Source organism: Cynocephalus volans, chromosome 1 (assembly GCF_027409185.1).
Source record: "Cynocephalus volans isolate mCynVol1 chromosome 1, mCynVol1.pri, whole genome shotgun sequence".
Taxonomy (NCBI): Eukaryota; Metazoa; Chordata; class Mammalia; order Dermoptera; family Cynocephalidae; genus Cynocephalus; species Cynocephalus volans.
The window spans coordinates 261,351,506-261,423,594 of NC_084460.1; the positions used below are offsets into that span (position 1 = coordinate 261,351,506).

At 36.6% G+C, this 72,089-nt stretch overlaps 1 pseudogene; it reads left to right on the forward strand.

Moving 5' to 3' along the window:
* Nucleotides 1-21,426: 21,426 nt before the first annotated feature.
* On the forward strand, nucleotides 21,427-22,291 carry LOC134390975 (nucleophosmin-like; annotated as a pseudogene).
* The last annotated feature ends 49,798 nt before the right edge of the window (nucleotides 22,292-72,089 follow it).

The following is a 72,089-nucleotide window of genomic DNA, read 5'->3' on the forward strand; positions in this document are numbered from 1 at the left end:
CCTGTCACAAAGGGAACAATCTTTGAAATATCTAATACCTTCTCTTAGAGGAAAAAATAAAACATGTACAAATTTAAATAGTGTTAATGCTGAAAACTAGACTGGCAATCAATAAAACTGCCCAATACAGAACTAACTCAAAAGGGCTGGAATCAAGGCACATGGGACTTCTGAGAAAAGAATTGACAAGAAAGGTTTCCAAGGTCAAAACAAAGAAGTCATGTTACTTCTTCTGCCTAACCATTAGTCAAGAGATATGTAGCAGTAATTAGAACTACTGAGACTCCAAAGCCAAAGGTGGAGATAAGGCAGGAAAGAATGGGAAGCAAGCAAAATGCACCATGTCAGGCATGAAATTGGTAGAAGCCACTCAGGTGCTGAGTATGGTTGGTTCAGTTAAATCTCAAGATGTAGGTCTTTTGCTATCATGTTTTTTATATGTAGACCATAAAATTAATTATCCAAGCTGGAACCCCTTTAGGACATTAAAAAAAAATTAAAATTACATAATTTTTTGAAAGATTATCAACCAAACTATTTGCATTAAATTTTTGGACTATTTAAATAGTCCTTTAAATAACACTATACAAATACTATTTTTGAAAATAAAATTTCCAAAAAACTAAAAATATACATACCCATACACATTAAACAAAATTTTTAAAATTCATATTGAATATCTAAACATCAACAAATATCAAAAGCAGAAAAATTGTTCTTATTTTACTTTGCTTTTAAAACTATTTGTCTCTAATACTATCCTGGTATTTTCCTGAAGAATTTATTTTTCTGTATAATCTTATTCTTTTTCATTGTTTTCATAAAACTGCCTGCATTTTTCTTTGGTATTTTGAAGTTATCGACATCTACAATAGATACATCTCTATGGACCATAATATTTTGAATTAAGAACTCTCTGTATAGTTGCTGAGATGCTTGGTAAATTCAGTGCAATTTCTGCTAAATAGGGAATATTATCAACGATAATTTGGGGGCTAAAACATGAATATTTCAACCCAAATATTTTCACAGGTACTGCCTTTTTGCCTCGAAAAGTGCTTTTCAAAGTACTTCTCTTTAACAAATATTTTTACAAGAAAAATCTCATCGAATAAGTCATCTCTCTTCATGATTCTTTTTAATGCTTTGCCAAACTTGGATGCTGCAAAATTACAGTCCTTCTCAGTTTCATTACATTCTGGCATAGAATATAAATTTATCTAATTAAAAATAGAAGCTCTACCAAAATATTCTTCTCAAAGTCAACCTATTTCAACATGCAGTTACAGAATTTCAAATTTAAATCTTATACACCACTTGAGATCATAAATTAATTTGTTCAGTTCTGTCACTGCAAAAAGTTCAGTGTCATAAGGTTGTACAATAATTGTAACTTGTTAAAAGTTTCAAATGCTGACCAATTGGGAACTATGCTCATTAATTACATTGATTAAAATTTTCAATTTATTTTGACAAAACTACAATAAAAATTTAGAACTTATTTAGATAAAATTTTACATTATTACAGTTAAATTGATTTACAAAGAAATTCTTCAAAGATGTAAACATTCCTAAAATCCATGTGATAATGGACAATATATATATATATTATCATGTTACAGTATTTTTATTCAATTTAAATATGGCTACATCACAAAAAATTGTAGTTCACTGTTTATGTATTAAAATATTTGTAAATTTTTATAACTACAGCTTCTGCTTTGATTGGTGAAATTTCAGCTTCTATTGTGTAGACTATGGCACCACAGTCAATCCCAAAGCACAAGTTTCAATTTAATGAGCACATGACCCCATACTCCACAAAAAAATATATATGTGTTAGCATAAAAAACAATGCTTTTATCAAAATATTGAATATCTTCACTAAATTTATCATGGCATTCAAAGTCAGTTGTTTCAGCTTTGACAAAATAATTAAGGAAATTATTATTATAAGTTTTTCTCTAACTTCTATGAAATGGATGAAAATATCAAATCGTTACAGGAATATACAAATACTTTTTTATTTGAAGTATTTGAAGTATAGACAGGGTATTTTTTAAATTGCCATCATTTAACTAATTGAAAAATTATGCTAGTGGAGCTGATATAAACAATCAGCATTGTTTCACAAGTGTACAAGAAAACAGAATCAATAAAGAACAAAACCAGTTTAGAAGAGTACTTATTTGATACAAAAATATCGTGCTTTCCAGAGTGGTATATTAAAGGCACATTCTGCAGATTCATTTGCTAAATTGTGGTCTTCAGGCATAATCTTAAACACACTTTTAATTTTTTGAGGTAGATGCTAATATTCCTTCAGTTTTACGCCTTCAGATTTTCACACTTTCAGTTATATCACTCTGCATGTCCCCCACCACCTCACCATTGGTTGGTAAATGTTCACAGATATTTTGTATGAGCTATCCCTGAGAATCAAATTCACTACTTAATTTGTCATTTTAATGCCACTTTAATTTTTTGAGTTATTAAAAGTTAAAAAGTGTTACCAAATACCAAAAGGATAAATAGAGTTTGATTTATAACTTACCATATGTGACAATAGCATTGTAGGGAGAGCAATCAGATCTCTCTAGATACCCTCTAGAACGGAGCAGCTCAATCTCTGTTCTCCATACATTTTTTCATATATACATAAGCTAAAATTTCCATTTTCCTCTAAACCCAGTGATTGATGATGACTCCATGAATTTCACAGGACAGGGCATGGGCCACAACACAATTGGCTGATACCTCGAGAGGCTACCTCCCACTACCACCTGAGACCAGAAGGAGAGAGCTGTTCTCATTTCATGTTCTGGTGCGATCTGTTCTATCAACAGGGGCCCTCCCTGCTCTCCTCGAATGGGAGATGTCAGATACATTGCTTCTAAGAGAATCAGATTACTGGTTCCTCTCTCTCAGTTTTAACTATAATACATGTTAGTGAGAACTCTGATCACTGCACCAGAATCTGCATAAGATCAGGGCAGAAGCTGAAAGTACAAAATAGGATGTACAAATCCATCCAGCTTATTTTAATGCAAATATTAATATTTTATCAAAAAATGTAAAATACAGGACAAAAAAGCAATCAAGACACAAGTACTACAGATGTGAACTGGGACTGACACTCCTCTTATAGGGCCTGGTCATACATGCTTGGTAGTCTGCAAGTGATCATTCCATCATAACATCCAGTTTTCAACCCATGGAAAAGGTTTCCTCAAGCTTTATATAAATGTTGTTAAAACTCCACTTTATGAGAGAAAGATTTGTGCACACAGAGGTACACATTTGGACAAGGCCAAGTCTAAGCTTTACTCTGCCCAGAAATTAAGAAATACCCCCAAACTCTATATTACGGAGGTGGAGGCAAGGGAAGACAGAAGCAGAAACTCAAGAACTACTAACTAGGTGTGCTGACTAACTGGTACATCAAACTTTCTTTTGCAATACCTGTAAGTTTATAACTTAGAAGAGATTTCCTGAAAGGTTTTAAGTGAACAAGTATAATCTTTCTTGAAAGTTTGCCATCTATTAAGTTTTAAAAAGTGTTTATTTTATCAACACAAAGACATTTGTCAGAAAACCCCCCATGCTAAGACATAACGTAATTTCATAAAACTTATAGTTCTTATCAATGATAAAACCCTTAACTCCTAACTTGATAAGAGATTATGATGAATTTTTAACTCATATAACTTATATAGATCAAGATCACATCAAAGTAACTGACTACTAATCGGAATCAGTTGTTTTAAATTAAAAAAATAATGTTCCAAAATTCATGTGTTTATTCAATAACAGTATGATAAATTCCCATCATGTGCAAGATCTATGCTAAGGCCTTCAGGTATATTCTGATGAATAAGATATGGTTTTATCCATGAGAGGTTTATTATCACCTTAAGAATTTATAACAGCACTTTAAATCAGCCAGGACCCTGCTATCACATAAATTTCTTTGGTAGGCATCAAAATAAATGAGATCTATTGAGCTCTATATATGAGCAGTAAACAATCTGAACATGAAATTAAGAATACAATTCCATTCAAAATAGCATCAAAAAGAATAAAAGAATAAACTTGACCAAAAAAGTATAATACTTGTACATAGAAAGTTATAAAACATTGTTGAGTAAAAAACAAAGATCTAAACAAATAAAGAGACAATTCACGTGTTTGGATTGGAAGACTCACTATTGTTAAGATTGCAATTCTCCCCAAATTGACATCTAAATTCAATGCAACTCTATCAAAATTCCAGTAGCCTTTTTTGCAGCAACTGACAATCAGATTCTAAAATTTATGTGGTAATGCAAAACTAGAATAGCCAAAACAATTATGAACAAGGACAGAGTTAGAGATCTTTTACTTCCCAATTTCAAAACTTACTGTAAAGTTGCAGTCATCAAGACAATGTGATACTGGCATAAGGATCAACACACATAGGTCAGTGAGAAAAAATTGAGAGCAGAAATAAATTTTTATGTATACAGTCTATTTTTGACAAAGGTGTCAATGTAACTCATTGGGGAGAAGATAGCCTGTTAAACAACATAGTTGAACAACTAGAGTTTGTACAAAAGCTTGCACATGAATGTTCACAGTAGTATTGTTCATCATAGACAAAAACTGAAAACAATCTAAATGTCCATCAACCTATTAAGCAACTATTAAGCAAAATGTGGTATGTCCATATAATAGGATACTCTTCAGCAATATATAAGAACAAACTTCTGATATATGCCACATCCTAGATGTACTTTAAATCATTATGCAACATAAAAAAAATCAAAAAATCACATATAAAAATCATATGTAAGATTCCATTTATATAATATATCTAGCAAAGAAAAATTTACAAAGACATAAAGCATATCTATCAGTGATTGCCTGAGGCTGAGGGTGGGACAGGATATTAACTATAAATGGACATGAGGGATTTTATTGGGGGAAAGAAAATGCTCCAAAATTGATTTATGGTGATAGTTGCACCACTCAGTAGAATTACTAAAGATCATTGAATTGTACACTTGAAATTGTTAAGTTTTATGATATGAAAAATATATCTCAATAAAGTTGTTTTTAAAAGTAAGGGATGGAAATGTATCTTTAATACACAAGCAGGTGGTGGGACAGTTGATAGCATCTGACAATGTATTTTACATTGTTCTCCATAATATATTTTAAAGCAATTGGAGATGTAGTCAAGTTCCTTCCAACTGAAGAAAGCCTCCGACTATGAAATGATCACTATTGTAACTACACAAGAGATTCAGTGTGTGATTTCTACTCCAATGAATTGAGAGTAACAATGGAAACACTGAATAACAAGTAGTAGACTGAGTTTTCTCCAGGACAGGGCTCACCCAGAAATATTCAAAGCTGTGCAATAAGAGAATGGAAGAAAATACTCCCAACAGTAAAGGTTGAAAACAAAAGCATTTCCTGGCATTTTAAAGTGCTCATGACCTTTCTAGGCTCAGTCTCTTGTTAAAAATTGAATGCAGAACCCGCTATGCAATTGCTTTCCTACTTTAAACATACAGAATCCAAAATATTATGACCCCTTGAAAAGCTATTAGAATATGCTGGACTGATCTCAAACTTAAGAATGGTTCAATAAAGTCAAAAATTATTTGCGATTAGAAAAAAAGCCACAGTAAAACATTTTTGTTCTAAGTGTGAAAAAAAAGATGCTTCCTTGATGCACATCCATTTAACCACATAAAAAGAAAAAAAAATTTAAAACCCTCTCCAGTTCCTCTCTAAAGTACACAGATCTGTCCATGGCACACTGAATACTCAAAATTCACAGGACTCTAAGAGCATAAGCATGTTCACATCTGCTCACATCAAATGTATCGCATGTTTAGAAGATTACTGTTTACTCCTGTAGCATTATTGCAATTGTGTTATTAAGTGTTATCAGTGAGTCAGTGAAAACGGTGGAGTAAGAACCATCAAAATCTTTTACATCAAAGCTATGAGAACACAAAAGAAATTTGTCAGAATCCACTTTTTCAGAACTTTGAAAATTAACTAAATGTTTGCAGCCATCCAGGGAATGCTTACTGAAAATAAAATTAGATTTCAGTAAGATAAGAGAGCTTTGAGGCATTTTTAACTTATCCTATTTCCATTTCCTCCTTCCCAGATTTATAGCATCCTTAAAAACCAACAGTACACAATTATGGTAAAAACCGGAAGCCTGGAAGCCAGTGAAGGGAGCAGAATTGGTTGGAGTTTTTCAAAGTCTCATTCTCAGAAAATGGTCATTATTTGATCTATCTATTGATTTCCTGGAAGATCTTACTCACAGACTTTATTTGACCTAACTCAGAGCTCATCTGGTGCAAACAGCCTTTTCCTTAGGAGAATTTGTCAAAAAGAATCAGAGGCAATTGTTTAACATCACAGCTGCCTGAGGTGGTAGATAAAAGTTGGTGCTTAATGATATCCCGTAATTCCCATAGGCTTTATTCACCCTTTTAATTCTTTTTTTTTATTTTGTTCCTCTGACTGGGTGACTTCAAATGACCTCTCTTTGAGCTCCCTGATGCTTCTACTTGATAGAGTCTGCTGTTGAAGCTCTCTATGAATTTTTTTCAGTTTAATTATTGTTCTTTAACTCCAGAATTTGTTTGGTTCTTTATTATGGCTTCTATCTCTTTGGTGAAATTTTCATTTTGTTCAAGTATTGTTTCCCTGATTTTATTTAGAGGTCTAACTGTATTTTCTTGTACCTCACTAAGCTTCATGATGATTATTTTAAATTTTTTGTCAAGCAGTCATAAGGCTCCATTTCTTTAGGGTCAGCTGCTCATGCTTTATTTTGTGTCTTTGGTGATGTCATGTTTCCCTCATTGATTGTAATCCTTATGGACATGCTTTGGTATCTGCACATTTCAAGAAGTAGGTACTCATTCCAATATTTACAGAATAGTTTTAGCAGGGAAATCCCTTCACCAGTCAGCCCATCCAGAGATTCTGGGCAGGTCATCTGCTGTGGTCAATGGGCAGGCTTGCTTCTGGAGTCCTTGGGCAGGCTGGCTGGCTGCCTGAGTCAGCTGATGAGCAAGCCAGGCACCTGGGTCCATGAGGTTGAGCCTGGAGCCTGGATCCATTGGGTAGACCTGAAATTTACCTCATAATGAGATATCACCTCACACCTGTTAGAATGACTATTGTCAAAATGATAACAATAATAAATAAGTGTTGGAGAGGATGTAGATAAAAGGGAACACTTGGACACTGTTGGTGGGAATGTAAATTAGTACAGCCATTACGGAAAACTGTATGAAAGTTCTTCAAAAACTTAAAAATAGAACTACCATATAATCCAATAATCCCTCTATCAAGCATATATCTAAAGGAACAAAAATCTGAATGTCAAAGAGATACCTGCACTCCCATGTTCATTGCAGCATTATTCACAATAGCCAGGATATGGAGCCAAATTAAATATCCATCAGTGAAAGAATGGATAAAGAAAATGTGTTATATATACATAGTGGAACACTATTTAGTCTCAAAAAAGAAGAGAATTCTGTCATTCATGACAATATGGATGAGCCTGGAGGACATTATATTTAGTGTAATAAGCCAGGCACATGAAGACAAGTGATTTACTTACACATGGAATCTAAAAAGTCAAACTCATAGAAGCAGAAAGTAGAATGGCAGTTACGAAGGGCTGCAGATGTGGGAATGAAGGTTGGGTAGAGATTGAGGAGATATTCAAAGGATACAGAGTGTTAGATTGGAAGAATCACTGCAAGCAAACTATTGTACAACATGGTGGCTATAGTTAACAACAGCATATACTTGAAAATTGCTAAGAGAGTAGATTTTAAGTGCTTTCACCACAAAAAAAAAGTAATGAGAGGTAATGCATACGTTAATTAGTTTGATTAACTATTTCACAATGTATACATATTTCAAAATATCATTTTGTGTACCATAAATACACACAATTTGTATTTGTTGATTTAAAATTTTAATAAATTAATTTTATACTAAAGGTTTGGGGCTAATCATAGACTAACCAAAAAGCTTAAAAAGAAAAGCTGGGGGAAGAGATGTCCATGGAGGTCTTTGAAAGGCTCCAGCGTATTCCTGGGAACTAGAAGGCTATGTGCATGTGTAGTTCATCACTATTTTCTGAACTTCTGCTGTAATCATTGTCAAAATCACATCCTTTAACACTTAATTATATGGAAGCACATATGACTTTTAATTATAGGTTAATTTCATCTTCCCCACATTATATTAACATCTAAATTTTGTATAGCACTGACTATGGGCCATGAATAGTTCTAAGTGCTTTAGATGTGTTGCTTCATTTAACCCTCATAATAAGCTAAATATTATTACCCCCACTTTACAGAAAAGAAAACTGAGGCTCGGAGTACTTAAAATCACAATGTCGCATAGCTACTAAGTGGTGGAAATGGTATTCAAATGCTAGCCTTTCATCTTGAGAGACCATTCTCCTAAACACTGAGTTAAATCATCTCTAGCTTAGCCTCTAGCTTTTAGAAAGGGCAAAGACTTTGGAGTCAAAGACTTGTGGACACGCCACTTTCTAATTTAAGGAAATCAGTTAATCTCTCTGAGTCTCAGTTTTTTCCTTTTCAAAATAAGTCTTATAGTACTACCTATTTCATTAGAATTATTATAAAGATTAAATATATAAATTATTATAAAGATTTCATATATTAAGTATATGAAAATGCACTTTGTGTACTGAAAGGTGCTAATAAAAATATCCACTCATTAGATACCTGGGTCAGAGGAAAGGCAAGAAGAATCACATGGTAGAGCAGAGTCCACAGACCTGAGATTGATTCTGACTTGAACAGTTGCTATCTCTAAGACCTTGGGCAAATCATTTAACTTTCATAAGTCTTAGTTTTGGCATCTCTGGATAATATACCTCTGGATTCTGAGGATTAACAAGAAAAAAATAAACAAAACACCTAACAAGTATAATGAACTCAACTAATATTATATCCTTTCCTACTCCCCTTCATCGTCATAGAGCAATGCCCCATTTCCATTTACTTTATTTTTCCATATAACACTTATCAGCCTCTGATATATTATATATTGATTTGTTTTTTAATTTTCTGTCACTCCCATCCAGTATATAAACTCCCTTGAAGGCAAGGACAAACACTGCTGTATTGCTAATTCCTAGAACACTATCTGGAAAATAGGAGATGCTCAATAAATATTTATGGGAGGATTCATTACTATTATTTATCATTATTATAATTGAGGCCAGGGGCTATATAACTGCAATAACAGCACAATATAGGGACAAATATTCATTGAGTAGCTTTAAGTATACAATATGCTCCCAATCCAGTTTTCTCAAAGATGAATCCCAGACACCTTTATTAGAATCACCTTTGGTACTCATTACACCAAAACTGATGAATCAAAATAGAGGTGTTTCCGGAATTTATCTTTTAAACAAATTCTACCTTTTTCTTCCTTTCTTTCTTTTAATCCAGAGTCCTATTTACCAGCCATCTACTGCTTAATACAAAATTTGGTTATAATTTGGATAAAGGGAAGATAAGGCTTTTAAATTTTAAATTCAAAGATTGGCTCTAAAACTAATTTTATTTTCTTAACTATTTGCTCATGGACTAAAGCCAGAAAAAAAAAATTGTATATCCTAGTTACTATGTATTTAAAGTCCAAATATTGTCTCTGGCCTAGAACATTTGTTATAATTTTTATGAAATTATATTTTTTAATTTTTTTCTCACTTCAGTGTTTATAAAATATCTTTGGATAATATAAATTCATTAGAGTTTAAAATTTCTGTTCAGCTAACAGGATATCATTCAAAAGATATCCAGAAAACCATCCATATATTACAAAAATAAACTTTCACAATCAGAAAATTAAAAGTACAGCATTCAAGTGACTGCCTCATCTAAATTCTAAATGATTTCATCGCACTGTGGACCTACGTTGGTTAAATATGATAATAATTCCAAAGCTGCAGCAGAAATCAAGGCCACCTAACTACTCCAGCATTCAATGGCACTTTCTGGTATATCTGCCACAGCATGAAGGGTATTCAAAGTTACTTACACAGTAGGTCAGTCTTTAGCACTAAGCACCTTTACTTCCAGTGCTTGCATGTTCTGGAGTTCAAAATTTGGAAATGCTTACCTCTAGGGAGATTATATATTACTCAACTAAATCTTAAATACAAATAATTTCATACTCTAGTCTGCCTTTTGTCTGCCTGCTATTACAGCCTGGGCAGAAGAATGAGTGAAGAGCCTGTGGGAACAAGAAATTGCTCCAAATAACACCTGGGAAAAGAACCACAATGAGGTGGAGGGTCAAGGGAAGCCCCTGCCTGGTTGCTGAGCCAGTTTTTCTTCCCTTTTACTCATTGACCCTAATCTCAAGGGAACACAGAGGTAGAAATCTGAGAAGGATACTGTGACATTGTGAAGGGACTTCTCTCATCAATATTTAGGTATATCAAAAGGATTCAGCAAGTGCCAATTTTAAGCTCAGCACTCCTACAGACATTTGATGAAAGACAAACAAAAAAATATGTACTTCTTACATCTTAGTTGTGGAAAGTGTCATAAATGGTCCTAATGAATGTTAAATATAACTAACATTTAGTACATAGTCAAGGAATATTTGTAAACATACCACAGGCAATAGAGCATAGTGGCTAAGAGAACAGATTTCAGAGTCAGACTAGCATTTGAATTCTGGTCCTACCATTTACTAGCTTTGTTTTTGTGTCTGTGTTTTAATCTTGCTAGACCAAAGTTCACATATCTATTCAATTATGATAAACCTACTTCCCCGAGAGTTCTTATATGGATTAAGAGCCAGCTGTCATATATACTCCATAGCAATTACAATATTAAAAGCAACATTTATTGACTGTTTGTATTTGCTAAGCACTTTTCTAAGTAGTCTACGTGTATTAACTCGTTTAATTCTCTTAGAAACCACAGAAGGAGCTACAAAGTAGTAAACTGAGATACAGAGAGGTTATGCAGCAGCCTCCAGGTCACACCAAATAAGTGGTGGAGCTAAAAGCTAATGGCACAGTCTACAACCTTAATCATGATGCCCTTCTGCCTTTCATAAATGGTAGCCAGAAGCGGGAGGAGGCAAGAGGCAGATGATGGAGTAGATGATTAGTCGCACCTTAGAGACACCTGGCTGAAACATAAAGAAGTCACTAGTGGATGGTAAACATTTTATTAGGACACACATATCAGAAGCCAGGATCTCCTTAAGGAAATGGGATATAAAGCAATCAATATTCTATTCAGCCAAGTATAAGGAAAATAAAAAGCCGTCTTTATTCCTATGAAAAACCACTAACTGTAACAGAATAACAACTCTGTGATAACGATCAAGATTTTATACCACAATAATGCATATACTTTTATGGTGTTCCCTGCAGCCTAAATAGTCTTTGTTCCAGTTGCTATTACTTAAATCAAGCAGTCGTATCCTACCCTCTCTCAGAAGACACTTAGCCTGCAACAGTGCTATCTTTAGCAGCTTGCCTCACTACTCCTGAAGGTAGCTGGTGCTTAAACTAGGGGGATTATAGTGGCCTTTAATCTCTACAATGACGGCACTAAGACACTAATTATCCAGGCAAATAACTCATGTTACAACAGTGGGAGCAAAGGCCCCTTTTGGACTCTTTCCTCCCAGTGTTTTCCTCGAACTAAGTTCAAAAGGAAGATCATGGCAATTACCCAAGATGGACCTGCCATGAAACAGAATGATGCTTCTCTGGGGGAGTCAGGACTACCTTAGGGATACTTGATCACAGAATGGGAACAAGTTCCTAAGTGGGAACAAGTGTCACTAACCACTAAACAATAGTCACCTGGTTGCTGCTACCTACAACTGTTAAAATCTAGTCTTCTAAAAATGCAGAATATTTTTATCTTAATATGTTCTTTAAAAATAATAGACAGGGCCAGCATAAATACAAGAAAAGAAAAAACATAAGGTAGCATACCATTACATGTACAGGCTAAAGGGAAAAATATCAGAAAGGAAAGTATCCTTTGGGCTAGGGTACATTTAAAAGATTTTATAGTAACATGTTTCTTATCCCCATTTCACAGATAAAGTGAGATTGTACAACTTGTTCAAGGTCACATAACCTGTACGTGAAGATTCAAACCCAAGTCTTTTGACTTGAAAATCTAGATTTGCTCCACTATACTAGATTCTTTCTCCTGAAAATGGTAGGATTTGAAATGGCCTTTGAAGAAATATAAAATTTATCAAAATTAAAAGAAGAATGCAGTGCATTCCAAGAAGGGGGAGAAAATAAACAGCAAAGACAAAGAAGTAGACTGGAATGTCTTAGAAGGATAAAATAAAGAGGATGGTACAACTTAAGTGGAGAGTTTATCAAGAGGTCAATTAGAAAATATGAGAACAGGAAGAGGGCCTCAAGAGGGCAAAATGAAGAAAGCAGTAGTTTAGGGCAACCAATCTATTAGCTATGTTTTGAAAATAATTGGATATCTCCAACATAACTGAATATTTGTTGAATACCTCCTATGTTCCAGGCAAACATTATCTCACCCAACCTTCTCAAATGCTTTGGAATTATTATTATTTCTCCTGTTCTGACAGCAAAGCTTCTCTGGATGTGGAAATCCTATAGTATTTCTCGAAATCTAGTCACAAAGCAATAAATAAACAACACTCAGGTAATGGGACCAGTAGAAAGACCATCTTTTGTGTTCATATTTTTCAACCTGACAATGATCTTCAGAAAGAAATAACAGACAAAAAATTATTACATTTTAAAAATCTAGAGCTTAAAATATCAAATTATGCTCCATTTTAAAGAATTGTCATTCACAAATCTAGATGTATTTAGCATGCAATCACAGAACTGTGTATGAACAAATTGATTTTATAAATAGAGAATGATTAAATAGTATAATTAGCCTTGAATTGGTAAGTACTTAATGAGAAAAGCTAATTACTGCAGTAAGAGCTGAACCAAATTTTATTCATATGAGGTTTTAGGTCAATTCCAGTATGAATATTTAATAAATATTCATAGAAGACCTACTATGCTCAGCATTTTCTAGGGTCTTTAGAAGAATCAGCCCCTTCAACAGGCCCTGTGACACTAACATGATGTTTTGTGTCTCATGTGCTGCCACACCCTTCCTGTCTTTACACAGCCATTTAGAGAATACACCTGGCTTAAAAGTAGCCAATCTTTAGTTTAGTAGCCAGTAACCTACAATAAACTATGGCCTGGCTCAAAAAATAAGAACTATAAGAATCCCCTTTTAGAAAATTTGAACTAAAACAGAGAAAGTTGCTAGGTAGTGAAGAAAGCTAAAAGATCTAAGATCAAGTACGTTACAAGCTAGAACAGTATGAGCATTGTGTCACCAGATTTAGAGGAAGCTGGTGTGACAGAGAGAACACGAGACAGAAATGAGAGAGGCCATGCATCCCCTGAGGGAGAGAGAAAGATAAAAACAAAATTCTGTGTTTCTAATGTCTTCCCAGCTCTAGCTCCCAAGTGTCTTGTACGTACTTCAGTGTCAGTATTTAGATTTCCCTGCAATTTCTCTGGTTGTCCTTACAGTAACCTTCTTGTCTAGTGTTTTTCAGGGCTTCTCTGTTCCCTGCCAGCAAAATATCCTTCCTAAGACACCTGCTGCGATCCAAGCCCTGAACTACCATTCCAAGAGTTCAAAGATGACTTAGGGAGAGTCCCTTCTCTTAAAGTCCTGCAACCAGGTGGAAAACAAATACAGGCACATTTCAAACATAATATAAGAGAGACTGTGTACAAGAGTACAAGGTGCAATAAAAGAACAATGGAAAGAGTGTTTGGTTCAAATTGTTTGTATCTGAGAAGGTTTCTTGAAGAAGGTGAAATTTTTACTGGATCTTAAATGACATTATGGTTACAGAAATAAGGAAAGGTGGAGAATTATATTCTAATGCAAGGAAACAGTGTTCACAAACACACAGCAGCAGAAAAGGGCAGCTTCTTTGACAAAGAGCAACTGTTCTGAAATGATTTTATTAGGCAGAGCATGTAGGATGGGAAAATTTAAGGTAAAATAAGCATGGCACATGCCATGAAATGTGGAAATTATTGTGTAGCCAATGGATACTTTTAACTAGAAAAGTTATTTCATTAATAGAAGATCTTATAATTCAGTATTTAGTATTTACTAAGAGCAGAGGAAGTTAAGACACAAGTTATTAAATTACCTGATTATTGAAGGCCTAGAAAGATTTAGAAGGCCTAACAGTGATTTTCCGGGTTAAATGTATAATAAGCAAGATTCAAGGAAATTTGTTTACTAGGAAACAGAGTTCCCCACAGTAGAAAAGGTTGGAAAAGGAATCAGCAGGAAGAGGATGCACCAGGAGGGGAGGAAGGACAGAGCAGTGCAAAGTTTAAAATATGTGAGAATATAAAGACTTTGTGAGTGGCAGCCAAGGTGACAGAGTTGAGAAGCATAGTGAAATTAATTAGCCTCAAGGTTCCAAAGGAATTCAGTTGAAAAGTAATCGCAGTAGTTTGCATGTATAGTAAAGAAACAAAAATTATCAGCGCATCAAGGGTGACTCAGTACGTTAGTGGATACCCAAACCCATGAAAAACAAAACACTACATGGATATTTAGAACTCGCCTTAACTATATTTCTAGATCCCAGGTAATTTCCTCCATAACCTGACTCCTGTGAAGAGTATTAAGGCCAAACTAAAATAAATATCAGATACTTGCCTTTCTGAAAAGGCATTAATGAAAAGTATTACTTCTTTTTCCACTTAACAGATCATTACAAATTTTATAAATGAATTGCAAATATTCCAGCAGTCTAAAATTTAAAATATAAATCTTGATACCATATTACTTATGAAGCAGTCATTGGAAATCACTTGACCTCTTTCTGCTTTTCCCAAAAGGCTTAACAATCATTTGGTGCACGGTAGTGCTTAACTCACTCAGAAATTATTCAGCAAAGTGTATTTCTATGCTCTACGCTGTGAGGGCATCAGTTGTAGACAAGGAAGATAGTCATTAAATGAGACATTTCTTTATTGTCTCCTAATTCATTATTTTGTTCTCATTAGATAAAATGCTAGTTATGTCTTACAAAATAATCTAAATAGGAGCTGAAGCATTGTGTTCTTTCTGGGGTGGAGGATGAAAGAAAGACTGTCAGTAGGTTACTCTTGATATTTTACATTATTTGGAAAACTCTGTTTAGTAATTGAAAAAAAATTAAACTAATATAATGACATAAATTATTAAGAGCTTATTAAACCAACAGAATGATGAACAAGTACTTGAATAGTCTGGGTGTTCAAAATCAAAATAACGAATTGAAATATAGAGAAAGAAACTCCAGCAATAATAAAATTGGGGGAAGGTAAAAACTCCATATCATGGTCTGTGAAAAATATCTGCCATCGAGATCAAATATCTTTAGTTGAGTACACATTTCACAAAGTATCTTATAGGAGAGGTCTCTGAAGTGTCTACTTAACAATATTTCATTTAGAACACTGAAATGAAAAATAGAAAAAAAATAGAACACTGAAATGAGGAAGAGAGGCTGTCAGGATTGGCTATGAGAAAAGCAGAAAACCCAGTTTCAACTGGCATACAAGTTGGTACAGTTGAAGAGATGTCAGTTTTGGAATTAGAGCTAAGCTTAAACATCCCTTCTTGTTAGCTATATGAACTTATCTCTAAAGTCTCTATTTCTACTTATATAAAGTAGAAAAGAGTACTAGCATTCTTCTCACAGGGTTATTTTAAAGATTATATAAAATAATAATGTTGTAAATTTCTGGCACAGAGTGAGTACTCAAACTTTTGGTTCCCAGTTCCTGTCACCTACTGCTCCATCACTTGGCCTTCTAGGATCAGGCTGCAAACTATGTGTTCAACAAGGGATTAATAACCAGAATACACAAGGAACTCAAACAACTCAACAGCAAAAAACAAAACAAAAAACAAATAACCTAACTTAAAAATGGGCAAAAGATCTGAATAGAAATTTCTCAAAAGAGGACATAAAAATGGCCAACAGGTATACAAAAAATGCTCAATATCAATCATCAGGGAGATCCAAATCAAAACCACAATGAAATACCATCTCACCCCAGTTAAATGACTTTTATCAAAAAGATAAGAAAGGACAAATGCTGACAAAGGTGCAGAGAAAGGAGAACTCTTGTACACTGTTGGTGGAAATGTAAATTAGTACAGCCATTATGAAAAACAGTCTAGAGATTCTCAAAAAACTAAAAATAGAACTACCATATGATCCAGCAATCTCACTACTGGGTACCTATACCCAAAAGAAGGAAAATATGTTGAAGAGATATCTGTACTCCTGTGTTCATTGTAGCATTATTCACAATAAACAAGTTATGGAATTAACCTAAATGTCCATCAGGGGATAAATGGAAAAAGAAAATGTGGTGTATATACAGAATGGAATATTATTCAGCCATAAAAAAGTATGAAATTCTGTCATTTCCAGCAACATTGATGAGCCTGGAGGACATTAGGTTAAGTACAATAAGCCCGCACCAAAGGATAAATATTGAATGTTCTCCATCATACGTGGGAGATAAAAAAGTTTATCTCAGAGAAGTAAAAAGTAGAATAGTGGTTACCAGAGGCTGGGAAGGGAGGGGAAGAAAAAGAAGAAAGTTTGGTTAGTGGTACAGAAATACAGTTAAATAGGAAGAATAAGTTCTAGTGTTTGATACCACAGTACGGTCACTATAACTAGCAATAATTTGTTGTATATTTCAAAATAACTGGAAGAGAAGATTTGGAATGTTGCCAACACAAAGAAGCAATAAACATTTGAGGTGATGGATATCCCAATTACACTGACTTGATCATTACACATTACATACATATATCAAATTATCACATGTACCCCACAAATATGTAGAATTATTATGTATCAAATAAAAAAATTAATTAATTATTTTTTAAAAAAAACTGCAATGAGGAGGAAGTTCAAGTCACTACCAGAAAAATATTTTCTCAAATACATAGCAGTTAATCAAAAAGTAATTTGCTCAAAATTATAAAGAAGACATTGTTGGAGTTGGCTTTATGAATTCTTAGTATCCAGAACCTCATTCATCTTTGCAATTCCAGCCTACTGATCTATGGTCACAGATCATATCTGTCATCATGAGATCATGAAAGTGTTGAAGGCACCTGGAAGCAGAGAACAAAACATAAACCAGGGAAGGCAAAAATACACATTTGCTACAACCATCCTATACTCAGAGCAAACATCATTAATCATGTTACTCTTTTTTAGTGAACCTAAATGTGAATTCTCAAAAATGGACCTTCAAACAGCCACTACTGATTAATCAGAGTTGTTTTGCAAGATAACAGAACAGCTTACCTGTTATGTATATCCTGCTAACAGGAGATGCCTGTGGCACTAGTCTAACCTCAGGCCCTCCCCAAGAGTAACAGAAATGGAGAAATAGAAGCACAGGAGCCAAGGAGCCAAGGAGCCAAGGAGCCAAATACACATGGACTACTGCCACAAAAACTTATTGGATAATATTATTCATTTCTGGGTCAGCAGGGTCTGCTGAAATAGCAACATGGACTACGTAAACACTTCCTTAGATCATCAATAACTGCCTCTTAAACTTCTGCCATTTATGTAATGGGGCCACTTCCCAAAGCATCATGAGGAGGAGGCCATGTGCACAGTCCGCCCTACTGAACTGAAAAAAAGGCACTCGTATTACAACAATACTAAATCTTGCAGCCTCTGTGTGACTTTGATTTTTCTTTGAAAAAGAGTTTTCAAGACAGTACAGTGAGGGAAAAAATGTTTTGCTATGTTTAGAGGAGAGAGCATTTTAACTATAGGGCAGCATTTATATGCTTGCTGTTCCATTCATCCAATGTATGCATATTTAAACACTAAAAAGGTGGAGGAGTGGAGGTTAGTCATGCTCTTACGAAAAATATAAAAAGAAAAAAATAAAGAATACAGAAACATATCCAAATAAGCATATACAAAGTCATTAAATTCTAGCCAACTGCCAATAACCTGCACCTTTCCGTGGGAAAAAAAGGATTTCTCATTTATGATGTTAGCATCAAGCACCACCATATAGTTAATTTGTCCAGATACCTTATGTACAACGCCATTAAATGATAAGAGCTATGGTTTAATTTGTGTTTAGAAAGTGCTCAATCCAATTTATTTCTCTCATTATTAATAAAATAATTACATGGTAATAATTTCTCATTAAAATATTTTAGTCATTTAACTGAGAAAAAGCTTTTGCTATGACATTAGGGTCAACTAGACAATAGAAGATATTATATTGCTGATGGCCTATTCCTTTCTGTCTAAAATATATTTCTCATCCTTTCGTACAGTATGCAAATTGATCGTGCTGAGTGTTATACATTTTAACTTTTTATAATGGAAACTTCAAACATTAAAAAAAAGTAGAGAGAATTGTCTTAATGCCTATGCACATACCAGCCAACCATCTCCAACAATTATTAACAATCTACTGTTCTAATTTATTTATCCTTTTGCCTTTTTTCTCAAAGATATTTTAAAGCAAATTCAAAAAAGCATGTCATTTTGCCCACAAATACCTCGGTATGTATCTATATAAAAAAAAAAAAACTTTCTAAAACATATCACAAAATCATTACCACACCCAACAAAATTTACAATAATTTCTTACTCTCAACTAGTAACCAGCTCACATGCGATTATCTGGAAAATGTCCTTTTGAATGTTTTGGTACACATCAGGAATCAGGGTCCAATTGGCTGACAAATCTCAAGGTATTTTTAATCTATAACATTCCTTCCTCCTCCCCCATTTTTTTTTTTAAGCACTCTTTGTTGAAGAAACTGGATCCTTTGTCTTTAGATTTTTTCCCATTCTGTATATAGTTAATTGGATCTTTTTAATGGAGTTTAATGTGGCCCTCTTTCCTCTGTATTTCCTAAAAGTTGGAGTTAGATATAGCAGCTTTATTGATTGAGGTGTGTTTTACTAATTAATTTTTTCTTTCGCCAAGGAAAAGATGGATGGAGTTGTTCATTATTGTTTTACTTAAGGAAGCACATGCCTCGATTTCCACACTTTTGGTGATATTAAGAGTGATCCATCCGTCATCGTGTTCCCTGGCACCTTTTCACTTAATGATTCTAGCAGCCATTTATGATGGTTGTTTCAATTCATTACTTCATAAGTGCTTGCAAAATGGTAATATTTAGTATTCTCCCTGCATTTAATAGCAATGATTTTTCTATAAATAAGAAATTCTCTAATAAGCTACTAGGTATTCTGAAAGACAGTCTGTACAGAAAAGGCCAAGTAAATGCTTGAATTCTTCCTCGTATCAATTTTCAAAAAATGAGTTGATGTGCCAGCTACTTCCAGAGGTGTCGAACAGGTTTCTTGTTCTTGCTCTTATGTTTCTTTGCTTTTCCTTTGGTATCAGTAAGTGTTTCACTGCGTTCACCCCAGTCATTATTCTTCTGCTCCCTCTTTAGTCAGTGCAAGCCCTTCAGTTTGGCTCCTATGCGATTTTAGCATCATCTTGATATGCTTGGATAGCTTTCTCTTATCTGTTCTGACAAGACTTCCCCAGGATCATCTTGTACAATTTCCGCCCCAACCTGCAATCAGTCATTTCTCTACAGAAGTTTGTTCCTTTCGGTAAGAAATGGCAATTAATTAGCAGCCTCTATCTGAATTCTAGAGTAGTCATTGTGACCGTCTGGTCATTGCTTCTAGGGCTTTACTGTGGACAAACCTGGAAAATATATATTTTCAGATAGAGAAAAGTAAATAAGTTCACACACCTCTAATTCGAGTTAATGATTACAGGACATTTATTTAACTTCTTTTATTTGATATTTTCCTCTTTCTTACTCAGTATCCTGATTCCTAACATTTGCTTGTTCTTACTAATTTGTTTTATCCTATCTATTTATCTATATATCTATTAGTAATAGTTTTTAAAAAGCAATGCCAACATTACTAGCCACAATAGCATTGAATGCAGTTTAGTATTTCTTTGTGTCTCCTTTTGCCTTTACAAAATACCTCACTAGTGATATGAGGTCAAAATGCTGTTTTAAAATCACTGGAAATTATTAAACTTTGTGTAGTTTTCTGTAATATAAAGTTAGGTTCATTAGTTTGTTTGTATTGTATTTTACAGATTGCTTTGTTGTTTTTTAAAAAGTAATTTTGTTTTTTAATTACATTAAATACTTACATGGTTCCCAAGCCAAAGCCATAAAAGAAGGCACTCTGATAGAGGTCTAGCTTTCATTACTATCTCTTCCCCTCTGTTTTCCCCCTGTTCATATAGATGATCATTTTTATTTTTTGGTTTATGTTTGCATTTTTTAAATATTAGCAATACACACATGTATACATACTTAATACACATATGCCAACACTTTTTGCCCAAGAAACTTACTATACACATTTTTCTGCGTCTTTAGTATATTTTGGAGATTACTCCAAAGAGTTTTAGAAACCTACTCTATTTCATGAATGTACCATCGTTCTATTCCAGATGGCTGGGGTTCTTTTAAATAATTTTAAAAACAATTTCTAATCATTTTGCAAGTAGTTTATATTTAAAGGGACTTTTTTTTTTAATCCATGACTCTTATTTCCCCTCAAAGATTTTAAAGCTAACTTTGTACTTTTCTGAACACATCCCCCTCTTAAGCACAAAATTGGCTTAACTCTCATGAGAAAATGTATATGCCCAGAACAGAAAAAAAAATGAAGTACACTTTTTAAAACTGAAGCAGAAATCTGTGGTTAATATTTCCTCTTTGACATGACTTTAAAAGTACCATTTACTCTGCAAATTACAGCACACAAGAAAATAAGCAGTAAATTATTTGTTTAAGTTATCACAACATTCCTTGTAAGTTTCAGTGGTGCTAAGAACTTGCCAAAATGTATCATGAATATGAAAAATGAAAGTTGAGTCAAACAAGTTCACTTTTTCAAATCACATCTGCATTACTTCTGCCAATACAGAAATGGCATAAATTTTTAATTCATGTATACAAACTCCAAGAAAAATTACTGAACATATATGTGTGTGTGTGTGTATACACACACACACACACACACACACACACACACACACACACATCACAAGAATATATCAGATCATCTTGACACTGAGACAGAATTCACTAAGGATACTCCATCAAACAGTACAACAGTCCTTGCTGTGATTCTGTCCTGCACAGCTGTTGTTCAGAGCAGTGGTTTTTTCTCTGCAACTGCCTTCTCCCCCACCTAAGTGCATGCCACCACCCCATGGAAGATTTGGTAGACATGGACATGAGCCCCCTGAAGCCCCAGAACTATCTTTTCTTTTGTGAACTAAGGCCAACAAATATCACTTTAAGGTGGATAATGATGAAAATGAGCACCAGTTATCTTTAAGAACAGTCAGTTTAGGGACTGGTGCAAAGGATGAATTGCACATTGTTGAGGCAGAAGCAGTGAATTATGAGGGCAGTCCAATTAAAATACCACTGGCAACTTTGAAAGTGTCTGGATAGCCTACGGTTTCCCTCGGGAGCTTAGAGATAACATCACCTGTGATCTTATGATTGAAGTGTGGCTCGGGGCCTGTGCGTATTAGTGGACAGCACTTAGTAGCTGTGGAGGAAGACGCAGAATCAGAAGATGAACAGGAAGAGGATGTCTAGAAAGCAACCTGCCCCTGGAAGTGGTAGCAAGCTTCCACAGAAAAAGGTGAAACTTGCTGCTGCTGAAGATGATGAGAACAACAATGACGATGATGATGACAATGACAATGATGATGATAACGATTTTAATGAGGAGGAAACTGAAGAAAAAACTCCAGTGAAGAAATCTGTATGAGATACTGTGGCCAAAAATGCACAAAAATCAAACCAGAATGGAAAAGACTCAAAACGCCAAGATCAAAAGTTCAAGAATCCTTCAAAAAACAGGAAAAAACTCCTAAAACACCAAAAGGACCTAGTTCTGTAGAAGACAATAAAGGAAAAATGTAAGCAAGTAGAGAAAAAGTTGGTTCTCTTTCCAAAGTGGAAGCCAAGCTCACCAATTATGTGAAGAATTGCATCTGGATGACTGACTAGGAGGCTATTCAAGATCTCTGGCAGTGGAGAAACTCTCCTTAAGAAAATAGTTAAAACAGTTTGTTAAAATTTTCCATCTTATTTCATTTCTGTAACAGTTGATATATGGCTGTTTTTTTATAGTGCAGAGTGAGAACTTTCCCTACTGTGTTTGATAAATTTTGTCTGGGCTCCATTACCGAGAGAATGTGTTGTCCAAAATGCCTGTTTAGTTCTTAAGATGGAACTCCACCATTTGCTTGGTTTTAAGCATGTAATATAATGTGATGATCGGACATAGTAGTAGTGATGGTCAGACATGGAGATGATGGGGAGACAAAAATATACATGTGAAATAAAAGTATTTTAACAAAGTAAAAAAAAATTCAACAAACATATTTTGGGTACTTTTCCACTAATTTGTGAATTTTTAAAGAGTTTACAGAAGACATAGAATTTACAAATTCTGAAAGAGTATGCTAAGGACAATAAACATTTGCAAACTACAGTGGAGGCAGCACAGAGAAGTTCAAGTGATTAATTCTTAGGAAAGCTTCCCAACTAAGTGGCAGCTGGCTTGGGCTGTAAATGATAAGTAACTCTAAGGGAGGAAATGGGCAAAGAAATACCTGGCAAAGAGAAGAGCACACAATATCATATTATCCATTAGAAAACTCTACATATGGCCTTTCCCAGGACTCAGTACCCCTAGGGGCTTTAAATGATTACCTGAGCCTGGGCGCCAGCCCACCCCTACAAATGCACTCTTGGATTAATTAGTCTGGGTGAAGTCTGAGCCTGGGAACTTTTTAAAGCTCCTCAGGTAATTCAATGTGAAATTAAGGTTAAGAATCACTGCTATGGTTGATGTATGAACTACCCAAAAAGATCTGAATCCCGTAAGAACAGACCTTTTTAGCTCCAGAATAGAGGAATGTCCTCTTTGCTCACAGGAATCCTATAATTGATTGTTGTTTCACACTATATCCTGGATATAATGTTCTCAATATTTTACTCTATCACAGTCAAATACATTGTCACTTTTTGATGCATATTAAAATCAGCATTTTAAAACTGTTGTCACTTGTTTTGCTTGTTTTTATAAACATATAGGAGCAGTGACATTTTTAGCACTAGTAGTAACAAATTAGACTTCACCTGAAGCCAAAATCTAAGGCAAGTGAAAGAAAATTGTCCATCATTTGACCGTTAATGCTTAATTATGCATTTTATTAAGCTTTTTCTTTAAAAAGTTCATTAGTAACAATTAGTCTCTCTCTTCTAATTTATATGCACCGGTGTCTAATTACACTGGCACTAAGTCAGCCTTAGAAAATGCATCTTGAACTCTTTAAAATAACTTGGATATTTCTGCCTACATAAGGATTCCTGTTTAGGACATAACTCCATTTTATTTTATCTCAAATGCATTTTCTCTACTTTTCTGGTATCACCATTTTTGTACTCTAATATTTAAAAGGTAAATATGAGCATTTCTGTTTTGTTGTTATTCTGAAAGCTTTTTTCTCACTGAAGACTATGATCAAACTTCAATAAAAAGGACACAGGAAACCCTGAAAACTAATTTATAGTCATTAGATATTTTTTTCTAATTCTCTGACCCTCAAAAGTTAAACCTAAGCCACATAATATTGAAAAGTGTTTTCAGAAAACATGACTACTACCACCTTCACAAAAGAACAGCCATAAATGAATTTTCTAAATAGCATTTAAACAGCTGAAAGCACAGAATTTTATATTATCATAGGGGCAAGTGGAGAGAAAGGTTTACTTACAACAATCTATTTTATAATATTAATATAAAACTTAAGTACATATTATAAATTGTTGCTGACCAGTTAATAAATTCCTATTTGAGAAACTTCCATACTTTTAACAGAAATTAATCCTAACAAGATTAAGGAAAGTATGATACTTGAACATAATTATTTGGTTGTTTTAGATTATGATTACATAACATGTAGCAGTATATGTTGTAGACATGAATGCTACTTTTGAAAAAATAATCAAAATGAATTCCCTGTGAGCACAGCAGAGGAACTTCTCCTACCAGGGTAAGGCTTGGACGTCTCTATGTGATCATCTCTGTGTGAAATTCCACTCCAAACCTGCCTAGCCCCAAGCACTCTTGGACCTTTTCTTTTACATCAAAACTTTGCCATCCTTGTTTGTATCTCCTCTGATCTCAATTTTCTGTTGAAAACTTGGCAATTTCTTACACATACGAATTCATGGCTGATAGTAAGTTCCATTCCAAGTACATTTAAGAATTTTCATAGTCATCATCTAAAGCTTCTATTTTAAAACAAGTAAGTTATCCCAATGCTGAGAATAGGAGTGATTTTGTGGAAAAAAAAAATACTAAACAAGGTACCAAAAGGCTTAGTTTCACAACTCTTAGTGACTCACTTAACCTTCTTGATCTTCAGCAATTGTAAAATATTTGTAATACCCACCCCATTTATTATGAAGATTATACTAAGGGAGATAAGTAAAAGTACTTTAAACCTTTTAATATATAAAGGTATATTGCATGTGTATGTGTATATTTATACATACACACACACACATAAGATAGTATTATTTACTCTATATGGTGAAGCAAAGAGAACTTTCATCCCTACTTCCTGCAATCATCGAACAAATGAAGACCAGTTAGGATATTAGATTAAAAAGGGAAGAGAAATGACCTTTCAAAAAAGAAAAAAAAAAAAAAAGGATTGCTATATACCTTGGAGACTACCACTGAGATACCCAGAGAAATGGCTTTTAGAAAAATGGTCACCATTTTATACCTTTAGTCTTCCATGTCCAATATAGCTGAATTTGACACAGTGGGAGAATACCGGATAAAAATGGCCCTGCAGGTAATTTTATCCTATTATGTTTATATAAAAAGAAGACTGTGAACTCCATTTTTTTTTTTTCAGTTTTCTTTCTTACAGTTTTAGTGCACTGATCAGAACCAACCTAAAGCTATGTGCTGAGGGCTGTAATTTCATAGGAAATATCACAGCAAAAACTTTGATGGATGTGTATCCATAAGGAGATAACCTCAGGAAGGCATCAGAAGCAAAATAAGATTGTCTAAAGTAAACCCATTTAGGACTACCCTATTCTAGAGACTCCAACACTATAAAATTATGGATTGGTCAAGAGGATCCGAAAAGCTTGTAAGATATGCTGAGAAAACGAGTTCAGGCTAGTGTGTAATTTTAAAGCTGCTGAGGCAGGAAAATCATTAATTGCATTTTCTGAGTGACATTTTTGATCATCCCACCTTCCCCTAAAGAAGGATTTTCTGGAAATTCAAAGGGTATGAGGATGTTGAGAAATCAGCCAAGCAGAGGTGTTTTTGCCCAGAATATCATTTTCTGTTTTTGTGGGGATTAGCAAGAAAAGCTGTTGCTGTTCCCGGAAACCACAGTGTCTGAGCAGTTATTTCGGATGGGCCTCATACCCAGTATTTCCTGACATGACGAGTGAAACGGATAGAAATTCACGCCCACGAGACATAGATGTCATCAGCTCCCTTTCCTGTAATTTTTCAGAAGAATTTTACGTCAATGTACTGATGGGAGCAACCAGCAATGGGATTCCTCAGAGAGGAAAAGAAAAAGGAATATAATGAATGGTGAGCTTCGGGGCGAGAGCAGCAGCAGCAGGAGATGAAGGGAAGTGGGGCCGCGCTCAGACTGACAAACGGTCACAGAACGAACAGGCCGCTCTCTGCGGATGCGTTCGCGGCTGTACTAACAGAGCAGCCTTATCACTCACATGGTGGTGGCAGCTCTCTTCTGCAGGAAGAGAAAATCTCAATACTCAGGCTCTGCTGCTGCCGAGTACATGGAATTGCAGAAATTTAATAGACTCATTTAAAGAAAGCTACTGGCCTTTTGGAAAGAGAACTACTTCTCATATCCTACGAGCCACGAGAGCACCTCGGGAGGCTAATGAACAAACCGACAATCAAGACAACAAAAGGGCACTGTGCACCTGCTCATGAAAGAACAGTTTATCTCCCTCTCGCCCGCCTCAAGTTCATCTTTTCCACCCTCTGTCCCAGAAATGCTTAACTTGGCTGCTTAAAAATCACTTGAACAGGGTTTTGGGTTTTTGTTGTAACTATTTACAGTTAGCTAATGTATATCTTAGCGCGATGCTACTTAAAATGAGATAAATGTTAGATTAGCTCTATACATTTATTTGATTCAGCACTATATTTTATTTCTATATGATCAGGCTTCATAATTTGTTGATCACGTGACAAGTTCTAAGTTCACAATTTTTAAACATAGAAAAGCACTTTGCCATCTGTATTAGTCTGTTTCTGTTGCTTATAACAAAATACCTGGAGCTGGGTGATTTATAAGAAAATAAAATTTATTGCTCACAGTTTCAGAGGCTGGGAAGGCCAATCCAGGGAATATATCTGGTGAGGGTCTTGGTGGTGGTGACAGTGATCCAGGGGTCTCATATGGCAGAAAATGGCGGAGCAGAGAGAGAGAACTTCTCATATGCTCTTCTTTTAAAGCCCTCAGAACTATGTTCTTGACCATTTTAATCCATTTACCACAGCGTGGTCCTAGAACCTAATCACATCTTCAAGGACCCACCTTTCAATTACCATAGTAAGATTTCCCATCCTCAACAGTCACAGTGGGGATTTAAGCTTCAGTGAGTTTGAGGGGAGCATCCAATCTACAGCACCACCTGAGAGGAATAAACGGTTTTTCCTGTGTTCTCACAAAATAAGAATCAACACAGAAGACTTCTGTGACCAGATCTGTGGGGGCTTTTCTCCACACACCAAGCAATCAATGAATTCTGCAGTGGACACCAGCTGGGTGTCCTCTGATTCAATTCAATTCTGACACTGTCTGCCTAGACAGAGTGAGGACTCAGTTCCACAACACAACCCCCATTTCTGATGCCAATCACAAGCCCCAGGTTATTTTACCTGTGCTTCTGACTGACTGGCTGTAATTGGGGTTCCCATGTCTCCCTCTCTGGGTTTGATTAGTTTGATACAACTGCTCACAGAACTCAGGGAAACACTTACTTCAGTTTGCCAGTGTATTGTAAAGGATATTACAAAGGATCCAGATGCAAAGAGGCATAGGGTGAGGTATGGGGGAAGGAGTGTGGAGCTTAGACGCCATCCCCAGGGGCACCATCCTCCAGGAACCTCCACATGCTCCGCTATCCAGAAGCTCTCTGAACCCAGTCCTTCTGGGTTCGTATGGAAGCTTCATTACATAGGCATGACTGATTAAATCTTGGTCACTGTTGATCGACTTAACGTTCAGCACTTCTCCCCTACCAGGAGGTAGGAGGGGTGGGGCTGAAAGTCTTAACCTTCTAATCCTGCCTTGGTCTTTCTGGTGATCAGTCCCCATCCTGAAGCTATATAATAGTTGTCAGCCATCAGCCAGTTTATTAGCATACCAGAAAAACACTTATCACTTTGGAGACTCCGAGGATTTTAGGAGTTGTATGCCAGTAGACAGGAAGAAGACCAAACATGTATTTGACAATATCACACCACCTCACTATTAAAAAATTCTAAATCACACAAACTTCTATAAACTGCAGATTTCACACTTTTCCTCCCATATCCATATTCCTTACCAGCTAGTCAATCTGGATAAGATAAACAATGTTGAGGATTCAATGTTGAAGAAAAAAGAAAGATGTAGAATAATTTTTGCAATACTAAGTAACATACTTTTTTCCCCGCAGAATTCCATCCAAGAAAGATTCATTGAACACCTACTACATGCCTACCTGTGCTCAAAACTGTAGAATATACAAAGAATACAAACAACAGGCTTATTTGGCTGAAGAGGAGACTCAGATATATATATTTGTAGGAGGGAGGTATTATAGCCATATTGACCTAAAAGAAACTGAGGCCAAACATATAAAGTATAAGATTTATTGACCCAATATGACAACTGTAACCAGGAAACACATAGGTCAGGTCATCCCAAAAAATGCTCTCCAAAGAGCACCAGCAGAGTGTAGCAATTTATAACTACAAGAAGGGGGAAGAATCAAATGACAGTGTGAAAGAGTCAACCCCAGCTAATCCCTTCATCAGTTTTTTTATTCGTTGTACATGACATATAGATTTGGGATTATTACTAGATTACATCCTACATGCAGGGATCTAGGATAAGGATTACAAGAAGCGTGCAAGGTTATTTTATGACTTTCTGGTGCCATGATGTCTGTCTCTAAGTAACAATGGTCTTAAGATAACATTTTCCAGCACATGTGGACGTGACTACTGACTCATCCCAGATCTCCCAAGGCACTACAATTTAGCTGGCCTAGTCAGAGCAGATTTTTTCATTATCACTCAGATTGTAAAAATTTCATTAAATATCATAAATGAATAAGTTAAGTTTCCAAAAATGATGATTAAACAGACATGGATATCTTCTTATATGTACCATGAATTAGAATGAGAAACAAGATGAAATTTTTCTAACAATTATTTTATTATTCAGGTGAGGATCTCAGATGCATTTCAGGCCCATCTCCACGGAAGAGCTGAAGCCAAAGACCACTCATGGTTTCATAGTTTTTTGGAAGAGGGCAGGAAATAATGTGTTTTTTTAATTGCTTCCTCCTCTGAACTACTGTTTATACTATTTGTCACTGAGTTTATACTTCCTTATGTTGTTATTTATCTTCTTGCAAAAGGTCTTCAACTACTCTATAAAACTCTTTGAATCTCTAAGAATCTAATGCATAATTGCTGTGCAACAGGGAAAATGTATTTTTAAACAGATTAAAGTGTTGTTGTTATTATTGTTGTTTTTGCTAACTTTATTGTGTGTGATCTTTTTTTAACCTATTGTCCAAAGAATTGGGACTTTTATAGAATACAGAATTAATATATTCTGCTTTTTTACTCCCAAAGTAAAACAGTGAAGCCAAATTTTCTCTTACCCTAACTTTGTTAAGAAACAGGTTTTCTACATTTCAAAACTATTGCTTTACATATTAAGAGCCAAGCCTGGCTGACTCAGATCAAAGCTCGTGGGATAGGTGTAGGGTAATCTTCCTCAACTGGTAACAGTCTATCAAATTGTGTTCAAGTCCTCTCAAGATAGGGACAAACTTCACTAGTCTATGGACAAGCCAGTGCAGGACTCTATGCATATTATAAGCCAGAGAAGGCTGCATGTGGAAGACAGAGTAAGTAATTCCAAATATGAGGTATTTGAACCAAATCTGTCCGTGGACATTTGATCAAACAACCCCACACACGTTCTTTGTTAGTTGCAAGACTGTGCACCTCCACTTCTTGTCATACATCAAGAGCCCCTTCAACATACAAAGATTGAAGACTATTCATGGGGGTTCCCAACCTCAGGACTTCCCAAGCAGGCCACCACGCAACCATAGAAATTTAAATAATTTTTTTAAATTGTTAAAATAATTTCATGTGTTTTTTTGTGTGTGTTGTCTTAAATAGACTATCTTTTTAAAGTAGTTTTAGGCTCACAGCAAAATGCATACACTTACAGGCTCCCCAACCATCAACATCCTCCCCCTCAGCCCCATCCCCCAGGGTAATACATTTGTTACAAATGAACTTACATTGACATATCATGATCATCCAAAGATTATAGTTTACATTACAATTCACTCTTAGTGTCGTACTTTCTATGGGTTTTGACAAATATATAATGACATTTAGCCATCATTATAGTATCATACACAATAGTTTCACTGCCCTAAAAATACCCTGTGCTCTACCTATTCAAGCCTTTCTCCCCACTAACCCTCTGCAACACTGATCTTTTTGCTGTCTGTATAGTTTCGCCTTTTCCAGGTTGTCGTATAGTTGGAATCATACACTATAACCTTTTCAGATTGGCTTCTTTCCCTTAGTAATATGCATTTAAGGTTCTTCAGTGTCTTTTCACGGTTTGATAGCTCATTTCTTTTTAGTGCTGAGTAATATTTCATTGTCTGTATCTACCACAGTTTATTTATCCATTCACCTACTGAAGGACATCTTGATTGCTTCTAAGTCTTGGCAATTATGAATAATGCTGCTATAAATATCCATGTGCAGGTTTTTTGTGTGGACATAAGTTTTCAACTCATTTGGGTAAATACCAAGGAGGGCAATTGCTGAATCATATGGTATGAGTATGTGATTAGTAAGAAACTGCCAAATTGTCTTCAAAAGTGGCTGTACCATTTTGCATTTCACTAGCAATGAACGAGAGTTCCTGTTGCTCCACATCCTCAAAAGCATTTGCTTGTTTTGATTTGGGGCCTTTCTAATAGATATGTAGTGATATCTCTTTGTTTTAATATGTAGTGGTATCTCTTTATTTTAATTTGCAATTCTTTAATAATATTTGATGTTGAGCATCTTTTATTATGTTTATTTGGCATCTGTTTATCTTCTTTGGTGAGTTGTCTGTTTAGCCCTTGTGTTTTAAGAACAGGCCTTTCTACTCAATATATGCAGAGACGAATTCATCTAACTCTACAGTAACCTTGAAATAGATTTCCTTCATATATTTCAACTATTTCCATACTGAGGAGGGACTAAGAACCAGAGTTAGTTAATTAGAAAAAAATCAAGTCACCCATTCTAGAGCTAGGGCTCTGTATAGAACTCGCAGAGCCCTCATGCCCATTGTCCAGACTGGGTCACAAATCCTTCACACATAGGTCTACAAGCTAGGTAACTGGAAAAAAGGTCCTTGGAGTCTTGGTTGAAGAAGGAGTATTCTTTATTTCTGCACACACATGTCTAGGAGCTAGGCAGTCCAAAGAGAACTCCAAAACTCAACTGCTACCAGCAAAGTCCAAAGAAAAACTGAGCAGCTGCCTGAAAAGTAAACATGCTCTATTTTTAGATGTGAGCTCTCTGCTAGCCAGCAGTTCACGGCCACTGCTCCATACAACTCTAGAACATACCAGAATAGCAACAAAACTAAAAAGATGCATTGGCACTGCATGTGCAATAACTCCATACACACACACACACACACACACAATTTGTTTACAAAGAATGTGCTGCACCACACCCAAGTGGACCTAAGGTGAGGGGACCTGATTAAACTATTCTATTTTCCCAACACCCATGCATAATCTTTTCTTTAAATATGAAGGAGGCTGGTTAGCTCAGTTACGTATAATGTGGTGTTGGTAACACCAAGGTCAAGGGTTTGGATCCCCATTCTGCCCAGCCACCAAAAAATAAATAAAAATTATCTTAAAAACGTTAAAAGTAGAACTGAGTTTTTTCAGAGAGGGAAAAGGCTAGACAACAGTGTACATGAAAATAATAATGCAGCTGGCCTAGAATATTTACCACCTGACTTCCATTGTCCTGATTTCACCTCTAAAACATTCATAGGATATAATGATTATACTGTCTCACTTTGCATGATTAATTTGAAGGTCTGTGCTATTCTTTAAGTTGTCACTTTAGTTTTATGAGAGGAACCTCACTTGTTTTGAATGCCCTTGTATTCAATCCTTATCAATTTTATGGCTAAGTAAAACAGGGACCAAATTTACTACACAGGCTCTGATTCATAACATTATTAGAACAACTATTAGCACTGGACCAAAAAGACTATTACTTTCTAATAACCAATTCATGTCCAAATAGGTGGCAAGTTAGGGATATTTATCTTCTGGAAATGTGTTATATCAAAAGATAATAATGTACTATTGGGAAAAGTCACAATTAGCTTATTAAACAATGTTTTGGCACAAGTATGGTTTAGAATATCAAAATAGTTATTAATGGTTCCTAAGCAGTTTATAATAGATTTATAGGCAGGGCTACCAAGGACACTAAAAGTGTCAACATAAAAAAAGGAAAGAAAGTAGAGATGCAATGTAGGACATGGTCAAAATATCCTTAAAAATCAATAATCAAGATGAAAATTAAACTATGCCTTCTAATACACTTTTACTTACTGGACAAAATATTATACATACTTATTTAGATAAAAATCCTATTCTTTTACCCTTTTAATTTTAATATTAATGACCAATATTTATGTATCTTATACTTAAACAGAATTTCTGAATATGTTTTAAAACTCTTGTTTGAAAAGTAAATATTCATACTGTGATAGTTATATCAAATTATATTATCAAAGATAAAATGAATACATTCTAGGGCAGATAAGATCCTGAAACAACAAAACCAATTATGACTGCAACCATTAGGAAATAATTAAAAAGCAGAATTATCTATTCACCATGAGTCACTAAATAAATGGAAGTTCTAGAATATTTTTTGATACTGTAAGTAACTCAGAAGACCATTTAGTTTATCTACCATTTTTGGATAAGTCTATAATTGAAAGTTATCCTAGACAAGTTGTTAATCATCCTTCCAAAGATTCTTGGAGAAGTCAGAAGCATGCCCAGGGACCTCAGCAGGAGCCGCAGGCAGCCTCCCCAGCTTGACAGAGGCAGGAGCATGTGGCAAACACCATTTCTGCACAGGTGTTTCTGTTGAGAAGTCTGCTGTTAGTCTGACAACATTAACATTAACAGCTAAATGCTGTTAGTCAACAACATTCACCACAGCCACCATGATAACTACTGCCACCATAAAGGCAGCTCACCACCACAGCAGCAGCCAAGGCCATCATGAAGGTAGCCTGTGGCCCACTTGACTTCATTGCCAAGGAGATTCACCAGCGGAACCTGGAAAAGAAAGAGGAAGTCTCTCTCCTCACAGCCTACTCCAGAGTAATAGAAGAAGCAACTGCTCTACCAGATGGGCAAACATAATATAGAGACACTAAAAATAATAAATAAATAAATAAATAACAAGAAAATATGACACCACCAAGGAATACAGTAATTCTCAAGTACCATACCCCACACAGCAGGAAACCCTTGAAATGACTGAAAAGGAATTCCTAGCAACAATCTTAAGGAAGTTCAATGAGATATGGGAAGACTCAGTTAGACAACACAATGAAAAGAGGGAAAAAAAATCCAGGATATGAAGGAGGAAATTTATAAAGACATTAATACCTTAAAAAAAGAATGTAGCAGGATTCCTGGAACTGAAGGAATCATTCAACAAAATAAAAAACACAGCTGAGAGCTTAAGCAGAAGGTTACAGCAAGCAGAAGAAAGAATTTCTAATCTCAAAGATGGTCTTTTTGAAATAATTCAGGTGAGCAAAAAAAGGAAAAAAAATATTTAAATGAAGAAATTGTAAGAGAGCTAGCAGACAACCTTAATTACTCAAACATCCAAATAATGGGTGTTCCAGAAGGAGAGGAGAAAGGAAAGGAATTGAAACCCTATTCAATTAAATAATAATGGAAAACTTCCCAGGCACATGGAGAGACACAGACCTTCAGATCCAGGAGGATCAAAGACCCACAAACAGATTCAATCCAAAAGATATTCTCAGAGACACATTATAGTCAAACTGGCAAAGCTCAAAGAGAGAATCCTAAAAGCAGAAAAAGGAAAGTGTCAAGACACCTATATGGGGTTCCCCATCAGACTAACAGCAGACTTCTCAACAGAAACTCTACAAGATGATATATTCAAAATGTTAAAAGAAAAAAAAAAAAAAAAACCTGCCAGCCAAGAACTATACCTACCAAGGCTACTCTTCAGAAATGAGGGAGAAATAATGTATTTCCCCAAACAAAAACTGCAGGAGTTCACTCCCATACAACCAGCCCTACAAGAAATCCTCAAAGGAGTCCTGCATCTGGAATCTGAAAAATTATAATCACTACCATGAATACACAAGAAAGAACAAAACCCACTGGTAAAACAAAAATACAAATGAGAAAGAGAAAGAAATTAACTCCTACCACCTCAAAAAACCAACAAACATCAAAGACAAACAATGAAAGGAATAAAAGATATTGAAAATATCCGGGCCGAGCCCGTGGCGCACTTGGTAGAGTGCTGCGCTGGCAGCGTGGCGACGCTCCCGCTGCGGGTTCGGATCCTATATAGGACTGACCGGTGCACTCACTGGCTGAGTGCCGGTCACGAAAAAACGACAAAAAAAAAAAAAAGAAAGAAAATATCCAAACAAAAGTCAATAAAATGCTAGGAGTAAGGCAATACCTCTTAATAACAACCCTAAATATAAATGTATTAAACTCCCCATTCAAAAGACACAGACTGACTGATTAAGTTAAAAAGCTAGGCCCAACTATATGCTGTCTTCAAGAGACTCACCTCATCCACAAAACATGCACAGACTAATAGCGAAGGAATATAAAAAGATATACTGCACCAATGGAAACAAAAAACAAGCAGGAGTAGTTATTCTCAAACTTGATAAAATAGACTTTAAACTAAAAACCATAAAAAGAGACAAAGAAGGCCACTAAATAATGATATAAGGATCTATCTATCAAGAAGACATAACAATCATAACTACATATGCACTCCACACCAGAGCACCTTGATATATAAAGCAAACACTGTTAGATCTAAAGAAAGAGATAGATGCCAATACAATAATAGTTGGGGACCTGAATACCCCTCTCTCAGCATTGGATAGATCAGCTAGGCAACAAATAATGGAGAAGACAAGATTTAAACTACACTTTAGATCAATTGGGCCTCACAGATATCTATAGAACATTTCACCCAACAACTACAGAATATACACTCTTCTCATTAGCACTTGGAATGTTCTACAGGATAGTCCTTGTTAGGTCACAAATCAAGCCTCAACAAATTTACAAAAATTGAAATAATTTCAAGTATCTTTATAGAACATAATGGACTAAAACTAGAAATCAATAACAAGAGAAACTCTGGAAACCAAACAAATACATGGAAACTAAACAACATGCTCCAGAACAACATATGGGTCCAAGAAGCAACGAAACAGGAAATCAAAAAATTGCATGAAACTAATGAAAATGAAAACACATCATACCAAAACCTGTAGGATACTGCAAAAGGGAAGTTTATCACAATAAATACTTACATCAAAAGAATGAAAAGATTTCAAACAAACAATAAATGCTTCACCTCAAAGAATTAGAAAAATAGGAACAAGCCAATCCCAAAATTAGTAGACAGAAATAAAGTCAGAGCAGAACTAAATTAAACAGAGACCCAACAGAAGAAACAAAAGATTAATGAAACAAAAAGTTGGTTTTTTTGTGAAGATAAACAAAACAGATATACCATTAGCTAGTTTAACAAAAAGAAAAAGGAGAGAAGATCCCCCAAAAAAAATTAGAAATGAAAAAGGAGACATTACAACCAATGCCATAGGAATACAAAGAATCACTAGAGACTACTATAAACAACTATATTCTAATAAATTTGAAAACCTGGAGAAAATGGATAAATTTCTGGATACACATGAGCTACCAAGATTGAACCAAGAAGAAATAGAAAACCTGAACAGACCAATAACAAGCAATCAGATTGAATCAATAATAAACAGTCTCCAAATCAGAAAAGCCCAGGACTGGATGGCTTCACTGTTGAATTCTACCAAATCTTTAAAAAGGAATTAATACCTATGTGAAACAGAAGCCATTTCCCAAAACTCATTCTATGAAGCTAGCATCACTCTGACACCAAAACAAGATGAAGATACAACAAAAAAAGAAAACTACAGGCCAATAACTCTGATAAACATAGATACAAAAATCCTCAACTAAGTATTAGCAATCAGAATACACCAACACATCAAAAAAATTATACACCATGACCAAGTGGAATCCATCCCAGTAATGCAAAGATGGTTCAACATATGCAACTCAAAAAATGTGATACACCACATCAACAAAATGAAGGGGAAAAACCATATAATTATCTCAATAAATGCCAAAAAACCATTTGACAAAATTAAACTTCCCTTCATGATAAAGACTTTCCACAAATTAAGAAGAGAAGGAAAGTATCTCAATACAATAAAAGCCATATACAACAAACTCACTGCCAATATCATCCTGAATGAAAAGCTTTCAGCTTTTCCTTTAAGAACAGGAATAAGACAAGGATTCCCACTCTCATCATTTCTATTTAACATAGTATTAGAAGTACAAGCTAGAGCAATCAGGCAAGAGAAAGAAATAAAGGGCATTCAGATTGGAAAACATGAAGTCAAAGTATCCCTGTTTGCCAATGACATGATCCTATATATAGAAAAACCTAAAGAATCTACCAAAAATATTTTAGAGTTGATAAACAATTTCAATCAAACAGGATACAAATGCAACATGCAAAAATCAGTGGCATTTTTATACTCTAATAACAAACTAACAGAAAAAGAAATCAAGAAAGCAAGCCTATTTTAATAGTCATCAAAAAAAAAAACCTAAGAATAAATTTAACGAAGGAGGTGAAAGATCTCCACAATGAGAACTACTAATCACTGCTGAAAGAAATTGAAGAGAACACAAAAAGATGGAAAGACATTCCATGCTCTTAGATTGGAGGAATTAACATTGTTAAAATGTCCATACTACCCAAAGCAATCTACACATTCAACATGATCCCTGTCAATATACAAATGATATTCTTCACAGAAATAGAAAAAAATCCTAACATTCAAGTGGAAAAACAAAAAACCCAGAATAAACAAAGCAATCCTGAGCAAAAAATAAAAATAAAGCCAGAGGCATAACACTAACTGATTTCAAGTTATACTACAAGCTGTAGTAACTAAAACAGCATGGAACTGGTAATAAAACAGACAGACTAATGAAACAAAGTAGAATTGACTAATGAAACAACCCACATACTGAAGCCAACTAATCTTTAACAAGGGCACCAAGAACATGCATGGGGGAAAAGACTGCTTCTTCAACAAATGGTGCTGGGAAAACTGGTTCTCCATATGTAGAAGAATGAAACTAGACCCATCTCTCTCACCATACATCAAAATCAACTCAAAATGGATTAAAGACTGAAATATAAGACCTGAAAACTATAAAACTCCTAGAAGAAAATGTAGGAAAAACCCTTCAGGAAATAGGACTGGGCAAAGACTTTACAAATAAGACCCCGAAAGCTCAGGCAACAAAATAAAAAATAAACAAATGGGATTATATCAAACTAAAAGCTTCTGCCAAGCAAAAGAAATAATTATCAGAGCAAAAAGACAACATACAGGATGGGGGAAAATATCCATCTGACAAGGGATTAATATCCAGACTATACAAGGAACATAAACAACTTAGTAAAAAAACAAGTAACCTGATTAAAAAATGGACAAGGGAGTTAAACAGGTATTTCTCAAAAGAAGATATGCAAATAGCCAACAGATACATGAAGAAAAGCTCAGCACCACTAAGCATCATGGAAATGCAAATCAAAATCACTATTAGATATCATCTCACAATAGTTAGACTGGCCATTATCAAAAAGACAAAATAGCAAATGCTGGCAAGGATGCAGAGAAAAGGGAACCCTCCTACACCATTGGTATAACTGTAAATTAATGATGCCATCACGGAAAACAGTACAGAATTTCCTCAAACAACTACAGATAGAACTGCCATACAATCTAGCAATCCAGTTGGTGGGTGTATACCCAAAGGAATGGAAATCATCATGTCGAAAGGATACCTGCATTCCCATGTTTATCACAACTCTATTTACAAAAGCTAAGAGTTGGAACCAACTTAAATGTCCATCAGTGGACAACTGGATAAGGAAAATGTAGTATATTTACACAATGGAATACAACTCTGCCATAAAAAAGAATGGAATTCTGTCATTCGTAGCAACATGGATGAACTTAGAGAAAATTATGTTAAGTGAAATAAGTCAGGCATAGAAAAAGAAATATTGCATGCCCTCACTCATAAGTGAGATCAAAGAAATAAAGGAAGATACAATAATCACAATATTTCACTGAACTTTCAAAAGGAAAGAACAGAACTGAGGACACCAGAGGTGGGAAAGGAGAGGAAAAGAGGAGTTAGTGAGAAATTGGTAAAGGGCCACAAAAATGATTACATTGTGTAACGATAAATATAATAATTATGCTGATTTGAGCATCATACATTGTATACACATATTGATATTGAATGCTGTACCCCACAGATATGAACAATCAATTGTTTCAATTAAAAAAAATAGTGTTAGGTTAAATAAACTATGCCACTTCCACTGTGCATTTCTGTTGCTTATAACAAAATACTTGGAACTGGGTTATTTGTAAAGAAAATGAAATTTATTGCTTACAGTTTCTGAGGCTAGGAAGTCCAAAGTCCAGGGGACACAGCTGGCAAAGGTCTTGGTTGTGGTGATAATGATGGCAGATTATCACATTGTGAAAATGGTGGTGGAGCAGAAAGAAGAGAGAGGGAGAGACAGACACCCTCTTCTTTTAAAGCCCTCAGAACCATGCCCCTGACCACCATTTTTAATCCATTCACTACTGCACGGTCCTCCAATCCAATCACCTCTTCAAGGCTCCACCTTTCAATTACCATAATAGGATTTCCTACCCACTTAACAGTCACAGTGGAGGCTAAGTTTCTAACACATAAAACTTGGGGGCACAATGAGTTTTGGGGGGACATAATTCAATCCACTACAGCCATACAAAGAAAAAAATAATAAAGGCGCTTGGAATACTCCTTGACCATCAGTTCCAGGGTCTAACATTTATTATTTACATTCTAAATGTCTTCCTTCTCTTCCCTTGAATTCTCTCCTGCTGCTATTTCCTCTGGTTTGCCTTCTAAAGAAATTGCAAATAATCTCTCCTAAACAAGAGCAGTGTTTATCAAACTTCAGTCCAAGCAGCATCTTTACCTCAAAGAAACAGAAATTATCAGAGTTCATTGCGTAAAGAGAAAAAGTTGATTGATAAAATTTGTTTCAGGTACTCGTTTTTATATATGTGTGAACTGGCTATTCATTTATATACGTGTGTGTGTGAGGATAAAAATGTATCTTACTAAGTATAATGGTTTAAAAGAACTTTAAAAAATGGATGTCTATCAGGACATCATGAATTTTTTTTTTATCACTTTTTATTCATTCTACAGTTGAAGATTATTTTCTGACCACAAGTTTTCTCTTTTGGGGACTCACCAAAATTATTGTTGTTCACGGAATTATGCTCCTGGTTGATTGTCTAATTTTGCTTTGGAAAAATTCATAAAGTGTTTTCTTAGAGACTATTTTATTTACTAAATTATACAAACCTAAAATTGTGCCTCTTGGAAAATAAAACTAATTTAAAACCTTTGAAGTATGATTTGTGGTATGACTGCTATTTAGCCTTTACATCAGTGAGAATAGATCACAATGTCTGTATGTATCAGCAAACTTTTAAATTGTTATTAGAATTGATGATATAGCTAGGAATTGTTTTTTCTGCATGTGGTGTAATTGAAGCCTCAATTATGGTACAATAAATATCATTGCTTTGATATGTAATACAAAAAGGCATTTAAGAAAGTTTTTTCACACTAATTCAGTACAATTTCTCATTACTACAGGCAGAAATAACAAAACTTGGGATTAGTTTCCAGCACTGATGAAACAAATCTTTTCTAAAACAAAAACTAAAGAGATGAAATGCAATGTGATAATATTATAAAATCCAAAACTTTTCTTGGGATTTTTTTTAATTAACTTTATTCAGGTATAATATACATAAAATAAATGCCAAACATTTGCACAGTCTGATGAGTTTTGACAACATATATACCCACATAACCACCACCCTTATCAGTCAATCCTTCCTTGACCATTCTGTATGACTCAAAGATGTAGTTCTGTGCTTGGCTGCTTCTGCTTACCACGATGTAGTTGAAATTTATTTATTTTGTTCTGTGTAGTTTGCTTCTTTTCATTGCAGAGTAGTATTCCATTATAGGTATATATCACTATTTTTTTACTCACCTATTGATAAGCACTTGGGTTGTTTCTAATTTGGTGTTATTATGAATAAAACTATGAATGTTTGTATGCAGCTCTTCTGTGGATATATATTTTCATTTACCTTGGGCACACACTAAGAATTAGAATCACTGAGTCATAAATTACGTGTATGTTTTTATTAGGCCATTTCTGTTGCTTATAACAAAATACATGGAACTGAGTAACTTTAAGAAAATGAAATAAGACAAAGAAATTTATTGCTTATAGTTTCAGAGGTTGGAAAGTCCAAAGTCCAGGGAACACAACTGGAGAGGTTCTTCTTTGGTGGTGGTTTTATAGCATATGCAGGGGTCTCTCATGGCAGAAAATGGCAGAGCAAAGAGAGAGAGAGACTCTCACATGCTCTCCTTTTAAAACCCTCAGGACCACGCCCATGAACTAGGGCATGGCCCTTACAATCCAATCACCTCTCCAAGGCCCCACCTTTTAATCATCACCATAGGATTTCCCACTCTCTCAACACTGTTAAAGTGGGGGTCAAGTTTCCAATACCTGGAACTTTGGGATACACAATTTAAACTTCAATGAGTTTTAGGGGGAAATATTCAATCCACAGCAATGTAACTGTCAAATTGTTTTACAAAGAAGTTGTGCCATTTTATACTCCTACCCAATGTATAAAAATTTGCTATATATTCTTGCCAACACTTAGCATTTATCTTTTTAATTTTAACTATTGAATTAGTCAGGATTCTGCAGAGAAACAGAACCAATAATATACACACACACACACATACACATACAGAAACACATATATTTACATATACCCACAACATACAATATGCATACAATAGGGTATATGTACATATACGTGTATATGAGGGTACTTCAAAAAGTTCATAGAAAAATAAGATAGAATTAAAAATCAATAAGAATCTTTCCATGAACTTTTTGAAGACCCCTCATATCTACATATATATAGTCAGCCCTCTGTATCCATTGGTTCTGCATTCACGGGTTCATCCAATAGCAGATCAAAAATATTTTTTTTTAAAATTGTGTTTGTACTTAACATGTAAAGACATTTTTTGTCATTATTACCTTAACAATACAGTATATCAACTATTTATATAACATTTACATTGTACAAGTGTACTTCAAAAACTTCATGGAAAGATTCATATTATCTTTCAATTCCATTTTTCCACCAACTTTTTGATGTACCCTCATATTAAGTATTATAAGTAATCTAGAGATGATTTAAAGTATGTGGGGGGGCCCGCACCCTCCCAATGCTGTGGAGGGAAGGCAGTTGCTCTGAAGAGTCCCTGTAAGGCATGGGGATCCCCAGTCACCCCAGGCTCTAGAAATCGGATCTGAGGTCTAGGGCAGCCCAGGACAGGGACACGAAGACTTTTCCAGAATCTTACCACAACTAAGCCCTCCACAGTTCTAGAATTTCCACTTGTACTTCTGGTCAAGATGGCAGAAGAGATGGTACACAGTGTCACTCTCTCCCACAAATCAACTAATTAACAACTATTAAAAAGCAATGACAGCCAAGCTGGGGCCGCTAGAGCTCAGAGGAAGAGGAGGGGAGACCTACAGAGTACATGAAGGCCAAAGAAACCATGACGAGAGAAAGAAAATACTGCTCTGACTGTTTCAGGCCCTGGTCACTTCCAGGCTGGTGCTGCTGAGCACACAGAGCAGGAGCCGGCAAAAGCTGCAGCTGAGCCCTTCAGATGGAGTTACTTAGAGGTGGCAGGGGAAAAGAGGGCCTTGGTAGCCCCCAGGCCAGCAAGACCACTAATAGGGTTCCCATGGACCTACATAGGAGCAAGGAGCCACAACTGAAAAAAAAGGAGCCACTCAGAGGCCAGTGAGTCATCACAAGGGACCGGAGCATGGCCCATCCCATGGGAAGTGTTTGCAGCATGGGCAGTGGGGAGACGGGCCCACCGGGAGAACACTGGGGAACAGCAAGGACAGCTGATTTGCCCCCCGATCAGCATAGGACCACTCAGAGGAGACTGTCAAGAATATAGAATTGCATGGGGTGCAGTTTGATGAAAAGACTCAGGCCCAGATCAGAGTTTCTACACAATCCAGGTGCATTGGATTTCACTAAACCCAGAAGTCCTATAAAGTCAATTATTAAAATCTGAGCTGCACAAAAAGCATTCCCCAGGGAATCAACAGCAAAGAAGCAATTTAGCTCAACCACAGAGCTCAAGTACTGGTCCCCACAGGAAGTTCCCCCACTTTAGAAGTAAGCAAAGAACAACAAATTAGTTCCAGTGCATAGTTTAAGTAGCGGGAAAGGCAAATAATCCAACACAGAACTGAAAGCAAATGTCTTCTTGTTTGCACTCTTACTTGATTCCTTACTTGTGGTTTCTCTTTTCTCCCACCTTCCTTCCCTGATTAGTCCTACTGTCTTGTCATAAGTCTTAGTGGTATTGTACCACAGGAATTCCTTTCAGTGTTTAGAATGTATTATGAGATGTGAGATTACACACCGGATAGCTATAATGGTTAATTTTATGTGTCAACTTGACCAGGTCACAGGGTGCCCAGACATTTGGCCAAACATTATTCTGAGTGTGTCTGTATTTTTGGATGAGATAAACATTTGAATCAGTAGACTGAGTGAAGCAGACTGTCCTCCCCCATGTGTGGGCCTCATTTAATCAGTGGAAGAACTGAACAGATCAAAGAGGCTAAGTAAGAGGAAACTCCTTTTGCCTGATTGCTTGAGTTGAAATATTAATGTTTTGGGTTTTTTTCTTTTTTCTTTTTTCTTTTTTGGCTTTTGGAGTTGGACAGAACACTGGTTTCTCTTTGGTCTCAAGCCTGCTGTCTTTTGGACTGGAACTGTACATCAGCTCTCCTGGGTCTCTAACTTAACTGCAGATCTTGAAACTTAGCCTCCATAATTGTGTAAGCTAATTTCTTATAATAAATCTCTCTCTCTCTCTCTCTCTCTCCCCCCCCGCACCTCTCTCTCTCTCTCTCTCTCTCTGTCATATATACAGTCATCCCTTGATATCCATGTGGGATTGGTTCCAGGACCTCATGCAGATATCAAAATCTGCAGATGCTCAAATCCTTGATATAAAATGGTGTAACATTTGCATATAACCTATGCATGTTCTTCCATATACTTTATTTTTATTTATTTTTTAAATTTTTATTGAATGAATCATAATTGATTATACATATTTTGGGGGTTCAATGTTGACATGTTGATCAAATCAATATTACTACCATATATATATATATTGGGACAGTGACCCAGGGGTCTCATATTGCAAGATGGTGGAAGCGGAGAGAACAGAGAGAGCAGACAGAGAGAGCAAGAGAGACAGACTCTCCTTTTCTTTTAAAGCCCTCCAAACCACATCCTGACCACCATTTGTAATCCATTTACTATAGCACAGTCCTATAATCCAATCACCTCTTCAAGGCCCCACCTTTCAATTACGATAATAGGATTTCCCACCACCTTAACAGTCACAATGAAGGCTAAGTTTCTAATACATAAAACTTGCGGAACACAATTTAAGCTTCAGGGAGTTTTGGGGGGACATAATCCAATCCACTATATTCCACCCTGGGCCCCCAAAACTCACGTCCTTTTCACATACAAATACATTCATTTTACCCCCAAAGTCTTAACTTATTTCAACTCAAAAGTCCAAAGTTTAAGGCCCCATCTGTGAAATTCAAAACAAGTTATCTACTTCCAAGATACAATTGTGGGACAAACATAGGGTACCTATTACCATTCAAAAAGGGAGAAATAGGCCAACAGAAAGGGGTAACAGGTCCCAAACAAGTCTGAAACCCAGCAGGGCAGTCATTAAATCTCAAAGCTGGTGAATCACATACCTTGACTCCATGTTTGGTGTCCTCTGCACACTGGTGTGGGTGTTGGGTCCCCAAGTCCTCAGGCAGCTCCACTCCTATGGCTTTCCTGATCTTAGGCCACACTTCAGCTCTCCCAGCCTGGTGTTCCATTCTGGTAGCTCCACAGATCTGGGGTTTCTGTGGCTGTCCCATTCCCAAGGCTCTACTAGGCATGGCACTGCTGTGGTTTCTCTGCTGCAACTCTGACCCCACGTTTCCACTCCGCATTGCTCTAGCAAAGGCTCTATGTGGTGACTTCACCCCTGTGACAGATTTCCTCCTGGGTCCCCAGGCTTTCCAGTACATCCTATGAAATCAGAGTGGAGGCTCCCAAGCCTCCACAGCTTTGATATTCTGTGGGCCTGCAGACCTAACACCACATGGACACCGCCAAGACTTCCGGCTTATATTTTCTAAAGCTGTGGGCCCAGCCACACCTGTGGCCAATTTAGCCATGGATGGAGCAGCCAAAGCAGCTGGGGTGCTGGTGTTGGAAGCAGCTTCTTGAGGTGGCCCTGAGCAGTGAGCCTGTGGAGGTCACCTCAGGCCTGTTCCCCAAGACCATTCTGTCCCCCTAGGCCTTTGGGCCTGAAATGGAAGGGTTGGCCCCAGAGGCTTCTGCAATGCCTTCAGGACCTTTCCCCCCTTCTCTTGATAATCACTTTCATTTGTACTAATCTTCTTAGTACCATTGAATTTTCCCTCTGAAAATGCTCTCTGCTTCTCAACACATGGCCAGCCTGCAAATTTTTCATATTTTTACACTCTGCCTTCCTTTTAAATTCTGGCTTTCCATCATGCCTTTGCCACCATAACACAACATAGGCTGTTATAAGTAGCCATGCAGCATCCTTACTGCTTTGCTACTTAGAAATTTCTTCTACCAAATACTGAGGTTCATAGCTTCTAAGATCCAACTTCCACAAAGTCCTAGAGCATGGACAGAATGCAGCCAAATTCCTTGCCAGTTCACAGCAAGGGTGATCTTTGCCCCAGTATCCAATAAACTTCTCATTTCTGTCTGAGACCTCCTTAGAATGGTCTTTGCAGTCCATATTTCTATTAGCATTCTGCTCGCCACCACGTAACCAGTCTCTAAGACACTCCAAACCTTCCCTCATCTTTTGTCTTCTTCTGAGTCTCCAAACTCCTCCAACCTCTCCTTGAATCCCAGTTCCAAAGCCGCTTCCACATTTTCAAGTATTTGTTATAAGCAACAGCCCACTTCTCTGGTACCAATTTTCTGTGTTAGTCCTTTCTGTGGATTATAAAAAAATATCTGGAACTGGGTAATTTATAAGAAAAATGAAATTTATTGCTTACAGTTTCTGAGGCTGGGAAGTCCAAAATCCATCTGGTGGTGGCAACAGTGACCCAGGGGGCTCACATTGCAAGATGTTGGAAGCAGAGAGAGCAGACAGAGAGAGCAAGAGAGACAGCTTCTCCTCTTCTTTTAAAGCCCTCAGAACCACGCCCCTGACCACCATTTTTAATCCGTTCCCTACAGTCCAATCACCTCTTCAAGGCCCCGCCTTTCAATTACCATAATAGGATTTCCCACCCCCTTAACAGTCACAGTGGGAGCTAAGTTTCTAATACACAAAACTTGGGGGACACAATTCAAGCTTCAGGGAATTGGGGGGGGACGTAATCCAATCCACTATAACTACCAGTTAGATGCAATAATGTTTAAGTATTGTAGAGATAGAGGAAAAACTAAAAGGTGTTTTTCCTACCTCTGCTCACTATTCACACACTCAATACAACACTCTGAAACCAGATGTGTGGGGTTTTTGTTGGGTTTTTTTTCTCACATCAGAGCAAGCAATTCTGCAGCAGATTTTCCAGCTGACACCAGCTGGATGTCCTCTAATTCAATTCACTTCTGACTCTATTTATCTGGAGATAGCATCAGACCCCACAGGTAGACTATTTCCCACTTCTGATGCCAATCGCAAGACCCAGATTGTGACCTGTGTATCTGACTGGCTATAAATTGGAGTTCCCGTGGCCCCCTCATCAAGTTCAATTAATTTGCTAGGGTGGCTCACAGAGCTCAGGGAATGACTTTACTCACATTTACCAGTTTATTATAAAGGATATTACAAAAAATACAGATGAACAGCAAGATGGAAGAGATGCATAGGGCAAGGCATGTGGGAAGGGACACAGAGCTTCCATGCCTTCTCTGGGTGTGCCACCCTCCAGGAACCTCCACGTATTTAACTATCCAGAAGCTCCTCAAATCTTGTCTAAAAATTTTCATAGTTTGATCTCCAGCTCGCTCTACTTTGCTGGAGGTTGGTGGGTGCATCTGAAAGTTCCAACTCTCTAATTGCTTAGTCTTTCTGGTGTCTATACCAACCCTGAGGCTATCTGGGGACCCCCACCCTAAGTCGTCTCATTACCATAAATATGGGTGTGACTGAAAGGGCTTGAAACAAAAGATGCTTCTGTCACTCAGAAAATTCCAAGGGTTTCAGGAACTATGTATAAGAACCAAATACAGACCTGGGCCACAAAACATTTTGCTTAACTATGGACTGCATATAAGTTGGTGGTCCCATAAGATTATAATACCATATTTTTACTGTACCTTTTCTATGTTTAGATGCACAAATATCACTGTGTTGCAGTTGCCTATGGTATTCAGTATAGTAACATGCTGTACAGGTTTGTACCCTAACAGCAATAAGCTATAACATATAGCCTGGTGTGTCATAGGCTTTGCCATCTACGTTTGTGTAATTACACTCTATGATGTTCACATAATGATGAAATCACCTATCGACCCGTCTCAAAATGTGATGCATGTCTCTACACAAAAGATGCTCCTATCACCCTTATTACTCAGGAAATTATAAGAAATTTAGGCAAAGATCAAATTTCCATATTTCACATCATACCCACAGGTATATTAATCAATTTTTTAATGTCCAGAAATGGCATCAGGCAAACATTAATAATTTGAACAATTTGATGATGTCATGAATAATCTAACTATATTGATTTTTAGATTTTTTTTTTCTGTTCAATGTTTGTCCTAGAATTTTATATTCCCAAAACAATCAATTATCACATGACTAGACAGAAAACCACCTTATACTTAACTAGTAGGCATCGTAAATTTTGCATTCTCTACTTCTGACTTTGGTGAAGAGAATTCATCTGGTTCCAGTCTCTATATAATAACATCATAAATACCTAAAGTTGGTAATTGTTTCCCCCAAAGTTTTAATAACTATGATTCTTGAAGCTCTCTTTATAAATTCCATTTTTGAAACCATTAATCAATTACTTTATTGTGGATTTTTGCCAAGTTCTCTTCATTTTTTCCTGTCTCTTAAAATTGTTGAGATTCTAATTGAACATATTTCATAATTTATTATTAAAACATCTTTATCATCATATCACTCCCTCTTGTGAATACTGGTTTTAGAGTCAGGAGACATAGTATCTACTCCCCACTTTCCAATTTATTAGCTGTTTGATGTTGGATGAGTCACCTAACTTTTCTTCATCCTGGTTTGCTGATATGCAGACAGTGGGAACTTGACTAAAAGATTTTTGTTGTCTCAAGAAGGTATGATTTTGTAACTTCCTCCAGTGAAACAATAATTTTTAATAAAAATCTGTACAGCTAACTTTTTTTCCAATCTCGTTTGAAGAGTTATTTTCTTCACAAGCAAATTATTCTTCTTTGATCCCCAGGGGACTTGGGTATATTTATTTTTTCAGCATGTCAAAGTCATTCAGATTCTAATTTTCTACTAGGTAAGAGATTCACTTAAAATATCTGTCCCTCAATTCCAACATGCTGTATCTACAGGGGAAAAAAAAAACAGAATATTTCTGAGTGTACTGAATCAGTTTCAGGAACTCATGTAAGATGAATTAGTATGTTTACACCTAGTCTCATAAAAGAAAAGTTTAGTAGGATAAGGAATAAGTCAAAAGGTGAGATTAACCAATCTTTACTGTTCCTCTTCCATCTTCTGCTCTTTCAATAATATTTATTTAACACCCTCATTTACTGTGCTAGGTGCTATGCCAAGAAAGCATAACAGATGTATTTCTTTTCCTTGAAGAATTTAGATTCCAAAATCAGTATCATTGAAGTGTGAAAAAGGGTAAGAAATAGACTTAAGATATGCAGTGAATATGTGACTCTTTCAAAGTATATGCACTTTTACCAATATGCGCTGGTTGGAATCTGGTAGTAAGAGGGTCTTCATCTCCAAGGCTGACCTCAGGACTTGGGCAACGGTTTCTGCCCTGTTCACCTCCATATGATTTTTAGGAAGAGTCTTGTCTGGAAACAGATACTGTCTTTACTCCTTTACCATTTTTATTTCACACCTATCTTCTCCCCATTTTTTTTTTATTTCTTCCTCTCCCCCCACCCTCCTCTATATTCTCTGTGCCACCTTAGTTCCCAAAGTCATTCTCAATTTTTTTTCTTAAAATTACTCTCAAGTTCCTTCTTCCTTTGATAAAGGGTTTCTGAGAAATAATAATAATGGTAAGTTGAGTGTAGCATCTTTCCATAAAGGTGAGAATCTCTGGTATAGGGACTATAAATAATTCTTGCTGGAGCGAGGTGTAGATATTTTTAGTTTGTGGCCACATGGTTACAGAAGGCCATGAGAACTGTGATGGAAGAGCTGGAAAGCTCCTGGTAGAACTGAAATAGAGAGAGAGAGATCCTAGAAATATTCTAGCAATATTTGAGAACATGCAGAATGTGCTAAGGAGTAGATGTAGTGGAGGAAAGAAATAATAGAATAAGCAATCCAGGGATATCCTGATATTCTAATTTGTAACTGTAGATAAGGAATAGGACATTTAAGAAGAGAGATAGCCACAGAAGAATTTTAGTAAGAGTGATTTTATGGTTAAAGTTATCAGTAACTCACTCTTGATAAAACATGTAAACACCCATAGCCTTCATTCCTTTGTAAAACATAGCTAATGGTGCTCCCCAGCTAAGGAAATGTCAAAAGTAACAATAAAAATCATTGAAAATTTACTAATAAAAAGTAGTTTTGACACAGGAGGTGCTTAGCCCCCCTAGGATCAGGTTTTAGACCACTTCCCTGGGTCTCAAACCACTCCCCTAGGACTCAAGCCCTGCCTCTGAGTCCTAAGCTATGGTAGCCTGTAGCACCTATTTTTGGCACCAGCATGTGGAGCACAGGAGACAGACTTGGGAGTCTGGAGTGCAATCTTGGTGGCCACACAAGCTCAGTAAAAAGGAGTTTATCCCGTGAATGACCTCCCATTGGTGGTGCTAGATAGCACCTAGAGTATTTAAAGAGTATTCAGTGGAAATACACCCTTCTGTTTTCAAGATGGCGGCGGCTGCGGCGGCTGGCGCGGAGTAGCTGAGGTGGAAAAGGTGGCCACTGGGCCTCAGGCAGCCGGGAAACTTGTGGACCTTCCTCTGGCCATCTCTTAAGGGAGGACTGCTGCTGCTGGCCGGTCGTGGGGGCTCAACGCCACTTTGCCCCCGGCAGGAGAGGCTGCCTCATTTACAGGCAACAGCTTTGAAGTGTGGAGCAGGAAAAGAACTGATTCTTAGCTGCAAAAGTGAGTCTTGAAACAGGGAACACGGCGCCAGGGCTGCTGTGGATGCAGCCAGGATCCCGGAGACCGGGGCCGCGCTGAAGAAGGCGGCCAGCTGCCCTATTCAGGATTCGAGGTTTCAGGCCGGTATTAAAGAAGATTCCTGGGAGCGCCCGAGCGGCGCCGCGACTGAACAGCCCGAGGCGGCAGCGCCGAGAACACGGAAGCCAACAAACCAGAGACAGAGCGAGCGCCCGACCTGGCACAGCACTGTGAGTGATCCCTGGCACAGCTCTGTTCAGGGGGTGGATGCCCACGCGGCTCTCGCCTGCACCACCAGGCCACTCACTGCCACGGTGCTGCCTCCATTTTCCCAGGTGCGGGCAGCTCCGCCCTGCTCGGCCATCACTGAGCCCATTTGCTTGGCCTGGCGCGGGGCTTTCCGGACCCTGCGGGCCGACCTCCTCTCCCACTCCCTCCGCGGTTCTCTGGCAGGGCTGGGGGTGTGGGGCGTCCCGACCAGTTTTGGGAGGGCTAGGAAGTACGGGCGGGCCGACTATCACTCCACCACACCCTGGACTCCGCCCCGGTAAACTTCCTGTTACTGGGAGGCAGATACCATCTCTGCGACCACCAGTTTGGAAAAAAGCCTAACGAATTTCTGGTTGGGAATAGTGTGGTAGGAGAGTTCCCAGGTCCGCTTGAACCTGCCGGAGAGCAGGCTGCAGGCGGGCACTAGACTCGGTTTATACCGGGGGGATACAAAGGTGAACAAGACCCGAGAAAGATCTACACAGTGCTACAAAGGCACACAGAGAGACCGGTCGTCTGTGCCTAGCAGAAACCTGGTAGACTTCCTGGGCGAGGCGGTGCTGAGCAGGGTCTTGAAGGCCCAGCTGATAGACGAGGGGTGCAGAAGACACGCCCCAACCCAGCACAGTGTGCACAGAGGGGGGAGACGTGCGGCCAGGGAGGCGGAGACTCGACAGGAACCACACACCCGGTGGGGTCGCCACTGCACGATCTAACAGCCTGGGCCAGAGCACACGGAACGGGGAGAAGTCCTGTACAGAAAGTGAAAGCTCAACAGAGATCACACACCCTGTGGTACGTGATCCACCAGCCCAGCAGAGTACAAGCTGACCAGAAAGGTGGCTCCCCGGAGAAGCCCAAGACCCGAGGCAACCACACACACAAGACACTAGAGGCCAACTGAGCAGTCACGGCGGGAGCCATACCAAATTGGCAACCACAGCAACATCCTAGTTAGTCATTAGTCTTAAACCGGTGGACTGTGAAACCCCCTGCCACAATGAATAAACACCAAAAAAAAGACACCAGAAATACAAAAAATCAAGAAAGTACACCACCAAAAGTTAATAAATCTCATACTCTAGATCCTATAGAACAAGAAGCCCTTGAAATAACTGACAAGGAATTTCGAGTGATAATTCTAAGGAAACTGAATGAGATACAAGAAAACTCAGCTAGACATCATGATGAAATGAGGAAAAGTATACAGGATCTGAAAGAGGAAATATACAAGGAAATCAATGTCCTGAAAAAAAATGTAGCAGAACTTGCTGAACTGAAGAAGTTATTCAGCGAAATAAAAAACACAACGGAGAGTTTAACCAGCAGGCTTGTCGAAGTTGAAGAGAGAACCTCTGAACTTGAAGATGGGCTGTTTGAAATAACACAAGCAGACAAAAAGAAAGAAAAAAGAATCAAGGACATGGAAGAAAATCTGAGAGAGATATCAGACAACCTCAAGCGCTCAAATATCCGAGTCATGGGTATTCCAGAAGGGGAGGAAAATGGAGATTCCATTGAAAACATATTCAACAAAATAGTGGCAGAAAACTTCCCAGGTATAGGAAAAATCACTGATCTTCAGATCCAGGAAGCTCAACGATCTCCAAACGTATTCAACCCAAAAAAGCCTTCTCCAAGACATGTCATAGTCAAATTGGCAAAACTCAGAGACAAAGAGAGAATCTTAAAAGCTGCAAGAGAGAAGCGTCAAATCACCTATAAGGGAGCCCCAATCAGGTTAACATCAGACTTTTCATCACAAACCCTAAAAGCTAGAAAAGAATGGGATGATATTTTCAAAATACTAAAAGACAAAGATTGCCAGCCAAGAATACTCTACCCTGCAAGGCTATCCTTCCGAAATGAGGGGCAAATAGTATATTTCTCAGACAAACAAAAACTGCAGGAGTTCACTACCACAAGACCACCCTTACAAGAAATCCTCAAGGGAGTACTGGGTTGGTTCCTGAAAAATAACTACCACTGCCATAAAAACCCAAGAAAAATCAAAACCCGCTAGTACAATAAAAATGGCATTCATGAAGAGAAAACAAGCTAACAAAAACACTATCTACAACCTAAGGAACCAACAAACAAAGAAACCAAACAGTAAATCAGAAAGCAAGGAACAAAAGACACCTAAGACAACCAAACAACCAATAAAATGCTAGGAATAAATCAACACCTTTCAATAACAACTCTTAATGTTAAAGGCTTAAATTCCCCAATTAAAAGACACAGACTGGCTGACTGGATCAAAAAGCAGGACCCAACTATATGCTGCCTACAAGAGACCCACCTCACCCATAAAGATTCACACAGACTAAGAGTGAAAGGATGGAAAAAGATTTACCATGCAAACAGAAAAGAAAAACGAGCTGGAGTGGCTATTCTTATATCTGACAAAATAGACTTTAAACTAAAAACCATAAAAAGAGACAATGAGGGACACTACTTAATGATAAAAGGACTGATCCATCAAGAAGACATAACAATCATAAATATGTACGCACCCAATGTTGGAGCAGCCAGATTTATAAAACAAACTCTATTAGACCTAAAGAAGGAAATAGACACTAATACCATAATAGCAGGGGACCTGCACACTCCACTGTCAATATTAGACAGATCATCTAGGCAAAGAATCAGTAGAGAAACACAAGATCTAAACAAGACTCTAGACCAATTGGAATTGGCAGATATCTACAGAACATTCCACCCAACAACCTCAGAATATTCATTCTTCTCATCAGCACATGGATCATTCTCCAGGATAGATCACATATTAGGTCACAAATCAAGTCTCAATAAATTCAAAAAAATTGGAATTATCCCATGTATCTTCTCAGACCACAATGGATTAAAACTAGAAATTAATAACAAACAAAACTCTGGAAACTATACAAACACATGGAAATTAAACAGCATTCTACTTAATGACATATGGGTCCAAGAAGAAATCAAGCAGGAAATCAAAAAGTTTATTGAAACTAATGAAAACAATGATACATCATACCAAAACCTGTGGGATACTGCAAAAGCAGTATTGAGGGGAAAATTTATTGCATTAAATGCTCACTTCAGAAGAATGGAAAGATGGCAAGTGAACAACCTAACACTTCACCTTAAAGAACTAGAAAAACAAGAACAATCCAATCCTAAAGTTAGCAGACGGAAAGAAATCATTAAGATCAGAGCAGAACTGAATGAAATTGAAAACCAAAAAACAATTCAAAAGATCAACGAATCAAAAAGTTGGTTTTTTGAAAAGATAAATAAAATTGACAAACCATTAGCATGGCTAACAAAAAAAAGAAGAGAGAAGACTCAAATAACAAAAATTAGAAATGAAAAAGGCGATATTACAACTGATTCATCTGAAATACAAGGAATCATTCGAGACTACTATAAACAACTATACGCCAACAAATTTGAAAATCTGGAGGAAATGGATAAATTTCTGGACACACACAAGCTCCCAAAACTGAACCGTGAAGACGTAGAAAATTTGAACAGACCAATAACAATAAAGGAGATTGAAGCTGTTATCAGAAGGCTCCCAACAAAGAAAAGCCCAGGACCAGATGGATTCACAGCAGAATTTTACCAAACATTCAAAGAGGAATTGACACCGATTCTTTACAAACTATTCCAAAAGATTGAAACGGACGCAAATCTCCCAAACTCATTCTATGAAGCAAACATCATCCTGATACCAAAACCAGGTAAAGATATAACCAAAAAAGAAAACTACAGGCCGATATCCTTGATGAATATAGATGCAAAAATCCTCACTAAAATACTAGCAAACAGAATACAGCAACACATACGAAAAATTATTCATCACGATCAAGTGGGATTCATCCCAGGGATGCAAGGTTGGTTCAACATACGCAAATCAATAAATGTGATACACCATATTAATAAACTCAAACACAAGGACCATATGATCATCTCTATAGATGCTGAAAAAGCATTTGATAAAGTTCAGCACTCATTCATGACAAAGACCCTCTATAAGTTAGGTATAGAGGGAAAGTATCTCAACATAATTAAAGCCATATATGCCAAACCCACTGCCAATATCATCCTGAATGGGGAAAAGCTGAAAGCTTTTCCTTTAAGAACAGGCACTAGACAAGGATGCCCACTCTCACCACTCCTATTCAACATAGTGTTGGAAGTACTAGCCAGAGCAATCAGAGAAGAGAAGGAAATAAAGGGCATCCAGATTGGGAAAGATGAAGTCAAACTGTCCCTGTTTGCAGATGACATGATCCTATATATCGAACAGCCTAAAACCTCTACAAAAAAACTCTTGGAATTGATAAATGACTTCAGCACAGTAGCAGGATACAAAATCAACACACAAAAATCAGTAGCATTTCTTTTCTCCAATAGTGAACATGCAGAACGAGAAATCAAGAAAGCCTGCCCATTTACAATAGCCACCAAAAAAATAAAATACTTAGGAATTGAGTTAACCAAGGAGGTGAAAAATCTCTATAATGAGAACTACAAACCACTGCTGAGAGAAATTAGAGAGGATACAAGAAGATGGAAAGATATTCCATGCTCTTGGATTGGAAGAATCAACATAGTGAAAATGTCCATACTACCCAAAGTGATATACAAATTCAATGCAATCCCCATCAAAATTCCAAAGACATTTTTCTCAGAAATGGAAAAAACTATTCAGACATTTATATGGAACAATAAAAGACCACGAATAGCCAAAGCAATGCTCAGCAAAAAAAATAAAGCTGGAGGCATAACACTACCTGACTTTAAGCTATACTACAAAGCTATAATAACCAAAACAGTATGGTACTGGCATAAAAACAGACACACTGACCAATGGAATAGAATAGAGAATCCAGATACCAACCCACACACTTACTGCCATCTGATCTTTGACAAAGGCACCAAGCCTATTCACTGGGGAAGGGACTGCCTCTTCAGCAAGTGGTGCTGGGATAACTGGATATCGATATGCAGGAGAATGAAACTAGATCCATACCTCTCACCGTATACTAAAATCAACTCAAAATGGATTAAGGATTTAAATATACACCCTGAGACAATAAAACTTCTTAAAGAAAACATAGGGGAAACACTTCAGGAAATAGGACTGGGCACAGACTTCATGAATACGACCCCAAAAGCATGGGCAACCAAAGGAAAAATAAACAAATGGGATTATATCAAACTAAAAAGCTTCTGCACAGCAAAAGAAACAATTAAAAGAGTTAAAAGACAACCAACAGAGTGGGAGAAAATATTTGCAAAATACACATCTGACAAAGGATTAATATCCAGAATATATAAGGAACTCAAACAACTTTACAAGAAGAAAACAAGCAACCCAATTAAAAAATGGGCAAAAGAGCTAAGTAGGCATTTCTCTAAGGAAGATATCCAAATGGCCAACAGACATATGAAAAAATGCTCAACATCACTCAGCATCCGGGAAATGCAAATCAAAACCACATTGAGATACCATCTAACCCCAGTTAGGATGGCTAAAATCCAAAAGACTATGAACGATAAATGCTGGCGAGGCTGCGGAGAAAAAGGAACTCTCATACATTGTTGGTGGGACTGCAAAATGGTGCAGCCTCTATGGAAAATGGTATGGAGGTTCCTTAAACAATTGCAGATAGATCTACCATACGACCCAGCCATCCCACTGTTGGGAATATACCCAGAGGAATGGAAATCATCAAGTCGAAGGTATACCTGTTCCCCAATGTTCATCGCAGCACTCTTTACAATAGCCAAGAGTTGGAACCAGCCCAAATGCCCATCATCAGATGAGTGGATACGGAAAATGTGGTACATCTACACAATGGAATACTACTCAGCTATAAAAACGAATGAAATACTGCCATTTGCAACAACATGGATGGACCTTGAGAGAATTATATTAAGTGAAACAAGTCAGGCACAGAAAGAGAAATACCACATGTTCTCACTTATTGGAGGGAGCTAAAAATTAATATATAAATTCACACACACACACATACACACACACACACACAAACGGGGGGGGGGAAGAAGATATAACAACCACAATTATTTGAAGTTGATACAACAAGCAAACAGAAAGGACATTGTTGGGGGGGAGGGGGGGAGGGAGAAGGGAGGGAGGTTTTGGTGATGGGGAGCATTAATCAGCTATAATGTATATCGACAAAATAAAATTTAAAAAATAAAAAAATAAAAAAATTAAAAAAAAATAAAAAAATTAAAAAAAAAAGAGTATTCAGTGGATGTGGTAGAATTTGACCAATGAGCATTCTCTAAGTGAGACCAACTGAGCATGTGCAAGACTAGATTACATAACTGGGAACCACTCCCCTAGTTGAATATTCATTAGATAGTATGAATATGTACTGATGGACAAACTATGAAAGTTGAATCTAGGATGAAGGTAGGGCTATTGCTCACTCTCTCTGCAGCCAGCCCACACTTCACCTATGAGGTGTACATATCTTGCTTTTTGTGTTAAATTTGCCTTTAGCAGGTAGCTGTTCACTCTGGGACCAGTCTGCACTTTGTCTGTAAAGTGTGTATTTCTTACTTTTGTATTAAACATGCTAAGGCCGTAGCTCAGTCTCTGGAGCTAGTCCACACTTTCCCTGTGAAGTTTGTATTTCTTATTCTTTACATTGAACCTGTTTTGATTTTCTACTGTGACTCTGCCCTTGAATTCTTTCCTGTGGCTAAGTCAAGAACCTGGTAGAGGCCTGGGTGGGTTGAGGCCAGCTATCAGGCCTCCCCAGACCCTCTCTACTGGTATCACTTTAAGTAACAACAAATTTTCCTTCTTGAATTTTTTTTCAAAGCTCTATTCATTTTTTTTTTCTATCTATTTACTTTCTCTGAATATGGAAAAAAGACAAAATGCCCACAGAATGATATGGTATTGTGATACCAAAAAACAAAGCAGTCACTTACATGCAGTAAGGCAAAGAATTTTAATTAAGAGGGTAATTTACTTATGGAGTACTAGATTGGGCAGGCAGCAACCCAGGAGCATATGCAAAGTTTGTCCATGCCACCTTCTAGTTGAGCTCAAGTTTATGTAGCCACTTCGTACAAAGCAGTGGGAAAAGCCAAGAAGCAATTACTAACTAAGGAACAAGCTAACATCACTACATAAGACAATGATTACAATTTTTGATGTTCTTGTGATGCAGGTAGCTGGATCAGATGTTACCATACAAGCACTTAATCATTAGATCTCTTCTTTATAGTCAGCAAGCCGTTTCTACCTTCTGTTCTAACTACCTTACTCCTAGTTACTGTATAACTTCCATGGGCAGGATTCAAACAGAGGACATAGCAAGTATTAAGGGTTTTCAAGATGGAGTAAGTTGTGCTCACAGTCTCACAACTTCAACATGTTTCTTTTCTTATTCTAGCAGAATGTAGCTATCCAATTTGTATATTTGGAGAATTTTTATCTTTGTCAACTGAAAAAAATGTTATTTATGTCTATACAGTTCTAATAGTGATCATCATAATGTAAAATAGTATTTGTGCTTCTTTTTTCTTTTTCAAAAAAAAAAAGATATACTACAGCAAGACTGGTCAGGAAAGTGACAGTAAGTAAAAATATGATAATGGGGAGATAACTGAATCAGGTAAGCCACAATGCTGAATATAAACCAAATCATTTAAAAATTCATTTTATGGGAACAGATGCATTTGAATTGCTATTTATGTGCTGTTTATAGGGTATGGTTTAAATTCACCATTCATTTAATTACAGCTCAGTTGGTAAGTGTGTTAATGAACAACGCACAGTTTGAGCTATTTATTTAAGACATGCAAATACCTTCAGACAAAGAAACAGGGTCTTCCCCTCTGAAGGCGCACACATGTCGAAAACACTAATTTTATGTTGATTCTGGTGACAGTGTTAGAGTCGATAAAAGTTTAAAGTTAAATGTGTGATGAGATTTGTGTATTCAAACGAAATAAAATTCAGGGCATTTGTGTTCACAGTCTTTATTTTTTGCTTGGCATTTAAAAAATGCTTCTAGCAGAGGTGAATGTTTTATTGATTAGCCAACACAACAAATTTTTACTATGTATAAATAATTGCTAGGTGTTTCAGCAAATTCTAGTTGTAAAAGTGACTGGAGTCAACATTATTTGGTAAATTACTCTAATTCCTTACTAAACATTTTTCATATTTCAATTAACTTTTTTCCTCCCCTAAGTACTAAACAATGCAGTAAATACAGTGCACAGTTAGAAATAGTTTTGTCATGTCTGAACATCACTATTTCACATGGAGCAATCATTTGTGGATACATTAGTTGTCAGTAAAATAATTGCATTTACCTTTTAATTGATGTTTAAAGTCTAAGACCATTATTAACAGACCTCTCAGTGATTAGCCAGAAAATATCTTCATACAATTAGCACTTTTCTGACACCAAACAGTCCACCTTTGTCCTAGAGGGGTAGGGGGTGGAAAAAGTTTTGAGGAGGCCCACCTCAAGGTGATTCCAGGCCAGATATTCCCAGTGTTCACAGAAGATGCATATCTGGAACCATTTAATCAAATTCCTATGGGAAGGAGAAGGGAATGCTCTTTAATATCATCATCATTTGGCGTAGGTGGGTTTCAGACATTCTTCTCTCTTGTGTGTGTAAATGTGGAACATCTGCGGGAGCAAATGCCTGTGCAGGCTGCTCAAACAAAAATAGAAGGATTTCCATTTTGAAATCTCCTTCCCGGATATTGTGGGGGATGAGTAAAAGAGGACCAGATCCTTTTTATGGCATTTTAAGTTGGTATTTACAGTTGCTACAAAGGATAATCAGGTTTTCCCATTGTTTTAAGACAATGATCCTATCAATGATTTTCTTAATGTCTCCAAGTGTAAGATTCACCTATGTAGACAGAGGCAGGTTTATGTAATGCTTTCAGCAACGACGTAGATTGCATTACCATCTGCTTAGTTCCCATTCTCCATATTACAGATCAGAAAGTAATTTGAAAAGGACGAATTCTATTCCCTCAAAGCTTTCTGCTAAAGTAGTTAAGACTGCCGTTCTAGATTACTTGAAAACTCATATGTTGAATTTATTCAAGAAATAAGAATATTTCAGTTAGATTTGGCTCCTAACAATCCTTTTTGCTATGGTAATCTTAGACTAACTTCCCTAGTCATACCAAGTTAATTTAGACTTAAGGATTGGAAACAATGGAGGAAAGTAGTAACTATAGCATTTAAAATAATTTGGTGTTTTGCTCCTTTCAATTATTTATAATATTGTTCAATGAACCAAAGAACACGTCACACTTTGAGGTCAGAAAATTTTTTAATTACATAGAAATTCCACAGAAGAATCAAAAATTAGCAAATGTTCTTTTATTCTTTCTGGTTGAAGACAGACATTTTTAGATTACTCTACAATTGCCAGTTATGACTGCCCCATAAGTAAGTCCAGCCTGCTTCATCATATCATATAAGAAAAAATTCCGAATTTTTGGCATTTAGCAGATAATAATTGGGGCTTTTTTATCTCTGGCAGAGAAGTTATTTTTAACAACATCTTAGGAGAAACAGAACATATATTTAAAATCTCATGTTTTAAACCCTATTTAGTATGTTCTATTTGGAAAATGTCAAGTCAATTACTTTTTTTTAAACTTTTATGTTTCAAGGAAAGGAGTGTTTCAGTTTAATGTAAATGTTACTTATTATAAAAGAGTAGCATTTTAATACACTGAAGAAAACTCTTATGGTTGTTGACAAGAAACTAGAACTGATTTATAAATAGTAAGGCAAAATTTCATGAGATTAGACACCAATATTTTAAGCACTGTGATGAAAGCATGACATACCATTATTGATATATTAGAGTGGTGATACTGTACAGAAAAGTCTGAAATTGTTTTGAAAATTTTACTGGGTCCATTAGACTACAAAGCTGTTGATAATAGATTGTATGAATTATTTTAGAACTCCCTAGCAAATGAAATTAGTATTATCTAACCCCAAACTGTCCTGTCAATTCCACATTAAAAAGTAATTTTCCATATGACATACGGAAAATTCAAAATGGTATTCACAACATTTGTTGAAATATATTGAATGTTTTTACTGAATACAGACAAGACTTTTAAAACCTGGATTGTTTTTTCTGCATGTTCTTTGTAACTTGTACCTTTTTCTCTGTTCTCTGTAATTTGAGAATGTGGGGGAAATTGTTGCTATAAAGTTTAATGCATCTCATTGTAGTTTATAAATGCAAAGTCTAACTCATCACACGTGTATTATGTAGGCCTGATTAGCCTTCTTGCAAAGATCTTCTGGAATTCGTATCACATACTCTGCATGCAATTAGAAGCAAAGAGATGGATGATGAATATGGGAAAAACTGAGGGTATCCTTGATTGTATCCAGAATTGAAATGGAAACATGTTTTTATAATTACCATTTATTTTAGCTTCATGTCAGTCTCTAATTGGATTTCTTTTTATGAACAACAACCATAGAGATAAAAACTTTAAACATAAAATTAGATACTGTGGAGAATATAAAGCTAGTAAGCTATGAATTTTGTTCCTGAGAAGCTAATCGTTTACAGTAGAAGATAAGGTATGTAAATAACCAGTGATGGTGATGAGAAACGAGTGGTGGCATCATTCAGTGGAGAGGAAAACGGCTTCAGAGAAGCCCTGGTGGGGAATATGGCAGATGAGTTTTGGGAATGAGTCAGGTAGAAATCATCAGAAGATGGGGAAGGCAGGGAAATTCACAGTACATAAAACGACTAATAAAGAGGGAGTGATCATAAGATAAAATGGTCAGAGCTGGAGAGCTGCAGCCGCTGCTAGGACAGAGCAGGAGAGACCCTGCGCTGATTCGGTGCTCAGCCTGGGATGCTGCTCTGCTCATTTTCAGCTCTCTGCATGGGCCTTTTCATATTTCAGTAGCCAACCCCGAGAATGTGGCAAATATGGAAGGCAGCTAAGGGACTCCTTTTGATGAATTTCTGCAATTCATTTTCTTCTTTTGCTGTTCCATTTCCAATGAACAGAATAACACATAGGGGAGGTTCATTTTCTGATACTGTTCATTTCACACTCAGAACCAAATTCCGAGGCAACATCTGAGAGTGAGACCTCAATTTAGAGCATCAGAGGGGCTGTGCCCCTGATCAGAAGGGAAGTGGTTTTTCAATGAGGCACAGCCAAGCCAAGCTGACACCAGGAGAACTTCAGGTCATTAGGGATTCCCAGGCTGTTTTCTGCCGAAGGATTAATATCCACCTCAGGGCCTGGGTGGATGCCAACTAGGATAATTGCTTGGGGAAAACTTAACATGGATAAATTGAAAACCATTCTTTGACCATATATTAAACAATCTGGAAGCTGTCATTTTTCCATATGGTTTTTGTTTCTGGACAGCCTGATTACAGCTAGAGGCTGTGATTTTTATGTTATTCACTTGCAAAACATTGGGTAAGTAGAAAATGTTTAGGCAATTGAATTAAATTTATGGTAGGCTGCTTCCTGATGTAGGTGATGGAGTGAACTGGCATTCCCGAGCCTTTTAAGGTAGTTATTAGGAAGCATTGTGGCTACCGCAAGTGAAATTCATCTCATTAATTTTAATTGGGGAAAGTCATTTTTACTTCCTTTTCCTAATGCCCACACTTCATTCCATGGTTTAATTATGTTATTAATGCACCTCACCAAAAAAAGCAGTTTATCTCTTCTTAATCTCCTAATAAGCGTCTTACAATAGTTCATCCAAAACTTCCCCACTGTTTTCAAGCCCTCAATTCTCCACACCCCTTCATTCTCAGCAAATGAGCTCACTCCTGTCTTATGGAGGAGCTAAAAGTCATTTAGCATAAACACCTTTATCTGTTTTCTTCTCTGCTTTGGTTTCTACACCTGTCATGTCTCTTTCCCTCATTTAGTCTCAGGGAGAGAAGAGCCTCCTTTACTTCCCGGTGCTGTTAGCACTGTGTCTGGGCCCTGTGCTTCTCCAACAATGGCCTGAAGAGTAGATACATCAGTATCATCTGGGAGCTTGTTCTAAGTGCAGCATCTCAGAGCCCATGCTGGACCTAAGAATTAAAATTTGGATATAAGAAAGATCCCCAGGTGATCTTTGTACACACATTCACATTTTGTTTTAGATCCTAGTCAGTCCTACATCCCCCTATTTTCTTTAAATTATTTACTTTCATTATAATATATCAATTTCTTCTTCCCTGTTGGCTTTTTTAATGCTCATAGCTTTTTTCAGTCTTATAAATCCTCATCCCACCACTTCTGACTTAAATTACACATTACAGGATCCTTGCCATGATCTTACACCACTGTCGTGGTTTTCTCAGCATCCTTTTTGATGATTCCCAACATTTCACTTATACATGGACCCTTAAAAATGGCCAGTGATCTCCACTTCCTCAATTCAACAATCTAATCTTAGTCCTCATGCCTTTACTTCTTTGTTGAATTTGGCATTGTTCAGTATTTTCTTAAAGATTTCTCCTCCGGTTTCAATGGCACTAGGCTTTGTCCAGGGCTCTAGTGCATGGTACTGTCTTTTTTTCCTTTACTGTTCTCAAATGTGGTTGAAGGATTAGCAGGGAAGAATGCTTAGCTGTAAAGGTGCTATACCACAATCACAAGAGATCCCCCCTTAATTTAGAATTGGGGTCCCATAATGGCAGCATGCAAGGGTAAATCAAAGTGAAATCCAGAACTCATATATATATTTGCTCAAAACAAAAAGAAAGAAGGGGGCTTAGGAAAAGTCCTGGGGACTAAAAGTGCTGCAGGTCCCTATTAAATTTTTTTAGATGCTATCTTCTTTTTTTTTTTTTTTTTTTTTAATTTTATTTTGTCGATATACATTGTAGCTGATTAATGCTCCCCATCACCAAAACCTCCCTCCCTTCTCCCTCCCCCCCCTCCCCCCCCCCCCCCACAACCATGTTTAGATGCTATCTTCTAAGATAGTTCTTAGATTTTTTTATGATTGGGGATTTTGGTATCATAATAATTCCTTTGATGGGAAGTTTCTCAGCTTAGTTCTTTTTTTTTTCTTTTTTTTTTTTTTAAAGATGACTGGCAAGGGGATCTTAACCCTTGGCTTGGTGTTGTCAGCACCACGCTCACCCAGTGAGCTAACTGGCCATCCCTATATGGGATCCGAACCTGTGGCCTTGGTGTTATCAGCACCACACTCTCCCGAGTGAGCCACAGGCCGGCCCTCTCAGCTTAGTTCTCTCTCTTCCCCCACCTTGGTAGAAATAACTTTACAGTGAAAAAGTCATCAATACAGAAAGTTAAGAAAAAATGACCCAGAATTCTACCCTCTCAGAGATAACCACATTTAACACTCCGGAGTTCATCTTTCTATATTTTCATTCAGATACATAGATAGATGGTAGATATATAAATGTGTGTTTGCAAAGATGAGAGCCGCTTTTCTCAGTTGCTTATATAGCATGACTCAAGTTTCTGTGTAAAACCACATATCCATATTATTTTTAATTGCTCAATATCATTTTGGTGAATGGCTATGACAATTTCTTTCAACAATTATTTATCATTCTTTTCAGTGTTTTGCTCCTTTAAACAATGTTTAAAAGAACATTAATATATAGATACCTTTATGCATATATCATATTATTTTATTATGATAAATTCCCAAAAGTGAAATTTTTACGTCAAGGCCTATGTATATTTCAATTGTGAATGTATATTCCCAAACTGCCCACTAACTTGTAGGCCATTCACAGTGTACACAAGTTCTTATTTCTCCTGAGATTTAGCAATTTTGCAGGGCCAGAATTAAGGTCTTATAAGTGCAGGGCTAGATCCTATCTTTATTTAAAATTTTAATACATTGTTCACTATAAATTGTTTTGCATTAATTTTGCATCAAAATATTATTTATCCTGGTCACTATGTCTTTTGGAACCTCATTAAATTTTGTACCTAAGGCAAATAACTTGTCTTACCCTCTCCTGGCCTTCAATATTGTGTCTCAGACTTTAAAAAAGAAAAAAAAAGCCAATATGACTAATATAATAATACTTAATTGTTACATTAATTTATATTTTTTTGATTTCTAATGAGGGTAAGCAACTTTTCACATTTAATGATAGTTTATGTTTGTGTTCTTTGCCAACTTTTCTATGTCTTGTTTTTTAACTTGTAGAAACTCTTTCTCTGTTTATCATACAGTCTAGAGTATGGTAATTTTCCCAGGGTTTTTTTGATCTTTCAGGATTTTTTTGGCATTCATTTTTTCCACAAAGAAGTTTCCAATTTTTTTGTAGTTATGATGTGAATACTAGGACTATATAATATGGAAAACTTACCTGTTAGTTTTCCTTTCTTTACTCAAATATTTTTTCCTAGGACAGTTTGAAGACCAGGTCTTCCTTACCCTTGAGGAAATGTTAACTGGTTTTTGCAACATTTAATAATTAGAGTATTTTTAAATGCACCGTTAAAGTCCATTATAGCAGAAAAAGGGAGAAGACAGGTGGGAGAGGAGAATGAGAATGGAGAAACCGGAGGTCGCATGGGGTTTTCCCCAGCACTATGAGGAGCTTTTCGGGGGAGACAGTTTTAGCACCGGCTCTGGCAGCACCCGGGTTGGGGGAGGAGGGGCCCAGGATCCCAGAGAAGAAGGGTCACATCCTGCACCCAGGCAGAGGAGACTGTTTCCCTTTGTCCCCACATGACATAGAAGCCACACAGAGAGCTACCTGACTCCAGGACCATCCACAGACTTGGATATTAAGAATGGCAACATAAGAAATTCCCTGGAAATTAAAAGCACTGACATTTGCAAACCATCATCCCTCCCCACTCCACCACCCAATCTACCTAATTTTCTAGCTACCACATAAGCCCCTGTAATTTTGGTACAACCTCGGGGAAGAGAAGAGAGTATCAACTATAACAAGGTTGGAATTAGATTAATTTAAAGGAAACAAAGTCTTTTTGCCTGTATACTGAAGTTTGGAGACAAATTCATACTTGCTAAGTGATTAAATTTAACAATCTTTTCTTATATTTTTTATTTTGATGTCATGTTTAAAATGGGCTTTCCCACCCAAGACTTAATTTTTATAGTACTTTAATGGCTTCATTTTTATTCTTTCTTAAATCTTTAATTCACCTTGAGTTTATTTTGGCACATTTTGTGCATAATGATGTTGGGAAAATAGGAGAGTTTGATCAGGGCCCTCACCTCAGGCCCAGTTGGGTGTGGTCCAGCATCCTTTGTAAGCAAATTGTGTGCGTGTGTGTGTGTGTGTGTGTGTGTGTGTGTGTGTGTGTGTGTGTGTGTGGAGTTAGTGCACATGTGCGCCAATGTATCTTTTTAGTTTTGTTGCTATTCTTGTGTTCTTTAGAGAGGGGAGAGAGAGAGAGAGAAAGAGAGAGGTAGAGAGAGAGAGAGATGGTGAAGCAGGTGGGCAGGCGTTGTTGGCCTTGGGCATCTGCCTGGTGCAGCCATGCTTTCTAACCTATGGCTCCAAGGACCTTTTGGCCAGTTACCTAACTCATAGACCTGCGTGAAGGGATCTGGTGACCCAGCCTGGTGTATGAAGGGTTTGTGGCCCAGTCTGTGAATGGGCTTCAGGGGTCTGGGAGCTCCAGACCCGGCTCTAGCTCGACAGTCGGCCCAGTCAGTGCAGAATTACCAGCAGGTAAAAGAGCCTGACAACTGGTGTAATCGTGTAGCTTTACAAGTGGGAATGTAATTTAAAAATTGTTTCCCAAATGGTTAGTCAATTTAATTTTCATCTCAACCACTTATAAAACTTTGAAATGGAATAAACTGGAACCCTAAAAATTGGAAGCTAGGAGTTGTCACTTTTTTCCCTTTCTTAAATTTTGTCAAGTCTAGTTCATTTCCTGATTTCCCTCAAAGTTGTCCCCTTTCTGTTTATTCCACCCTAAAGTCAAAGTGATCTTTCTAAAAGACAGATCTGCTTATGCCATAATAGTTACTGACAAATATTTGAAGGGCTATGTTGTATAAGAGGAACCTGTTCTGTCGGGTGAACCAGGACACCTTGTAAGAAACTTTGACGAGAATTTAAATTGTCAAACAGTCAAGTGTCCTGTCTTGTGAGGAATTAATTCCTTTTTCTGATTCCCTGTCTATGAAAATAATTTCAGACCAGAAGATTACTTGTCAGAAATGCTGTAAGGTTCCTTCATAGTCAGAAAGTTGGAATAGATGATTTCAAAATTCCACAATTGTGCTGAGCATGTGGAGTTCCATAGAACCAGAACTCAGAATACAACACATTGAAGAAAATCTACAATCATTGAGATCTCCTGTTTAAACATACTCACTTTTCTTGTTAAGATTGTGCAAAATACTATATAGTCATTTTGGATGGCTGTAGAGTTTTTTCACAGCAGCTAATTGTGAGATTTGTAATAAGATTCTTATTCAGTGCTATGTTTATTTTAATGGTTTTATAATAATGGCATTAAATTTTCTGGATATCTAATATATTTATTTGTAGTTATGATTTTTTCCTTTGCTATTAGTATAGTATATTATTGCAAATATTCTTATCAAATGTTAACATATATTCTGTACCTCAGTTTTAGATATCTATGACCTATTTAATATATGGAAATATATTAACCAGAATTTGATCTTAACATAACTCATTGAAGTGATTTATTTTAGTATAGAGTGATGTTATTAGACCAAACTCTTTGCTTAAAAAAATTGAAACAAAAAGGTTTATCATACTTTTTAGCAATAGTCATCAGCTCAGTACTGATTATCATATGAAATGGGGGTAAGGAGAGCATCAGAACTTCATGGTTTAATCTCTGAACCACAGCCTCGTTAACAGGAGAGCCACAGGGTTACTAATGTACTAAGACTAAGGTCATGGGAGGGAATTGGGTGCCTTGTGCCTTGACTTGATTATTATTAAATGTTTCCCTTCAGAAACATTACACTAATTTTCAATTTTAGAAAGAAAATTACTTTTGCAATGCTTAGTGCAGGATGCTAACTAGGTTCATCCAAAACATGGACATTTGCCAACTGCCTTGAGATATTCTTGATAGATAATTTCCTCTCCCCTCTTCCCTGCATGAATTATGTTCTAATTTTCTACGGGGTGGAAAATATAATTCTGTGCTAAATAGAATTTCTACAGATGCTATTTGGAGTACCTATATGATCTAGCCGCTGATTCACAGGGGGCCATTTGCCTGGATAAAGACTTTAAATATGTGTGGAGTTCTGCATATTTCCCAAAAAAAATAAAAAGGTTTGTAGTAACCTTTCTCTTTTTTCAATGTATAAGCTTAAAAATGTGGTAAAGCTTAGTAGATAAAGGAAGGCAGCAGAGTAAAGAAACAGCTTATCCAATCAGCAAATGTTTGAGGGTCTATTTTGTATATAAAATCCTCAAAACTTTTTTTCTTTCAAGGATGGCATACTCACTGGTATTGTGTGCAAATCAACAATACATTTTCTAGATTGCCCAAAGGAGAATTAACATTTGTCAGAATATTCCAAGCTTTAAAAAATTTACTTATTTGGCAACTATATAAAAAATTTTTGTGTTTTGGATAATATTTGGGACTGTTTCAAAGAATACTACATTCTTTGTACCAATATATATGTGGTGCTAGCTGTTAATTCCTTTACTCTTTTTCTCCATATACCAGAGAACTTTCTAAATGCCACTTTATTATGAGGTTAGAATACAGATCCTAAGAATTATCTTTGTGCTGCCTGAAAATCATAAAAATTGCACTTTTTTCTCTCCAGATGTACTCTGAGTTGTAGACGATACGAACAACATTGATCATAAGAAAGGGTTGTGTCTCCACTCAGTCTTTGTTTTTGAAAGTATCAAATGCTTCAGGTATTAGTTTTGCCCAAACTCAATCCAATAAATGCAGCACTGTTCTATGTATTCAGTCCTAATGTATCAGTTATCTATTGTTTTGTGACAAATCGCTTAAAAACTCAGTGGCCTCAAACAACCAGCACTTATTATTTATCAGAGTTCTGTGGGTTGACTGGGAAGGTCTTCTGGAAGTCTCAGCTGGGAAGGCTGGACCCATCTCTCTGTCTTCTAGGAAGCAGAACCGGGCTTCTTCACATAGCAGCTTGGTTCAACAGGTTGATATGGGTAGAGGTGAGGCCTCTTGATGCCTTGGCTTGGACCTCAGCAGTGTCAATTTTGCTACATTCTGTTGGCTAAGGCAAATCATAAGGCCAGCTCAAATTTGAGGAGATGGAGAAATAGACTCTACCTGTCTCTTGATTGGGTAAGTGGTAATGTTGCTTCCTAGGATGGGCAAAGTCTGGGGCCATAGCCAGCAATCCACCACCTCTAGGCAGTAAAGAAGTGAACAAAGGTGCAATCTAATCAATCACAATAACTAAATCAAAAAACCAAGAAACCAGAAAACATAAACAATCCGTATGACCTAATTAAACAAAATTTTTTAAATGAGCAAAATTTTAACAGATACTTTACAGAAATTGATATATAAATAGGCATATGTAAAGATGCTCAATATCATTAGACATCAGGGACATAAAAATTAAAACCACATGTATCAAAACTTCATGTTATACCTCCTAAATATTTATCTTTTTAATTAAGTTTTTTAAAATTTAAACCACGATGAGATAATACACACAACACATCTTACTCATTATCTCATTCACTTACTCAACTTACATGTATTATTTTCTCACTGCCAAGCACTGTGAGAAATAATAGTTATTATATTTGTCGTGTTTCTTGAAATTCCCAATAAACTTGAACAAACTGGTAGCAAAACAGGGTCATGATTACTGTAATAGAGTTTATAAGAAATATTAGGGAGAAAAGGCATTTCAGGAAAGGAAACAAGCCTGTGCCACAGCACAGAGGTACGGCAGAGCATGGCAAGTTTGTGGAAATAAAAGGAAACATGGACTTCAAGGGAAAGGAGCAAGGTTAGTTGTGAATGATGGGCAGGCAAGCAGCGTGCTGGGCAATGAGACATGCTACCCCGTCCTGCTGCACTGTCTGATTTTTGGTGGGCTACCACAAAACACAACTCCTTCATCAAATTCTTTAATCTTCCCCTTCTACACTTTCCTCTGTAAGAAAAAAAAAAATCCCACCTTCTCTTAATCTTCAATAACGCTTTATTTGTACACTTATCACATTTTAATCTCATTTTTTAGATTATCTTTTCATCTAATCTCCACTATTAGATTGACAGCCCCTGCTAAGACAGGATTTATGCCATTGCTTTCTTTCCTGAATACTTTGCAAGTTTCTTTACTTTTATGGGTCACCAATACATGCTTTTTAAATGAATTTTTACCATATCTATTATTTCTTGGTACATGATGTTGACATGTTAAAAAGAGGAAACCAAGGGCTGGCCAGTTAGCTCAGCTGATTAGAGCATGGTGCTGGTAACACCAAGGTCCAGGGTTTGATTCCTATACAGACCAGCTGGCAAAAAAAAAAAAAAAAAAAAAAAAAAAGACCAAATACAACATAGTTTGTTCAGATTGTCTCATAGGTTTTAGGCGGAACTAAAACTCAAATTGTCAATCCTATATATTGTAGGCAATTTATTATTATTATTTTTTTTTTTTTGTGGCTGGCCGGTACAGGGATCAGACCCTGAACCTTGGTGTTATCAGCACCATGCTCTATGTTCTTTAAAATCAAGTAATTTTATGCATTTTCAAAAGGAGTTTTGCTTTTTGGTACCTATTTTTAAATTTCAGAATGTTTATAATTTATTACAGTGATTCTTTTCTTTCTGGGACTTACACACTAGAATTTGCTCTCAGCACTAGCTCTTTGTCCTGGAATCACTTTCTAACAGTAATTCACAAAAGATATAGTAAATGCATTGGCAATGTGAGATAAGAAACGCATTCATATATAAATTAATGATAAAGTCAAAATATACTCTACCAATTCTCAGAGGGTGGGCTTACAGATGATGGAAAATAATTTAAACAGCTCGAGGAGTAGATGTGGATAGTGTTAAAATATAAATTTGATCTACATATTATATATAAGTTATTTTTAAAATAAAAACTACACAAAACAAAGCTTGGCTGAAGCTTCTTGACTAGTAGAAATATGTGAGGATACAGTGAAAAAAACACAGAGGAGTGAGAAAATAACGTTTTAATACTTAATGTGTACTTGAGCTATATCTATATCTATTAAGTTAGAACAATCTAGATAATTCAAGGAAGAAAAATTTTTTTTTCTTAATTCACAAAATTAACATGTTCATTGAGCATCTGTTATGCGTGAGATACACGAGGTCTTTCATTATGCAGCTATATTCAGATAAAAGCTTTCACTGTCTAGTTTATATTACATGTCTAGACAGAGACTTAGTTTCTACTCTGAATTAAAGGACACTTAAATAATTTATTCTTAGGACAGAGATTTATGCTCTAACTCCTGTCAATCTTCCTCCATCAATCAGGCCATTCCCTAACTAAACAGATGGGATTTTCACCAAGCTCTGATGGCCAGCAGGCATTGTTGAGCCAAGAATGAAAATTAATTCCATAGACAGTGACCTTCTTCTGAAAATGCTTACATTGTCAAGGTTTTCATTCAATCACTCAAGGAAGATGTATTCTACCTGATTTAAGAGAGGACTTTTATTCTATTATTATATCGCTTGCTATTGAACAGGAACTCATGGGGAGGGTATTTGTCAAAAGACATGGCTTTCTGCTCTTTCCAAATGATGAGGTTCAGGTCATTTAAAATACAGTCTCTCCATTTGTAAAGGAGAGTAGCAATGCTCATCTCCTTCCCAAATGCAGTAATAGTGTTCACTGCATCAAAAACCACAACAATTTGTAATGTATTTGTCGCAAACCCAGATACCTTTAGCACTTTTTAAGTGCCTACCCCATTACAGACAATTTATTAACTTTGTTTCAGAATAACTCTTTGAAGAAGTACAATCATTCCCTTCTTACATGCAAAGAGATTCAGCAATGTTAAGGGAGTTTACCCAAGGTAACATTTCAAGTTAGTGCTAGAACGAGATTTAAAACTGTGTGTCCTGACTTCAAATTCAGAGTTCTCTTAACTCTTCCACTTTTCCCTCTCAGGGAAATGCTACTTATTGTCATGGTGTTTTCGACAGACAGTTCAATGTGTGTTGTAACCTTCCATGTAAATTCTATAAACTTAAAATTAGAATTTTTCCCCTCTACCGCCAGTCACAAAGACCTTATAGTCATATCACCTCCCAGGAAATTTGTCATTGACTCAAAAAGAAACTAGTTTACAAACAAAAACAGCCCTTCACGGTTTTACCAGTGATTAAAGTGATCTTTATTCAAAAACAATTAGCATCAGCTACTAAACCATACAGCTCTACTTTTTAAACGTACTTTTAATGAAATAAAGTCTTAAATGATATCAATACAGTCTTCAAAGAAAAATTTCTAACTTTAGCTGAATAACAACTAAGTTGGGATTTTTTCTCAACCTACAGAAGTAATTAATCCACCACCTGGCTTAGTGCCTCCAAAGGATTAAATATAAAACATGAAAATTGCTTTCAGTTAAGGGGCAGTGAGATGAGATCGCCTGAGAACTTAGTAAAGACTCACAAGATCAAAGACAGCACATTGGCAGCAGGTCAGGGATATCTGTTTAAGCACAGCTACTCTCATGGTTCAAACAATTGGCATTTATGTGAAGCTATAAATAAGCAGGCTCGGTCAAGAAAGTGTCCCCAGTTCCTACTTTTCAGAAACTGCTGGGGAGAGTTGTATTTATCCTGGATTTTTGTGCTTATTGGCCACCAACAGTTTTTTGGAACCAAGTTTCATTGGCATAAAGGGAAAGACATGCCTGGATTAAAAAAAAAAAATTAAAAAGTAACTGCAGAAAATAGGTATATGATTCATGTGGTGTTCTCTGTAATTCTAAATTTCCTTCTATAGTCCTTACAGGGGGAATTCAGATCATATTCATATTTGCTTCCCTCCTTTCTAGCACATGTCTGGCCACATAATAGTCTTTTCAAAGAAATATTTAATGTCAGAATCATCAAGTGGTAAGCCAGGGACATCCACAAACAGAATATATCATACAGTGAGCCAGGATGTGTAGAGTCAGTGATTAGACTG